Raw genomic sequence first — 72,089 nt, forward strand, 5'->3', positions numbered from 1 at the left:
GAACTCTCTCCACTTGGATCACCAGCTGGTTCCTCCAGATCTACATGTCCACAAAGAATTTATCATCCTTCCTACCACCAACACACCTGTCCATCCAGCTCCTCTTCCTGGAATACTTTCTCTGACAATGGCTCATTATTACTGAGGCCTTGAGGCTCACAACCTCAGAGTCACCTTTGTTCCTCCTGGCCTGGCATTTCATGTGTATTCAAGAGTGCAGACCAGATAGCCAGTAGTCGGTGCTCTCAAGATGGCCCTCACCAAAGTATTCAACGGGATCAGCCACATAAGTGGGCAACATTCTCTGGCTATTGTAATCAAGTCTCCATTACAATCTAAAGGAAAAGATTTCTTCTTTTCCTCCTCTTTGACTCATCTGCAACATGGCTGGTTTTTACCTGAAAACGTCTATTGAGCTAAAATCTGGAGAAACCAGCCACTTTCAGATGAACTACCATGATTAATGCAATGTGAACAAATCATTTTAAATGCAATGAAAACATTTGAGTGCAAATGCTTATGTGTCACTACACTTTTATTGAAACCAGTTGGGTTCCCCTGAGCTGTTCCTATTATGCCTCGGGTTTCTAAACTATTTTGTCTTTCTTTGATTCCAGGTACTAAAGTGATGTGAAGTCTGCCGTATTTTGTCAGTGCTATTCAAGGACTCCCCAGCAACCCATGTCATTCCTTATTTCATTATCTCCATCATATTTCGAAGACAAAGCTCACCAGTACTGCTTTTGAAAGCATTCCCTTTTCAATTTCATGTACCCTCGTGGACCTCAGTATTCAAGCTTAAATATTTGCCAATTCTGATTAATTGGAAAATAAGTACTTCATACAATGGTAAGAAATAATTTATTAAATATAATTGAATAAATTCAGTTTTAGCGTTAAGACTTCATTTTAACTCTAGCTAGGATACAGATTACCTAATTAACAGTTAAGAAAAACTAACATATAGCATTAACAAAATATCCATGAAATAAATTATTAGTCTTTGCTCTCAAACCATTTTCCATATGTAATACTTGAACAAGCAGCAATATAAAGAATTAAACAAGTTATCCCTTGTCCAAGGATTGCTGACTCTTGACATTTATTTAATGTCAGCTACAGATTAAGAAATATATTCAATGTATTTGCCTCTAAATGTTTTCTTTGTTCTGGGCCAGCATGCTTGTCAAAATTTTATACACCCTGGCAGGGGTGAGAACAATCATCTCTGTGTAGCAACTGGTTTAAATGGATGACACTGTCCGAAACTGTAAGAGACCTGGCATGCTGGGCTCCAGGTGTTGCCCAGCAACACCAAGGGCTGAAGGATCTGATATCTGGGTAAATTTGTGGCATATTCATGACTGAAAAGCTTCAGTCTAAAAAGTGGGAAAGCAATAATAGTGATCCCAAACTCAGCGGTGGAATTAAACTATGTTCCAAAGCACTTCTTAGCCATGAGAGCTCACTTCCCCTTGTTTTCTTCATTTGCAAAAAAAGGCTAATAAATCCCACCTCATAGGGTTAGGTAATCCCTGTAAAGCGCTTGGAATTGTGCCTGATCCACAGTGGGAGCTCTGAAGAGGTTAGCTGTTACCTTATATTCAAGCCCCAGAACTATCCCCAAAATGCAGACTTTTTTGAGTAAGCCATATCAGTTGCTGTGAGTAGAGAGGTACTGGGCTTCCCAGGAGATAAGGAGCCAATCACTAGAGAAAAGGCTACATTGTTACTATGGCAATCTCCCTGCTCTGCTCTTAAGAGCAGAGTCATGGGTAAACTAGACTGGCGGAAGTTTTTCCAAGGAAAAACTCTAGACATGTAATGGAAGGCAATGAGCAAACAGAATCCAGCTTACAGGACTTATAGCACTGATCCCTATTTCACAAAGGACTCTATTTCTACAAAAAAGAAATAGAGCTATTTCATTTAAGCTATTTATTATTTTGATCATACCAGTATTTCCTCATTAAGAGCCTATGCTAACATGGGCTTTACAACACAATAACTATTATGAAAATTTTATAAATTTGAATGCAAATTTAATGAAGTCAAGAAATAATTTTACTTACCTTTAAAGGAGTGATAATTTATAAATATAATGCTTGTTAATATAAAGTATTAATACTAAAACATTAAAACTGATTATCAAAGTTTACATTTACATGTAATTAGCATCATTTAGTCAATTAATATGTTCTATAGCAGAGAAAAGAATTAAATTAGAACTTTAATTCCTACCAAATAAAACACATGATTGATATCTGCAATCTGTTGAGAACTATTTTGAGTTTATATTCTAATCTATGGAGAATTTGTTACAATTTTTTTTTTTTTTGCAAAATTCCAAAATAATTCTACTCTGGGATAATATAAATATCAAGAATCATAAAAAAGGAAAATTCATGATGGATATTTACAACATTAAGTTATAAAAGCACATGGACAGAAATACTAGAAAAATACATTTGTTGTCGTCATTTCTAGTGACAGAGTCTATGTATCTGAAGCAAGCACTGTGTGCTTAATAGGATTTATTCAAATCTGCCTTGAATGAATCACAAATATTTTAGTAATTTCTTTTGTTAGTATTGGTTGTATTTTTACTCTCTCTTTACATATATGTGTATATGTATATGTGTGTATATATGTATATGTACATATTATATATATATATATATATATATAAATATGTATATTTCTACACATATAAATATAATATGTATTTTTAATTGAAAAAAATAAGAGCATTTTAGAATGAAAAACTTAAAATACAATGACCAAAGCCCACTGGAAATATACATCATCTGCCTTTTACTGAATTACACTTATTGTCATAGAGAAAAAAATAAGCAAATGAAATTTATATCTAAAACAAAGGGACAATATTTAAATTATTAACATGATCTATATAAATTATTGCTACATTTTATTATACATACTCAGAAATCATTTAGAGAAATATAATACTTTTGATTGTTTGAAATCTGTTTAATTAATATGAATTTCTAGTACTATAAAGAATGTTTACAGTTTAAAATAATGTTTATAATAATGTATATAATAATTTATATAATAATTTATAATAATGTTTAAAATACTATTAATAATATTTTCAGGGTATTTGATATATTTTCTCCTCATTTCTAAAAATCTGGGCCTATGCATCTAATACAGCCTCCCCTTTCAAGAAATGTGAAAATTTCTATCAAAAAGTAATTTTTTAAAATAAACATTTGAGGTCTTGGGGGTGTAGCTCAGTAGTAGAGTGCTTATCTTAGCATGCACAAGGTCCTGGTTTTGATCCCCAGTATCACAAGATAAAGAAAAATACTGAAACTTAAAAAATAAAATTTGAACTATTGAAAATAAAAGCAAGAAAATTAACTTCTAAATCCTAATGACCATATTCATTATACTAACTCTATAAAATCCCTGAATTAATTTCTTAAAAAAAATACAGGAGGTTTCTATCAAATTCACAAGAAATTGATGTTTGTTTTCAGTAATCTAAAAAAAGCAGGATCCTCATGTAACATATTTGTGAGCGATAAATTATATCTCCTGGTATTTCTTTTTTTTAATATTTATTTTTTAGTTATAGGTGGACATAATATCTTTATTTTATTTTTATGTGGTGCTGAGGATCGAACCCAGTGCCTTACGAATGGTAGATGAGCGCTCCACCTCTGAGCCTCAACCCCAGCCCCATCTCCTGGTATTTCTATCATATGTGAAAATTGAAAAATAATTTAGTGTTAACACTTTTAAGTAATTTTTTAAATTCAGTAAAGTAAGCAAATAGTATTCCACTATTCACAATATTAATTTTACTATTTGGTAAGTGAATAAATACTTAGAGGGTATATACTAGGTGCCAGGCATTTTACTACATTCTGACTATAAAGTAATGAACAGGACAGAGAAAAAAACAAATGATTCTGAGAAGACAGTGTGTTAAAAATAAAAGAATTAAGTGTAGTTTAGCATGTATCTCTAAGACTCTGTGAAATGTTTTATTTCTATATACTTGCTTCATCTGAGCCCTAACTAGAGTTTTTTGCTAGTCTACTCCAAGAAAGGTAAGAAAGGCAACCATGCATGGGCTACTGACTAGGAAGATAGACTTTCTCTAGTTGGTTTTTTCTTTTGTTCTGTGTAATGGTGTTATGGTTTGGATATGAGGTACCCCAACCAAAGCTCCTATATGAATGCAGAAATGTTCAGAGGTGAAATGATTAGATTATGAGAGTTGTGACCTAATCAGTGAATTAATCCATTTGATGGAATATTAATTTGAAAGGACTCCTGGACTAGGTGGTGACTGTTGGCCCATGGGCCATGGGGGGAAGGAGGTGAGTCCCTGGTGATGTGCCTCTGGGGATTACATGCTGACCCTGGCTCACTCTCGTTCTCTCTCTCTCTCTCTCTCTTTCTCTCTCCCAGTTGCAAGGAGCAGAGCAGCTTTCTTCTGCCATATCCTCCTGCCATGACATTCTTCCTTACTTGGGCCAGAGTAATGAAGTCAGCCGACCATGGACTGAACCTCTGAAACCATGAGCCAAAATAAACTTTTCTTCCTCTAAGTTGTTTTTGTGAGGTATTTTGGTCACAGCAATGAAAAGCTAATACAAATGATAATTATCATCCAAGTAAACCAATAACCTACCACTACTGATTTCATTATTACATGCTGGAAGATTAGGAGACAAGAACTCTGATTGCATTTACAAAGTAAGAAGAATCAAAATGAAAACTTAGGGAAAAGTGAGGGTCAAAGACTGTTTATTGAAGGCTTTCCTGTTAATGACAGCTTGGACAGAACTCTTTCTATTAAACCAATAGATCAAGTAAGATTCCCCACATCTTTCCACATTGACTCTCAGGAGCTCTCTCAAGACGATCATGGGTAGGATTTATACCAAGTATGTATCTGACAGGACACTGAAACAGAGTCCTTGGAGTCACTATGAATACTTGTACCATTTTCCTAAAACCCTCTCCTTAAATGTCATCAAGAACTCCCTGACTTCATTCCTATTGCTCCTAGGAAGGACTGTTTTCATGCCTACTTAGTTCTGTCTTTTCTTTTCTATGCATCTGTTATTGAGGTGTCCAAAAAGGTATATTACCAATCCTACTCTACAAAATGTCAGCTATTTTTATTTAATTTCCAAACAGAAAACAAAATATTTAAAACCAACCCACCTATTTTTTTTTATCTTTCAAAGACACGAGAATATTTTATGAAAGAGGACTTGGGTGACCACAAACTTATTGTATTTCTTAAGAAAATTCTCAATTATAACTCCCTCTTGATGATTATAGTGTCCCTTAATTAAAATGAGTATAGTCTTCTCCCTTTAATAAGGCAAAAGTTACCTGTTTGTTAACCCAAGAAGCTTCTAATGAGCTCCAGCAGCACTGGAGTAATTCTCAAAGCTCTTTTAAGGAGTGACACTCTTACATGTGTAAACTTAAATCCAGGCCTAGATTTCATCTTCACTGTTTTCAGCCGCTATTATAATGGAGGATGGATGAAAGAGAGGAATGGGCTAGGAAACCTGAGGGGAATTATAATAGAACTATACAATATAATAGAGGGAAATTATATAACAGAATAGAATGGGGCAGAGGAATCCAGCCTTCCCCTTGGCTAAACATGCCATAACCACCTTTATTGCATGTCAGGATATGGAATTGATTAATAATGATTTAAACTTGTCTCATCATAACTGGACTCTTAGCTGCTCTTCCTCTTCTAACTCATCCGATTGTTGGAGGTCCTCAGGGTTTAATTAAGGCCTCTCTTTCTTAACATAGTGATCTCATTCATCTCAATGGCTCAATATGCTAACAATTCCTAAGTTTACATTTCTACTTGAGACGTCTATGCTAAGTTTTAGACCTATATTACCAACTGCCTGCTAATATCTCATCTCAATGTGTAATAGTTTTCTCAATAAAAATACATACAAAACAGAACTTTGGAATTTCCTCCTAAACTTATTCCTCTATTCTCCCTTACTACACTAAATGGTTAGCATCCACCTGGTTGCTCAAGCAGAAACAAAATAATTATGGTAATAACTCTTTTTCTTATCCCCCATAACCAATATGTTAAAGAGTTCTGCTAATTATGTCACTCGAATCTACTTTTGAATCAATCGTCACTTGACAAAACTGTTGGTACATTCTAACCAAGACACCTAAAATAGCTTCCTAGACCTTCCAATCCATTCTCCATATTTACCCAGTTTTATTTTTTAGAAAAATAAGATTTAAATATTTACAAGGAAGTTGCAGAAATATTGCAAAGACCTCAGTTTTTCTGAACTTGGTTTCAGGCATCATGATCCCATTTATTATCCCTGAATTCTTGAGTGTTTTCTCTTCTCCCATTAAACCAAGAATTAAATACTAGTATGGTAGTGTCCAATACAGAGGACCAGCTCAAGTTTTTCAATTATCTTAACAATGTCTTTTGTAACTGAAAGATTCAGTCCAGGATCATGTGCTGTACTTGGCTAGACACCTTCGTTCCTGACTTTTAGTATCAATCCTGACATTTTGAAATTATATGCCAGTTATTTTCTATAATGACCTTCAGTCCGTGTCTGGTGTTTCCTCATGAAAAGATTGAGATGATGTCTTTCTGGCAGAAATTTCATAGATGTGATGTTTCTCTCTCTCTCTTTCTCTGTGTGTGTGTGTGCGCGCGCGTGCATCATATCTGTCTGTGTCATTTTAAGTCTTCCAAGAAGTAGATGCCAAGATGGATTCAATACAAAAGAGGTTTACTGAAAGCAAAAGCTGCCTGTTGGAAGAATCCCACTTGAGTCAGGAATGAACAGGCATGAGCACCCCTGGCACACGCAGTGACTAGCTGGGAGCACCCGGGAAAACATGATCTCAGCATTCATGAGGACGTTGGTGTCCTCCATGGCAAGTCCTCAGGGAGGACCTCTCAGCAGCACACGTCCTGGCCATAGCACAGGCATACACAGTTGCAATTATATCATTTCTGGTAATAGTCACTGGTGGTATTTGCCAGGTTTCTCCACTATACGCATGGTCGTTGCTGAATGGTGAATCATTCTCATTTTTTTCTTTGGTGCTCAGATTGTCAAATTGCTCCAGCAGCCTGACTGAAGTTTTCTCAGAACTCTACCTCCATTAGAGGTTCTCCTTCCTTCTGTCTTTTCAGTTAGACCAGTAGCTAGGTCTAAAGACTCTCCCTGCCTACTGCTGCTTCTTGTCCTTTTTCTGTCACAGATGTTCTCTCAGTGGGGAACCTGTTATGTGCCAGATACTACAATGGACTCTCTCCATATGTCATCTCATTTAATCCTGACAAGATCTTGGAGATAAAGAGGTTATCATCCTCATTCTATAGGTGAGAAAGTAAAAGCATAAGATTGATTTGCCAAAATTCTCACAGTTAAAAGTGTCTATCTCCTGTATATCTGTGGCCAACTGATTTTTGATAAGTTCCAAAACCGCTCATTGAAGAAAGAATAGTGTCTTCAACAAATGAGAGTGGAACGACTGGATATTCCACACATAAAAGAAGGAGTTTGATCCCTATCTCATACCATATACAGAGAGTAATCCAGAATGGAGTGACAACCTAAATACAAGAATAAAAACTATAAATCACTTAGAAGAAAACATAGGGGTAAATCTTCTTGACTGTAGATTTGGCAATGGATTCTGTGATATGACACCAAAAACACAAGCAACAAAAGAAATAAATTCATCGAATATTAAAACTTTTCTGCATCAAAGGATATTATCAAAATAGTGAAGTTCCCTAAGGTGGGCTCCTGTATCTTTCTGAGGTATCCTATCATTCCTCTAGTACGTCTTACTTTGGGCCCAAAAAAATAGTTCCAGACTCTACTTGTACTTTTCTTCATCAGGTCCTAGGCTTAGTCATTTCTCCAAAGAGCACTTTGAAACCATTATCCAGGTAATAGGTATTCTCATGTTATTGGCATAGCATTGCTCCTAGGCCCTCTTAGGGAACAGATTTTTTTAAATCTATCTATCTATCTATCTATCATCTACCTAATCTCTACTTAGAAATCCATGAGATTAAAATTCAAGACAACACCAAAAGGTACATTCTAAGTTTCCTGCTTTCTATATCTGTAATTCCTTCCTCTCACAGTGAGAAACACACCTTCCATTTTACTCAGTGTATTTCTTTTTCAGTTCTCATGCACCAAACATCTCATGGCCTGTTAGGTCACCATCCCACCTTCCTTGAACAGCTCCTGACCCTCCCATGGGACACTGTTGCATTTCATCTCAATAAGCTTTAGAAACACCAACATGAACTATAACTCATGTCGTCGTTGGAACAAACAGTTCAATCAATACTGTTCTAATGGAATTTTGTAAAATAGCATAGAAACTTAAGGAAGAAACACAAAATACAGGTGAAATAATAGAAAAAGTGCCAGATAATCTGAAAGACATGAGAAATATCAATTAATTTAATCATTTATTAATAATCACATAGTACCCACTATGTGTCAGGTGCTGTTGTAAGACCATGAGACAATAAAGAGATAATGGACATAAGCCTGAGAACAAAAGAAGTGCTAAATAATTCATAAAATCATTTGCTCATTAGTGATGCCTTTCAATATAATGAAGAATAAAATTGGAATAAAAATTCATCTTGTCAGAGAACAATTGAAAAAGAAAATAATGAAGCAGAGAGCAAAATGAAAACATCTCTTAGGAAATTATTAAATGTTAAGCATGAATCACCCAGCTAAATATAAAACATAAAACTGTAAAACTTTTAGAAAGCAAACACATGAGAAACTATTGATATTTATAATATCTTGGATGAATACCCAGGGAACTGGGTGTAAAAAGCTGAGTGTAAAAAGCTAATCCTCAAAGATAGTACACTGTATGATTTAATCTATACAACATCATTGAAATGATAAAATTATAAAGCACAGATTCACAGTTGCCAGGGATACAGCAGGGACTGGGAGGGACATGAAAGTGGCTATAACAGGGCAACCTACGGGACCATTTCTTGTGGTGATGGAAATGTCCTATATCTACACAGTATCAAGGTTAATGTTCTGGTTGTGATATTGGACTTTAGTGATCTAAGATGTGTACCCTTGAAGACACTGGTAGAGTACATAGTCTTTCCTGTATTTCTTGCAACTGAATGTAAATGTACGATGATCTTAAAGTTAAAAGTTTTTAAAAATAAAGGTGCCATCCAAAACTAATCTATTTACTCTGGCTATCATATGTATGTGAAAGTACACAAAAAATTTAGACATGTAATATTTAGTAACCAAGTATATGCTTTCTGTAAATATCTTTAGAATATTCAGGACTCTGTGGACAGGAATTAAAGAGTTTCTAAGTATAGGCAGCTGAGTATTTATGGTAAGTTCTGTGAAGATGGAAAATGAATTCAATCTCTACAATAAGTATAAATTTATGGAATTACTGACAGAACAACATAATTATGATTACACCAGAAAGACAAGGAGTATTTCTAATTATTAGGATTACTGAATAATTACTTGGAATAAAACAATCCAATGATGACAAGTAAGACCTTCCTATTTAAGTAATGATGCCAAATGAAGGAACAGAAAACATAACCAAAGAGCATAAGAATTATTTTTCTTTCCTTAAAAGAGAAAAAAAGTATATAGTTACAAATTAATAATTACAATATCATGAAAACTTGTGAATTTTTCAGCTCATTTAAAAATAGGACATTTACCTCCAAAATTTATCAAATAAATTATGTTTATTAGTTGAACAAAAAGTACATCATACAAATAATATCACAATGGAAAAAAGTGAGAGAAGTATAAATTTTTAAATTATAAAGATAATAAGAATACATACAAAAGTCATAAACTCATTATAAAATGATTAGTATATCAGATAAAAATACAAATAATGCAACAATGTGTTCTTGAAAATGGATAACTAAAAGTAAAAAGGTTTTTAAATGCCAACTAGAAATTAATTTAGGAAAAAAATCCTTTACTTTTTACAGTTTGATTTTCAAATAGATTCATAGCAGGTCTTTGTGTTTTGAAATTGCAATTAGATGATGTGATTTTTAAAGGTTATCTTTTTCTATAACATATTATATAGAAAAAAATTAAAAATAATAGCTTTTATGGCATATTTCCATTATTATCAGTGAAGCAAATGCACAAATATTCTTATATAGTTGTATAGAAAGAGAAAAAACTCCAAAGGCTTTTATACTAAAGTGTTGGAAATGAATTATGTATTTCTGAAAAAAAAAGGATTGTTAAAATAACCATTTAATGTAACTGAAAATGCTACTCAGATATATAAAGGCAATTACACTAAAATGAGATAAAATGGAATATAAAGTGTAATGAACATGCATTTTTGCATTAAGCAATATGTATAATAAAAAAGAAAAAAATAATTTTAGAAAGGTGAAAGTAAGACTCAAAGTTTCAAGTTGAAAAATTTGAATTAATCCTTGCTTTATTTTTTCATTTTAAATCTTTAATACACCTTTAATTTTTCCAAAAGATGGCTCACTTTCCCATTAAAATTTATCAATATCACCTTTTTATGTAATACATTCTTAGGTACACGTAGGTCTAATTCTAGACATTCTCTTCTGTTCCATTAATCTATTTCTTCCGATATCAATGACTTTTCATATTAAATTTTGATACAGGAAGTCCCTCTATCAGTTTTTCTTTTTTCTTTTTCCTAAAACTTTCCTGAAATTTTCCAACCATTCAGTGTAGATGACCTTTGCATCATTATGTGAACTTACAAACAAGAACAATGCTTTGGAATATTTACTGTAGAGACCAGTGTGATAGGCTAATTTGAAAGTGCTCAGTGTGCAATTTGACTAAGGCATCAACTGGCCTCTCTTACCTTATAGTATGGGCACAGTCCTGCTCACCCATTTCCCGCTGAAAGTTAGAACTGACGTTTACATATGGAACAATCCTCATAAGGACAGCAATGGAGCATATTTTTTTCTTTTTCTTCTGAGGAATATGAAAGAATAAGTGATAAGGAGAAAGGTGATTCTAATTTGATTACAATTTCTAAAATGCTTTATCAATTCTGAAGTTAAATTGACTTCAAGTTAAATCAACAGTTTTCAGCGTACTTGTCATTAGGTCCAAGAAATTCAGTGTACTCAAATGGTACTAAATGACAACAGCTGCATCTAAACAGGCTCATTCCTACTTTTGAGCAGAGAGTAACTCTGGCACCCAACAGAGACATAATTTTAAATCATTCAGTCTCTTATACCTGAGTGAAAATAGCTGGGCCTCTCTTTTACACTGGATCCTCTCTCTACTGCCTACTCTGAGGAAATGGTAATTAACTGTCACTACAGAAAGGGGAGCAGTGAGGAAGGAATTCCCATTTCTTAAGTGTCTGTTACTGTTTCTGCACAGTTATTATCACTTAATAACTTTTGGGGGAGGGCAGGTAGCACAAAAATTAAATCAGAAGTCATACTGTCACTTTCCTACCTTTCGAGTAACACTTTAATTCAGAACTTTAGGCTAAAGGATTTGTAAAAGCAGTTTCTATAAGTGGTTCAATTTTTCTGTCCAATTATAAGTAAAATGTAATTGTAAAACAGATCCTTTTGATCTGTTTAAATAAATATTATTTTGGTTTTAATTTTGTCTCTAAGTACAAAAGGTTCACAAGCTAAGTGAACATTGATAATTAATCTGCTCCTGAGTGTTAAGTGCGCATTTTAACCCGGGAAGCCTATTATAACCACATGAAACTCCAGAAGTTTCATCATCAATTTGGGGCTTAGACTAACAGTGGAGAAGAGACTAGCTTCTCTCTGACCTTATGTTCTCCTATAAAGCCAAGAGATAAGAAAATGCTTGTATCTGTTACTTAGGAATAACTTTCCTCTTGATTATTTCTAATAAATGTCCCTGTATTTCTAAAGATTGTGTTTCTCTTTTGGGGTGAAAATCATATCTACTTTGACATAGGACAAACTTTTCTGAGTGGCACTATCTTATCTAAGTGGGATCAAAATCACATGTCTTTTTCTCAATGGCAAAAAATTTAAAACTAAAAGATTGAAATATACATATACCTAATAGGTCTACAACTATGTGTTACGATTATATGTGCAACTTTGTAGGACTTGGTATTTTTAAAGGATTGCTCCTTAATCAAGTACTACCAAGATAAGTGGTTGTGGATGGGTCTTGTGCTCTGGAGTTAGTTCCTTATCTCACAAAAGCAACTCAGGCTTGATGCTCTGTCCCTTCTTCGACAGGCCTCCTTCTGCCAAAGTGCAGATGGGGCAAGAAGATGCTGTCACTAACTTTCTTTGCTCCTAAGAAATGTCCTCTCTTCATCTTGAGAAAAACTGAGCTGATGATCTTCATTCCTTTCAGCTTTAAAACAGCTTTTTTGAAATTTTCATTTTTAATGAGATAGAATAATGAACACTTCTGTCCCTTCAAATGTTAACTATTTTTATGTATCGAGAATTTCGTTCTTTTCTAGTTATTTTGAAATACATCATAGACTGGTGTACCAAACCTTACTATTAAAACCAAGCCATAGATTGCTGCAACCTAACACTACTGTGCTCTAAAAAACCAGAATTAATTCCTCCTCTGTGTTTTGTTCCTCCTCATTAAACTTCTTTCCACCTGCCCTCCTCATCCCTGGTGACCATTATTCCACTTAGTTCTTCTATAAGATTGACTTTCCAGGTCCCACAAATGAGTGAAAACATGTGGTATTTGTCTTTGTGTCTGGCTTATTCCACTTAACCTAATAAATTTCACTTGACTAGGAACCTTGAAAGGTATATTAGAACATAGAGTAAGTGTTCTATATGCCTTGCAGTCCTCTAAGTATGATCTTGAATCTGGTTCATCCTATGAGCCTTTTGATATTATTTCAGAGATTGAATAAGCAGTAAAGACCAGTCCAAGACTAATTAGAGTTAGAATTACACGTAGCCACAGATACGAACTGGTTGCTTAAAGAGTCATCATTCTGCCTGAGAGTTTTAAGTGCTTCTTTGCTACATTTTAAAATAACTTTCCTGGACAGTTTCCATTAATTGCAGATGATTTTTGCATCATTTTGTTAGATTAAAAAGCAAAAGCAAAGCATTTCATTAAGAATGAAATGGACCTTAGGAAAATGAGCATAGCCTCCATACTGTATACATATGGAAATTTTTTGGCTAGCACAAAACTATGTAGCTAATTGAGCAACAGACAAAAATAAATTGCATTGTATCATAAATCCCAGCCCAGTTCTCCATTTACTTCTAAATATTGGCATCTTGTGATATAAGCCAAGGGCATTTCAAATCAATGAGCTATAACATAGTAATATAAATTACACGATGGCTCATTTCCCTGAGTATTTAAATGAGCTTCAGTCACTCCATCTTAGCAAAATCCTTTCTCAGTGGCTTTCAGCCATCACTAGGCATTAGAATTAATTGGAGCTCTTCAGAAATAAAGTATCCATGCCCAGGTTCTACCTGGTGACATTATGATTAATAAGTGGTCAGGGCAATTTGGGAAAATTCCCTAAGTCTTTTTAACGTGGAGAACTATATAGTCTTTTATCTTTTCCCCACTCTCCAATTACTGCTTTCTCCTGTTTAGTTCAGTGTGTCTTTTTAAAATTTTAAATGACATAATACGTGAATAAAAGCTTTAAAAGACTTGTAAAACTTAGAGGAAAGGGTAAAAAAATACAAATCCCTTGGAAAAGCATGTCCCTCTCAACTAGCCTCAAGGCTGACTGTATTCTTCCTGCTCCTCCTGCTAAGGTTATTCGGAGTGTCTCCACTGGCAACCTCCACTTCCACAGGTTCCTTCACATCTCAACACACTTCAGCATGGCTTCTAACCTCCTACTTGTCTGTAATGACCAACGTTTGCCTGAATTATCAAGTTCAACGGACTTGCTTAAGTCCTTAATGTCTTCCACCTCTCTATTGTGTTCTATTCTATTCTATTTCTAGAAACTTTCTTTTTTCCTGCTTGTGGTTCTCCCTCTCAGGCAGCTGTCAGTCTCCTTTGAAGGACTCTTCTCATTCCTGGTTCTATTCTTAGTCACCTTTATTCTCATGTGGTACCAAATCCATACTGAAACCTTCACATACTAAGTGTGTTGAAGAGTTCCAAACCTCTACCGCCAGTCCCTACTTCTTCTTGAGTTTCGGATCCATAAATCCATTTACCCGAGTGTCTCTTGATCTTCATGTCACAGAGATATTTCAAACTCAATATTGTCTCCCTACCACCAAACTGCTCCTACTTACGTCACCTTCCATACTGGAAACCAAGGAGCCATCAGAGCCTCTTCCCTCATTTGCTAGTCTACGTCTTATACTCGCCAAATTTATTTTCTATACCTCTCAAGTATATATATTTCTATACCTTTCTGTATTTATTATTGTGTCTTACTTCTGACCTTCATTTCTTTCCTAATTCATCTGTAGGTGGTAGACTTGACTCTCTTCAATTCCTTCAAACTGCCGAGTGTGATTTTAAATGAAGCACCTATTGTTACTTCAAATTTTCTTTTCCATAAATATAAAACATACTTCAGTCAGATGAGGTGGTGTATGCCTGTAATTCCAGCTACTAGCGAGGGTGAGGCAAGAGGATCACAAGTTTGAAGCTAGCCTTGGCAATTTGGTGAGACCCTTTTTCAAAATAGAGATGTAGCTCAGTGGTGGAACACCCATGTTTCAATTCCCAGTAATGCAACAAGCAAAATACTCAACTTATCCTTCTTGATATTGCATATGGAACCATTCATACCCCACTACATAATCTAAATGTAGTTCTCCAGCTTCAGTTGAATAATACTCCCCCCCACACACACACTTCCTTGTATGTTCTAGCTGTTCTGAACCTTTTACCATGCTTTCTTGGGCTTTTGTCTTTGAATGCCCTTCCTCCTCTTCTTTTGGTCTGCATTTATCCTCCCAATTTCAATTCAGCAATCACTAACTGTGGCATACTTTCCAACGCTGGTCCATCCCCCTCCCATCCCAGTGATTTCTGTCCTTGCCACCACTCCTGTTTCTACTTTATCCTTCCTTCTGGGGCCAGAGCGTAAACCTTTATCATGGACCTGCTCACACTGTACTGCTATTGTATCTTTGCTTTCTACCTTCCTCACCAAGTGGGAATTCCTCTTGTCTCATTCCTATTTCTGTCAACCCAAGTCTAGCAAGTGCTTGGTATCTAGCAGATTTTCTCTATTTACTGACAAAAATGACTGAGTGAATGGAAATTCAGAAAATTTAAATCTTACTTTTCTCACTAACATAAGGGAAAAACTATGCTGACAAGAGAAAAACTGGGCATCAAACAAGAATGCAATGTTTAGCATCAACTGTTTATGAGGGAAAGAACTTGTATAACTCAAATGATACAAATTCAAATGAATCTAAGTTACATGTTTAAGAAATTTAAAAAGCTTCTGATGGAGGTAGAAGTTAAGGGTGGGGGGGCAGGTAACAGTACTGACTGGAAAACTCCTATATTAAACAACAAAATAAGTTTGTTTGTACAAAATTTTTGCCTTTTACCTCATTTCTTTTTTTGGTCAGAGATCCCTTTGAGCACCATGGTTTCTACCTACAAAATGCAAAACCAAGATAATAATGATTTCTCTAAACATTCTTTTCACTAATTATTGTTCATGCTGGAGGATTTCTATATTGGCCTTTTACCCTGTAAGTCCTGAGTGCTTGTCCTTTTATTTATGTGTCTAATTTCACTGCATGTTCTGTAAAGACAGGAGCCAGGTAAAAGTTCTGTCCTTCTCTGCCCTGTCAAATATTCAAAGTGCTTCTTAGCTCCTGAGATGGATTGGGGTAATAATAGCTAACACTCATGTGTACTTACTACCTACCATGCATTACTCTCAGCATCCAACCTTTTTCTCACAATTACCCATGGTAGCTATTACTGCCCAGATGAGGAAACTGAAGCACAGAGGGATTAAGTAACTGAACTTCTCAGGATTATGTTATCTAAGACACTGGAACACTGGCAATTGGTTGGCCTTCTTTAGTACTGCACTGCTTTACCTCAAGTATTTAGCAGATTGCCTATCAATTGTTTCTTTATTTCTTATTGTTTTCTTCTGGTGCTGGGGAGACAATCCAGGGCCTTGAACATGGTAGGTGGGCAAAGCACTATACCATTGAGCTACACCTCCAAACCAACTGGGCTGTTTTAACAGAGGCTGACTTCTACCATGCCAATAAAAGGAAAATAGCTCCATTTTATTTAAAAACTATGATTTTTCTTCCTTTCCTTTTTTTGGCTTCATTGGTTTTAGTCTGCTGTTCATTCCATCTACATCAGCCTCCATTCCAGCTTTTCATTACCACTAAAGTAATATATCTTACACTAGTCAGTTTCCTTCCATATTTTTATCTATACTCAGTTAATCCTACATGGGGGTGATGCAGACACACACACACACCAAGGAGATGGGAATTTTCTCAGAAATGCAATACTTTCAAAATTTTTGCATCTTGTTTCTTTCACAGAACAATGACTTCTAGAAATCCCTCTAACTCACTGGTATACATTTAGTGCATCCTTCCTAATGGTTGCTCACTCATTCATCCACAGTAGAGATATATCATAATTGTCAAACCACTCTCCTCATGAACTGTGTTCACTTTCTTCCCAGTTGTTTAACTCTCAACATAATGCTGTCTTTAATACATGGTAACCCACTAGAAATACCAGTGGGGAAGCCAGGGGTGGTGGTACATGCCTGTAATCCCAGCAACTTGGGAGGCTGAGGCAAGAGGATCACAAGTTTGAGGCCAACCTCGGCAACTTAGAGAGACCCCAAGCAACTCAGTGAAAAAATATAAAAGGGCTGGGGATGTGGCTCAATGGTTAAGCACCCCTGGGTTCAATCCTTGGTACATACATACAGACAGATAGATAAATTCCAGTGGGGAATGAGGAGCAGTAGGCTGAGTTTCTGGAAAGAAGCATCTTTGCATCTGGTCTTCCTGAATTCTTGGGCAGCAGAAGTTTTTCATCTTTTCCTCTGCCAGTTTGGGTCAGGGAAAATGACACATGTTGGTGGGGCCAATAACAAATTTCCCTTCAGGAGCCCATGGATTTGAAAGTCAAAGCCTTCTTGGCATCTGTGAGTCTTGTCTCTTTGCCCATCAACAATAGCCAACCCACTAGGAGCAATCCCTGTCTTGATTTTCTCTGTCAAGATCCCACTTGAAAGTAAGGCCTCCGGCTGGGGTTGTGGCCCAGTGGTAGAGCGCTTGCCTAGCACGTGCAGGGTGTGGGATTAGATCCTCAGCACCACATAAAAATAAAATAAAGGTATTGTGTTGAACTATAACTAAAAACAAAATATTTTTTTTTTTAAAAGAAAGTAAGTAAGGCCTCATCCACACCCAGTAGCCAAATGGAGGGAAAAAAGAAAGATACTCTCAGGTTCAATGTTCCCAGAATCTACTCCATGTTCACCTAATAATTTAATGCACTGCTACAAAACCTACCTAAAACACTGATGCCAAACAAAGCTGTTCTACTACATATTTAAAGTGGGAAGATGATGACACAAAACCAGGTACTTCATTTAAAATCAGAGTAACAAACTGAGAACATTTAATATTCCCTATCTACCTGTCAAGGTGAACTTAGGATGGGACTCTAAGAGATAAAAAGTATTGAACAGGTCATGCTTCAAAACAGTGATACAGAAAATGATTTCATTAGTAACCAACACAGAATCAAGGAGTTCTCTGTGGCCTTTACTACGTTATCTTAATGATGAATTTTACGTATTCTAGGATAAATATCCTTAAAGTGTATCATTATACTTCTATACCCACTCTAAGAATTTTATAATTTACAAATTATTCTTTTGGTTTAGTACATATTCAATGTACTTTTCTATTCAACATTACTGCATATTTTATGATGTTCAAATTTCCTACCCAGCATACTACCTTACAGAATACCCAGTCACTTTTTAAGACAGTGGAATTAGTAATTATTCATTCTAGATAATCAACTTTGTTAAAACTTGGCAGAATGATTAAACATAGTTACCACATACAAATACCTTGTTTAACATTACCATGAACATAATGCTATGCTTAAAAATATTCAGTATTAAAGTCATAATTATTACACACGTTCTCCATACTTAAGAGTGCTGACATGCACTCTAGATCAACCAAGGAGGTTGTACTAGACAAGTACAAGACAGTACAAGACAGTACTGCAGCCTTGGATGACGGGCACACTGCAATGCCCACATGCTTCTCTAAAGAGGACACCATTGCACCACCCCAGCTGGAGGCAGTCTGCAGCATGAGGTTACTCCTCTGTTTTGGCAGGCAGTTCTGACCTCAAATGGATAACAAAAGGCGGGCAACGATATTGGATCTAATACAAATAAGCCAAATAGTATTATTCTGGTTGCTAAGATGAAAGTTTTATGGAAGCTGGAATGTGTCTTCAAGGAAATAGTAATAAAAATGAGACAGAAATCAACAAGAAAATTAGAATGGTGAAAAGTCCTCTGCCTTTATGAAAGCATGAATATCACCATGGCCTAGGAAAAATGACTAACAATTATTGGAATGGCAAGTGACATGTAAAGAATACGAGTACTGGTAGAAAAACCCTGAAGAGTAAGTATTGACTTAAGACACCTTAATCATTTCTCTACAGGGCCTCTGCCATAATCATAACCACCCCACAGAGGGTCCATTATCAGCATTCTCATTTTTAAGAGCACATCCCTCCTTTCCCTTGAATTGTTCCCTCCCATGGGACATGTCTCTATATCCATGGGAAAGAAAGAGAGGAGAGAAGGAAAATAAAATATTACTTTTTATTTTCTCAGGCACACAAGTGATTTGGGATACCAATTATTCAAGACATTTGCTGATTTCACATTTAGAACTTTCTACTTTCAATCTTCAGCCACCTTTGAAAATAATTTGCAGCAATCACTTTGTAGTTCAGAAGTACCAAGTTATAATTGAGTTGTGGAATAAGTTAAAAGTTTATGTTAAATGTGTGAGCTTATTGACTCCTGAGTTTTAAATATCCTGTGAAACAGTGATTCTTTTCCCTTTTTAAATGGCTTTTCAGTTTAAAGCAATGACCTTAAAGCAAATTATATATTAAAAACTTTATTACAACAGAAATCAGCAACATCCGATCTAAAATCTGGACAATATAATACTGACCATCACTCTGAGACAGTCAATAGCCTCTGGCTGAAACAAAATTCTACCACTAAGGCTATCAACCTGGGTCAGACCTTTGTTCCTGAGGGCAGTACAATCATCTTTTTCTCTGCAAAATGAATGGCATGATTTACCATAACATAACCAACCTGGAACATACCTAGTGACTTTCTCAAGCATTCTAAAGACAGCTTCACAGCTTACAAATATTGACAAATTTAAGTCACAGCACTCTCTCCCCAAGAGTAGTCCAATTCAGCACTGCACATCGACAAACAGCAATGCTGGGGATATATGCTACTTTAACCAGTTAGCTGAGTTATATAAAGGGCAAATAGGAGTAATGACTGAACTTAATCACCTCACAGGGAGGAAGGAATCTATTAGTTGTATACCTAATTCTATTCAAAGCCACCTTAGAAAGGTTTGTAGCTGGTTACATAATGCATCAGGGGCAAGTATGGCTGGCATTGAATAAATCCAGTCTCTTCTGAACATAAACTCAAAATGCAGATTCTAATGATGGAGATTTGGTTATATTATTTTTGCAAAACAAGGAGTACAAATTTCAAGTTGTTGCACATCAGATAATCCAATAGAAATGGACATGAAAACAGTAAATTATATATACGTTTTTAAAAGGAGGTGCTATTAAAGTAATGTACATGACAAAATTTGGCAAAATGTAAACAAAATTATCAATAAACCAGAATATGGAAAACTTATGGAAAAGCCCAAACAATTAAAGATAAAAACATACCATTCATCAGATTTGGAAATTAGATGGATCATATGCTCTTTAAAATGAGTATAAAGCATTTTTCATTATAAAGCATTTTCATTTCTACAAATACATGTGACTGGAAACATTTAATACATATATAATGACTGGAGACAATATTTGTGCAACATTAAAGTATTCTCTAGAAACGTGTTGCTGCCATGTCTGGGACGCAGCATTAAAGACACAGTGAATAAGGCATGGTGATGCTTTGCACAACTGATAATGAGTATAACCCAAACACCCAGCAACCAAATCTACCTGTCAAATAGCTTGACCGTGAGGGGGTTGCTGTTTTCTTAGAGGCTGCAAATACTAAAGGGGAACTGCAGCTATAGATCAGTATTTTAGAAACAGTCAATTCATACTGTTTTAAGAAAAAATGAATGATTTATTATATAAAATGATTGGCAGAATACAGAAAAATTATTTCTTTTACCTTTACATATTTAATACAAGTACCAAGCAAAGTATAACATTTTAAAGAACCCACTACAAACTACCAAAAGGTACTCAATTTTGGTGAAGTTTTCAAGTCACAAATACTAAAAGTAAATAAATGTACTTCAAAATACATGAAGTATAAAACAAGTATGGAAACAGTGATCTTCAGTAATGGTTCCTTTAACCAAAATTAACCAACAAGCAAAGATGCACAAGAAAAACACTGCCATGTCAGACAGAAAAGAATAAATAAAATATATTGTTCACTGGAATTGTTGAGCTAAACTCAATTTTTTTTAAAAACGTAAATAAGCATTAGGACTCAAAAGAAGAATAAGGATATTTCAATATTTATATAATTTTTTTTCTACCAATAATAGAAGGAAGGATTTGGAGGCCAATCAAGTGCTGAGATCTAAGTGCCTCTCAGAATATTGTGCAACTGAAGTCTTCTACCATTACTTAAAGATAATTTACTCATTATGAAGGAAAGAAAAACAATTATAATGAATAGGGCAAAAAAAAACCTTATGATTAAATTCTTCTCTAGCATAGGAATATAATAATTTGTTTTCAAATAATTACTTTGTATTTTAATTAATCAGGGCAAAGGTGTCACCCTAATTAATAGGCAAATGAGAGATCTCTGATAAGTCAAATATTCATAGCCAAAAAAGAGCTACCTACTGGAAAATTTGCACTAATATCTAAAATCTCATTTGTAAATAAACTAATCATTAAGTTTACAATTAAATTACTTTAAAATAGAGGTGACTGATGAATGTTGCACGTCATATGAATCATATGCTGAATTATTGTGTCAATAATCATAAGTGCTACTAATAAATATATTAATTCATGCTACAAGAGAAAGAATTGAGACACTTAATTTCACATTTCAGAATTCCTGAGTCTTATCAGAGAAAAACATGTACTAAAACAAAACAAAATAAACTTACCTATAATAGGGCAAATAACACAAATCTGGGAATTAAGTTACTATTATATTTAGAGTTCTAAAGCTGAAAACTATGAGACAGATATATAAGTACTTCCATGGAACTATAAAGATGATTTTAAAGCTTGATTTTTAAAAAATGCTAAACAAGGCCACCTGAGTGACATCTTCAATGATGGCAAGCCCACCATTTTAAAGGAATAATATTTTTATTTCAAAGCCTAATTATTATTATAAAAAGGAAAAACGTCTATTTTAATAAATGTTTTAGTAAGATTGCAATGGGACAGCCCTTTGATGGAAGATCTAAGGAGGGTACAGCCAATGTAATCAAACTAGAACATGAGTTCTAATTTTCAGCCACCACCCACTAAATAATTTCCCTTTTGCTTTGCATATTACACAGTGAAAATAAAAAGATTATTTTAAGAGCACTTCAGTCCCACAATGTAGGATTTAAGCTTGTGTGAAAAGGTGTAAATGACCCTGCAATAATGTGATGCTTGCAAAAATACATTCAACTGAAAATTAATGTCTTTTTTCTAACACAGAAAAGGAAAACAAAATGGTCCCACTTAACACAACAAAAAAAACACTGTTTATTCTTTCTGGAAAGACTAAGCAAAGAACATCCAATAATATTACACATTTAAGACTGCATACTTTAACTCAGCTTTATAAGTAAAGAAGATGTATACTTTATAAATAAAGACACTAAGCAGAAAAAATATTTGGGTTATTTCTCTGTTCATAAGTACCCAGAAATAAAATAATTAAAAAACACTAAAGTGCAGACCTATAGGCCATTACAGGCATGAGAAAGAGGTGCAGCCAAAATTGCATCTACATTTACACTTACATATCCAGAAAATGATTCTTGCTTTTTAAAAAAACTGTGCAATTAAAAACTAGTCAGTTTTGTTTGTGCCGTAATACAAATAGAACTTGTCTCTGCCCACTAGGGAAGTGACTGTTAGACCTTGGACAGCACAATAGGCTCTTGACAATCATACATTTCTTTAGAATCATACAATATTGATTCCACCTCCAGAAAATGTTAGGGTCCTCTTGCTGTAGAATGAAGAGCCACTCGAATTTGGTTGATTGCCTTTAACCAGAGAGGTTTTCAGTTCCATTTCGCAAGCTACAATAGCTGCATTCAATTCCACTTGAGCTCGGTGAACTACATAAAACATGAGGCCTATACTTATAATAATCTGTGAATGAAAATAAAATATTAGTTATCAATATTATATACAGAAAAAAAGAAATAATATATATTTGGCTTAGAAATGCTTCATACAGAATGCTTCTTAAATGTGGTAGGTAAGAGGTTACATATTTCAAACGGCTAACAATCAGTTATTAATTCTCCCTTCTCCCAGGAATGGAAGGCCAAAATCTATAAATAATCATTATATGGTATCACGTAAACATACAGCAAATACACATCCCTTTGGTACACATAATGATGTGTGTTTGATATAAGTCAAACTTGTCTCTTGTACCAAAAAGCTTCCTTGGAAGGAACAATGATGACAACAACAACAACAACAAAATATGTCTACAATAGACAACAGCTGGCTAAACTTTACTGGTGTAACTAACGTGGTATTATGTATATCAGCACAACTTTAAATGTCTACCAGCGTTTCCAACCTTACTTAGAAGCACTGCCATTTTAAAAAGAACTAATTTGTGGAAACAAAATTAAAAGTATTAAGCACCACATAAAAAACTGAAAGGCCAATAAACTTCAAAAGAAAGTAACAAGATATTGGGAGCATGAAAATGTATTAAGGAAAAAGGAAAACATAATGATAAGAAAAAAAGGCAACCAAAGGGATACAGGCAAAGCATCAATCTGATAAAACTGAGTCAGTTTCTAGTCTTGGTTTAACTAACTAGTGATGTGATTTCAGGAAAGTCCCTTAAAATATTTGTGCTTAAATTTCCCATTGTTCGAGAGGAATTCGGTTCACCAGAAGATCTAAGCATTCCATATATTCTCAATGATTTTTATTCCAAAGTTCGTTTGTAAACCAGTTGGAACTGGTGTTATTTACAAAGTCTGTTCTAACCAAAAATGACCCCATAATATAACAGTTTCAATCAAATCTATCATAATTATTAACTCTATGGAAAAAACCCCTCTAAATCCAAGTGTTGAAGATGGTGGGGAAGGGAGGGATAGAAGCAGATGGGATAGAAATGGGGATGAGATAGGGGAAGAGAAACCTGAAACTTATGCAAGGGAGTACCAATCCGTTACTCAATAAAATCCTAAGTAACTTAGGTATTATTAAATGGGTTTTTATATCTTGCAATTGTTCTGTTAGTCCTCTTAATAAAAATAAGATACTTACTGAAAACTCGTAAGATTGACACTTATGAGTGGATGATAATACCATGTGAAGAGATGAAGCAAATGTTAAGAAAATGAATTGTGTGTGAATGAATGCTAAGTTCTATTTCAGATATGTTGAATTTAAGGTAACTCTGAGACATCTAGAAAAATTCAGGGAACAAGTCTGAACCTATAGAAAGAAGGCTGAATAAAGATGTGTCCAGAGGCAGAGAAGAGGGGTTTTCTTTATACAAATAAATACATTAACAGCCACCATAGTAATTAGATTTGTCAAGGAAAAAAAAAAGTTTTTGGTGTGAGACAAGAAAGCTTAGTCTAGAAACTTGAGAAACATGGATTTAGGAGGTAAAGACAAACGTAAGCCAGGTAAGGGTAGGGTGGGACAGGTGGGACAAGATAATGTACCAAAGTAAAGGAAAGGAAGTTTTACTAATGAAGGCATGGTCAACAGAGTTTTAGGTTGCTAAAAGGTCAAGCTAGATTACAAATGGAAAGTGGATCTGAATTAGATGAGCTTAGTGATGACTTCAGAAATAGTGGTTTGAAGGGAGGACATGGCAGGGCCAGAGTTTAAATTCAAAACAAGTGAACAACTTTCTCAGGCTTCCAGCAAGCATGAACTGGGTACATCCATACACAGATATTTCACCATCTGCCCTTCTGGATCCTTGGTCCTAACAATCTGTACCGACTATTCAACATGCCTTCATTTCCTCCTTAGCCTAGTGAGGTGTTAACAAAAAGAAAATAAAAACATCAGTAAAAATGTAGTCTAGAAATATTTCTAAATGTTTCTTTACGCAAATGAAAGAACCAAACATAGGCAGAAGGACAAGCCTCTTTCAGAAAGCCAGGCACCTCTTCTACTATTAACTGGAAAGTAGGCCAAAAGTATGGGCAGGAGCACAAGGAGAATAGATTTCTCAAATGGAAACTGAGATGTTTGCCACTGGAAAGTGTCTGATTTTTCTATTAAAGAAGTAAAGAAGTAATCTGTTGGGAATGAAAAGGGAAGTAATAAAAATTATGAGGAGAATGAAGATAGCTAGAAATAGTCAACCTATTTCAGGGCAACAGCAGAAGAGTGAGAAGACAAAGGAAATGGGGATATAGGATAGTGTTGAGAAACCAAGTGAAAATTTACAACCATGAATTAAATATTATCCATCTGTTTGGCTGTATGATTTTGTTCTCAAAAGAATAGGTGCAAAGTAGACCAAACTTGGACTTATTTAGGATTGAGGTTTTGACTGGTGGCAACACAGAAAAATAAAGGGCATGGAAAAGAGTGATTAAAGAGTTAAACTGCGATCTAAGTTGGATATCAGTATAAGAATAGCTGTGGATTCCCCTGAATGTCTATTTTGTTTGCCTCCAAAATTCTACTGACACTGTAGATTCTTTTTAGATTGGTGGCTATAAAGCTCAGATGCAAATCTGTGGCTCATTTCTAATAAATAAGAACCTCATGAATACACTTACCCTACTAACTTTTAGCTAAGCTTTGTCTCCTTTTCCTATGCTCATTTTCCACTTCAAGATGAAGTCTCCCCCCACACTTTTATTCTTGTGTACATATTTAAAAAGGTACATTAAATCCTTCCTGAAACAAATTAAGTCATAACATCAACAAATCAAACTGAAGCATAAATTAATCTTCAGGGTTTTTTCCTATAAATGCCAGGGTGAAAAATATGTGTCTTTCCCCTCCTATCTTGTGTCTTAAGTATAAATCTGCCAGCTTAAATAGAGAGGTAAGAAATCACTGGACAAAAAACTATAGTTTAAAAAATACCAGTAATTCCAATGACTGTAGTTGAGTTATTTACTAAGAAGCATATAAATGTAAAGTTTCAAATGGTGAAAATCCTCTGTAATCTATAATGAGGAGGAATTCTACTTAGTAAAATATAAGGTCAAAAGAAAATAATGTTTAAAATAGACAATTCATTTTCAGGAAACTCAAAACACAAAATATGCTTAAATTTATATTAAAAATATGAGTCTGCAGTGTAAGTCAGGATTTTATAGCACCTTGGGATGACTATAAACATTATATTACAACATATAGTATACTGCAGATTTAATGCATATCAAATTTAACATTATGGATTAACATGTCATATTAACTAAGTAAATCCTAAGATTTAAAATCTAAAACCTAATAAATACTCAAGTATTTTAAAGTCACTCTAAGTGGCATATTTGTTGCTCAATTTAAGTTTTTGTAGGTTCCTCATCTGGGACAATGGGACAAAATGAAATAATAAGAAATAAAACAAATGTAAACAAATCTTTAAATCTAGATACTAGTTATCTAAAGAAAATATAGATCTGGGGGAAAAATTAGTAAAGAAAGATAAAAATTGACAATTCCTTGATGGGCCTTTATTTATTTATATGTGGTGCTGACACTCAAACCCAGTGCCTCACACATGCTAGGCAAGCACTCTACCACTGAGTCACAATCCCAGCCTCCAATTTTTCTTAATGTAAGCCTTCCACATTGGGATGACTCTGAAAATAATCACTGCAAAAAAAAAAAAAATCCTATTTTTATCATTCCTGTATTTTCTTCTTCAAGAAGACTGTCAATAATTATCAGTTCACTTCTACACTCTTCCACATAGCCAAACAATTAAAAAATGTTATCAAAATATAAAGCAGTATTCGAGGAACAGGAAAGACTGAAAAAAGGAAAAAATCCTCTTAAATTACATTCAATTAAATCTGTTAAGTTTAAATTAGCAAGGCAATTCTAGAGAGAGAAAGAGAAAGAGAGAAAGAGACAACCCTTGGCCTTAAACTCACCTGTAAACAAAAAACAAAATATCCACTAACACTCTGTTCTGCAATGACATCTTCCATTGTCCGCAGGGTGGTACCCAAGTAAGAATTCAGAAGCTGGGTAGGAAGCAGTCCAACTGAAGATGCCATCAGATAGTTGGGTAATGAGAGATCAGTAATCTAGAAGTAAAGGGAATGATTTGTTACCAAGTAAAATAACATAAAAAAGTGTGTCGAAGTATTTACTAGTGGATTTCTTGGCATGGAGAGAACTGAAATACTTATAAAGCATCTTGATTTTTAAAAATGATTATCAAGGGAATGTATACAGAATGCAGTTTAAAATGAAATAAAAGTTCAAACAAAATTTTAACATTCTATTATTCTATCACTAAAGGAGAACATCTGTGACTATTTTATCCTCATATGTAAATAAAATCCACACACAGATCAATTTGTCAGAAGTCTTGTTAAGATTTCCTCATGTCATTAAATATTCATAAGCATTCTTACATGGCAGTGTGGCTGCTGGCCCTGAAGCCAGATAACCCTAGAATGGCATTTCAATGTTGAGAACTCAATGAGCTACTCTGTCTTTATGACTTTTCATCTGTAAAATAAAAATAATTATCCTTAGATGCAGAAAAATTTCATTGCTTTCTTATTTCTTTGTGTCTATGTATGGAATTGTTCTCTTGCTACTATTTATAAAACCCAACAAAACTGAAGCAAAAACCTTTGTTTATTGACCTGTGTGGAAGGCAGCATCTAAAATATTCCAACGATTCAATTTCCTGGTTTTCATGCCCTGTGAGATTCCTTACCCTGGAGTGTGGGTTGGACTGACTGCTTACTTCTTAGCAGACTATAGCAGAAGTGACAACATGTTACTTCCAAGATTAAATTGCAAGAACAGGATTTCCATCTCTTTCTTGAGCAGGTCAGCTGCCACACTGTAAGTAGCTCTATGGAGGTCCACATGGAAAGGAACTCATTCCTTCAGCCAGCAGCTAGCAATGACCTGAGGTGTCTGCCAACAGCCACACAAGTGAGGATGGAATTAAACTAAGTTAATCAAGTCTTAAGATGCCTGCAGCCCTGGCCAACACCTTCACTGCAGAATTGTGAGGAAGTCACAGGTCCCTACTAAACTACATAGGAATTCCTGATCACACAAATTGTGACACAATAAATGTTTTAAATCTTGAAGTAATCTGTTACATGGCAAAATAAATGACTAATACATTAGACATCTCAAGTTATTTTAGGATAGCTCACTAGGAGTAGAATTACTAATTCAAACAGTAAAAACTTTCTGCTGTGTATCCAAATGTTCATAGTAATTCACATATATTTCAGTAATAACATGAGTATGCCCATCACACTCTTATTAACTTATTAAAATTCAACATATTTCTGTTTAATACAGTAAAAATGTTTCATCATTATTTAATCTGTACTATATTCATTTAAAGTGATGTGAGTTTTCTATATTAATTTTTCTTTTTTTTTCTTTTCTTTTTTTTTTAATTTTTTATTGTTGGTTGTTCAAAACATTACAAATTTCTTGACATATCATATTCCACACTTTGATTCAAGTGAGTTATGAATTATAGCTTTATTTGTTCACATTTGCCCTTTTTTTCTTGAAATGTTAAGTGTTTTTGTTATTCATAAGAGCTCTTTGTAGTAAGGATAATCTTTGGTCTACTATATGAGCATATATTTTACCCTAAAGCCTGTCAGTCTGTGTGCCCTCCTTTTTTTTTTAACTGTCCCCCTTTCTTTCTTCCATTCATTCATTCATTCATTCATTCATTTAGGGTCTTGCTAAATTGCCCAGGCCAGCCTCAAGCTACTGGGCTGAAGAGATCCTACTGTCTGGTTCCTCTTTATGTTTTGATACAAAGTTTCCAAATGCCCATATAATCAAATACCATCATCTTTTCCTCCAATTTTTCCACTGCTTTTAGTTTACTTTTTTTTTTAGATCCTATTAGTTTTTATCTTCTTTTTTCTGATTGTTTTATTTTCTAATACTTAATACTAAATTCTTCTGGAGATTATTCATTAGGATACAGCCTATTATTCATCCCTTCCATATGTATAGTCAATTTTCTTAGCATTACATATTAGATAATCAGTAGCTTCTCCTTTATGATATATGTTATAAACAGCTATTGTATATATAAAAGGGCCCATTAGGGGCTCTATTACCGACAATCCATATTTTAAATCTCATATTGCAACCAAAATTGTAGCAAGGACTATCAGTTCATATTTGGCAAGAAATGTCCAACTCCATTCAAGCCACTTCATTGCTCTTATTTTAAAAATTGCCATTACTGTTCTTACTACTTATTCTCAACAGATCATTCTGTCATTCAAAAAGAAAAATAAATAGTAAATTATCAGGATTAGGTAAACTTAAAAATAATCTGGATAGAACTGGAATATCCACAATTTTCAGTCTTCTTATCCAGAAATGTTTCTAAATTTCTTAAACTGTTCTTTGCTAAACTGTTGTTTACTAAATTTTGTGGTTTTTTTACTTAAATATATCATGCATTTCCTTAAGCATTTCATGTTATTATTGTTACCACTCTTACTGACCTTAAGAATAGTTTCTCTATACCTGCATCTGTAGATTACTGGTATGTAAAAAAGGTATTGACTACATTATTTACTTTTTTTAACTGCTTTTAAGATCCAGTATTTTAATCAGCAATACATTACTCTATAACTACAATCTAATAAAATAATCATGTAATCATAATTTCACTAAAGTTACATTCATTTCTATAGATGGCACACTAGAGATGTACCACTGCCAGTCTAGAAAAAATATTTCAGCAACAGGTTGTTAACAATTCACATTATCAATCACTGACTCAGTATCTATCCATAAAATTTTCTAATAGGTGCTGGAAAGAGACAGAAAGCAGGACATAATACCCACCCTTGAAGGATTTACATACTGACAAGCGCACACCAAACACCTTAGAAAAAAACAGAAAGGGAGCCTTTGGAAGACTGTACACAGCATTCAACAGTAGAAAGCTGGGTGCAGGGGCACATGCCTAGAGTCCCAATTACTTGGGAGGCTGAGGCAGGAGGATTGCTTAAAACTTCAAAAAGTTTTAAGAAAGTCTGGGGATATCACTAAGTGGTAGAGCATTTGCCTAAGCATGTGCAAGACCTAGGGTTCAACACCTATCTCTCTTTCTCTCTCTCTCTCTCTCTCACACACACACACACACACACACACAAAAGAGTGAGGAGTACAGAGGAATTAAAATCAGATGCAGGAGTAGAGATCAAAGGGCAATTTTGCGGCAAAAGAAGCCTTCAGAACAGGCACCAGAAAGCTACACATGGGTTTGGCAAGCAAAGACAAGAGGAAGAAGGGAGGTGTTTTAGGAAGAAAATGAGCAAAGACAATTTGGCAGGGTAGGCACAGGATGTACTAATGAAGTTCGCAGTACATTTTGGATTATTTAAGGCACAAACAAAAGAATACTGAAAAATAAAGATGGGAAAAGTAACTGGGTGATACTTGTTAGGAGCTTGAAAAAAGAGGAGTAAGCCTCTGTGCAGAGGTGAGTTTACTTACAGGAGGAGAAAATTTTCTTTAGAACAAAATGTCATAAATGTATGAAATGAGTAATTAAGACAAAAGTGAATCATAAAAATTACTATGTTGTAGTTAATAATAAAGCATCACACATTATGAAAATTATCTTCAAAATTAAAGCTACATTACAAAATATCAGAATGCAAAGTTTCAGTCCTTAGCTTTAAATGTAATGACGTTTCTCTAAATAGAATATGTAACTGACATTCAGGGATGACATCAATAATATTCAAATGGGAATATTAAAATTGGATTTCATAAATCTGAAACAACTCTCAATTCTTTAACAATAATGTTGTCCAATGCATAAAAGTGGTCAAATTAATCCTAAAGAGAAAGTATTATTATTTATAACATACTTCCCTTCTGTCAAGTTGAAATACCTAAAAGAAAGCAAAAACCCAGTTTTAATCTTTGTAAGCAGTTCTACTAGAGTGTTCAATGATTTAACTAGTATAACAATGCAATAATATACAGTTTTTAAACTATTAACAACTTGATTAACATAAAGATTATAAATGATTTCAATTTAGCACTTCCTTTAAGTCAAAATCCTACTCAGAACCTTCACTCAGCTCCATAATTTAGAATGCTTGTTCCCACGCAGAGATTTAATCCAACCCTCTCTCCCCAGTAAGCCCTCACCAACCAAACTTTAAATTTCTATCTCCTAGTTTTACTGTCCATAAAGACATTAAAATGAACCTCAGGCCATCCTACTGAAATTCCTAAGTATCCTAGGATCTCAGCTCAGAACTTGTCTTCCAAATCCAAACACCCTGTAGAAATCTCAGCCTAGGATATGAATGTCATTCTGTTGGTTAGTTACTGTAATAGATAATGAGTTTCAGGGATGGCAAACATCATCTGATTATATTTACCCTTATTCCCAGAGGTTCTCAACTTCACTTGAGTCAGTAGGGGTTAATGTAAAATAGTCCTCCATTTCTTGAAACAAAATAGTACCAATCTGGAGTACATGGAGAGGAATAAAAAGCCTTAAATCTGAAGAGCAAGAATTGATTGACCACCACCGAACAGGTCATTTTTCAAGCTGACTATAAAAGAACCTCTAGATTTATCATTCAGACACAGCACAAAGTACAGATCCCAGGTCCTCTCAGACACAGCACAAAGTAGAGTTCCCAAGCAGCCCTGCAGTTCCTCATTTTCTAAGTTTACTTCTATTTACTTCTATTTACTGGCTTTAATTTAATCCATGAAGAAACTATCGTTTTTTACATAAACTACATCAAAGGATGCAATGATGAATTTAAAGGCAATCCACGTTCAAAAAACCCTCAAATTTTATCCATAACTGTGAATTAAATATTATTCTTGTCAAATTATACCTTCCTACATAGGTTATGTTTCTAGGTTTATATATTTGGGTTTTTTGGGGGGGACTGGCATTTGAACTCAGAAGTGCTTTACCACAGAGCTACATCCTCAGTCCTTTTTATATTTGAGACAGGGTCTTGCTAATTTGCTGAGTCTGGACATCAACTTGTAATTCTCTTGCCTCAGCCTCCCAAATTGCTGGGATTACAGTTAAGGTATATTATTTAAATTACAGTTAAATATTACATTGTAATATTATGTAATATATTACATAGAAAAGTCACAAATCCCTAAGATGATTTTAAAGGAACAGTCAAAAGAAATTAAAATGACTATAGTTCAATCTTTTCATCTTATCTATTGATAAATTATGTATTTTATTACATATATCTGCAAAACACCATCAATTTCTCAGAAAAGTTGTAGAAGAGAAAGAGTTCAAAAATGGTAACTAGCTTTCACTCTTAGGAATTATGTAATTCTTTAAAAAGGTGAATTAAGAAAAAACACTGTGTTCACTTCCTTCCCTATACACCTCTTCTCTTTTTATGTTCCCAATCTCAGTTCTCCTGAGACTGTTACCCAGCTTCTCCTTCATTTGCCATATCTGATTACCTACCGTCTTTGTCAAAGGTACCTTCTAAATTTCTAAGGAATCTGTCTACCACCTGGTTCTATTTCTAGTGTTTCCTGTCCAGTTTTGACACCTAGATTACCCTCACTCACCAATTACGCTAAATCTTAGAATTTTTTTTTTAAATGTAAATCCAGTCCTACTTAAAACTCTGGTCTACTGTCATGTGAATGAGATTCAGGTTCTTTAGCATGCAAAATGCTTCATAATTTGACCATCTCGTACTTCACATACACCATATCCCAGCTGCATCAAAATTCTCTGGATTCCTAGAACATTCCTTGCTCTTCCCTCTAGACCTCTGTACATTGTTCCCTCTGGCAAGGACATGTACATCCTTCCTCCCATTCTTTCTGCTCTACTCTACAACTATCTTTCACTACTCAGTCATCATCTTCTGTAGCAGAGCTTCCCTGATGCCTAAGTCTGCACAAAATGTTTTCAAGGACTGTGAGGAAACAGTGAACCTCCTTGTCTCCTCACACAGAACAGCAACCAAACCTTTCATCATCTGTTTGCCCCTCGCTCAGACTGCAACTTCTATGAGAGAAAGAACCTATGTTTCCTTCATTTATGTCCCTAGACCTAAACAATGTCTACTAAATATTAGGTACTAAATATATGTTGACTGGAGGCTGAATAGATCAACATCAAAACTGCTTTTTAAAAAATAAACATGGAGGGGCAGGAGTTGTGGCTCAGTGGTGGAGGGCTTACCTGGCATGTGTGAGACCCTGGGTTCAATCCTTAGCACCACATATAAATAAATAAAATTAAAAAGATCCATTGACAATTAAAAAAAAAAACTATAAATAAATGTGGAGACTAATGATAGTTGCTAGTTCATAAAAAAGGTTAAGATGATAATTCCATTTGTACCTGGTTATTCAGAAACTAAGAATACTCCTGCCCTAATACAGAAAAATGTCATAACTAAAAATGAACTCATTATCAGCAAAATTTACACCATGATATAACTAGAGTGTTTTTTTCTTCACTGGACTGCTAGCACCTTGAGGGATGAACTTTGCTGTACTGCTATGCAACTCCAACAACAGGACCAGCAGCAGGCACAGGGCCTCTACCAGTTATCTGCTGAGTGAAAACTGAGAGTACCCCCAGTAAGCTTTGTGGTGAACCTATTGTCAAGGATAAGATGCTCTAGTTAGATGGTAACCTTGAGAGTACCAGAAAAAAAATTGCCACTGAAAACAATAAAAAAAACAAGGCAGGGCTCTGAGGGACTCCACTCTAATATCTGGAGATGGCCTGAAATAAAAGCAGCTTTTACTTCCATGAACAGAAATGGTTTGGTCAGTATGCCTGTCGGATGCAGAAAACATCTTCGTATATACAACATTTTTTATTAGTTCAATGTTTCTAAATCAGGAACTGCTTTTAATGGTCCACAGATTATTGGCGGGGGGCAACAATCTATTTGAGAATATGGTTAACACACACACTTCTTCCCAGCAGAAAAAACAAACAAACAAAAAAACACATTTTATTAAATATATATGACAAAATACCCATTACATCAAGTAAAAGGTCACAAAAATGATTTATAACATTAACTCACAATGTCATAATGAGAAAAGTATAATAAATTCAAAGAAAGGAAAATTATTTAAATGTTCATGATTTTTTCTTTTTATTTGCTATATTTTTCAAAGTCTTTACAATGAACACTTACTTTGTAAGAGGATAAAACAGATACTGTTAAAGTAAGTTCTAATAAGATGTCTCTGCTTTTAAGATTTTTTTTTTATTAATCTAGGAGGGGGTATTAAGACATGCTACAAATACATTGTTAGGATAATAGGCTCTGATAAAAATCTGCACTTTAAGCCTATATATGACACAGAGAAACTTCAAGCTGATAAGAACATGGAAGTGGCACAAAAAGCAGGAAACAGTTTTGAGGAAATAACTAATAGTTAACTGTATTCAGTGGTACTGAAAGGTCTGAGAAAATAGACTAAGATGACACTATATTTTGTCAACCCGTTTTATTGCTCAGAGTCAGACTCCAAGATTCTCCAAAGCAGACTGTCTTTTCAAATTCTATTCTGCCTGAACTATACCACTGGCTGCAAATCAGTATACTTCAACAATAATAAGAAATAATCACTTGACACACTGATGCAGGGACAGGTATCATGACTTATCATCCTTACCAGAATCTATTTTAGCTTCACCTATAATATAGAACAGGAACATAATAACAACTTTTTTTCTTTTTTACAAAATATACTATTACTAAACACTTTAAGGGGGAAAAATGTTAAATTGAGATTTTTTAAAAGCAAACTGAGATTTTTACCTAACTCTTCTCATTTTTACAAATAAGAAAACTGGAGACAAGACCATTAAAATGAGTTCATCAAGGTCACATAGGATCTGAGACAATCTGAGCTTGTGTTCCTAAAGTCAACAACTAAGATTTTACCATATTTGTGGCCTTACAGTCACCTGCCAAAAACTTATTAAATTGTAGTAAATATCAGTTCAGTTATGAACTAAATTACTAAAAGTAACTTATCTTCTTGATAAGTCAAGGCTTTAAGGGCAGAATCTAAGAAAACTGATTCACAAATAGTTATCATGACATTATTTGCCATCAGTATTTTAGTCAGGGCCCCTTTGCTCAAAAACAAAAATCTTTTTATTGCCGTTTCTAATCTATTGTAATCTCAAACAAATAACCCAAGAAATAGTTTGGTAACAGAATTATGTTAAGTGGTTCTTCTGAGAAATGAGCCAGGGTGATAGGCAAGGCCTTGCACTTTTAAAGTACTCATTATTCTGTTTGCATTTTACATACTGTACTAATATACTGTCTGTTTTAAAAAAATCAGGTAACTTAAGGGACTCTTTCTACAATTGTAAGGGCTCATGCTTGATGGCTATTTTGCTGCAGAGACAGATAAACTTTTTCCATTGTCAGGTGGTAAGTATTTTAGGCTTTGGAGGCTCAGGGTCTGTTCCAACTATGTAACTTTGCTGTTTCAGCTTAAAAGAAATCAGAGACTGCACACATGAATGAGCATAACTGTATTCCAATAACATAATTTACAGATGCTGAAATTTGACATTCATATAGTTCTCATGTGCATAAAATAAGTTTTATTTTGATATTTTTCCCAACCATTTAAACTTGGAAGAAGCTTGTATGCCACACAAAATTGGGCTACAGTTTGCTGACCCTCTGTTCTAACATCCTGGGATGAGAGCTAATTCCCCTCTAGAGAATCGTGCACAGTACCTGACATGTGGGCCGTCAATGTTTTGATACATAAGGCACTCTAGGACTAATGATCCACAACTGGAATCCTGAGGGGTCTGAGAAAGTCAGCTCTTCTGGACTAACACTACCATGTGCAAAAGTTAGTGATTTTATTTGTCAGCCTGTGGTTTTGGGGAAAGTAATTTTACCGGTTTATGTCTCAACTGCCTCAGCAATAAGATGAGGACTAGTGTTAAAACTGCATTAAATAAGTAATGTGTGAATGACAAAACAGTGCCTGGCAATTAGCATGGGAAATAAAGATATTTGCTAAGGTAAAAAAATTTGAAGTCTCAAGATACTCATTTTGGATTGCAGAGGATGGAAATAAAAAAATAAGCAAACTGTATTTTGTCACAAATTCACAGTAGATGTTATTAAACAATGGGAAATCTAGATCAAAGAATAACTATAATTACCTCAAGATGCCAAGGTAAATGTGAAAACCAAGTTTGATTTCAAATTTGTGCTGTCTGTCCTCTATATAACTCTGCCTCTTAGGATTAATACTTACTCAAAAGACTGTTGTGGTGATTACAGAATATTATGTATGTAAATTTGCTCTGCAAGTTGGAAAGTAGTATACATTGTATGAGTAAGATGATTTTTCACACACTGTTTTAGGTTTCAAAACAAAATTTCCCAAGTGGATTTGTTTAAAGAGAAAGAACTCACCAGAGTCTCTGACTTCTGAAGTTTTTCTTCAACCAAAGTGGAAAAAAAGAACGTTTTTAGGATCTCCTGGAGAGCAAGCTAATAAAAACATCAGACCCCTTTGGAAGTTGCAAGCACCAGTATGTATTCTGTTGCCCATAACAACCAATTATCATGTAATATTTTGGGATCATAGATGGCATTTTACAGAGTAACTTAAAAAAATCTCCAAAGGGGCATCACAGAGTTTGCAATTTGCAATTTGTCAACTAGTTTTTTCTAGATGGCTTTAATCTTTTAGAATTTCATCTCCTACATCTACCTCAATGGTCCCTTCTTACGAATCCAAAGTTTCTTTTTTCAGCCACTGATAAAAAAGAGAACCTGAAGTTTCAGGGCTACAGACAGGATTTCATTTGCTATATTTAAATCAGAAATATGTCCACCTCTTAGAGCGCTGAGGATTAAAGATGCACATTAAAGAGCATATAGTAATTAATCATGGATTGGAAAGAAAAAGGCTATAAAGGTAAATCAAGAATATATGATATGAAAGTCATTCTGAAGGGAAAAGAAAACCCATTTGAGGATTTCATGCAGGGAAGTACCAAGATAAAGATCTTTGCTGGATAATGATGGGAGAACTTAGGCATAGTAGAGGGAAAGATGAATGAGGGAAGTGGCGGTAGCTGGACTAAAGTGTTTAGGAGACAGAATCCAAAGGATTAGGCAATGACTGGACATGAGGAGTGAAGGAGAGAGTAGTCAAGTGCCAGAATCACTAAGACTGTACCACATGCTCCAGTTCTTGTTTCTTCCTGGCATACCCATCAACCCTTTGGATTTAGCTGTGGCCATGTAATATTTTCAGGCCAGTTAAGAGTGAGATTACTTTCAGGCAGAAACTTTAAAAGTCAGGGTGCAATCCCCCATAAAACAGTAATAAAGTACAGGATGGTAGTTTTGTCAACATGGATCTCAGAGTAAAACTGACATAAAACCTTCTCCCAAATCAAGTCTGACCTCCACTTGGGTCAAGTAGAATAAATATACCTTTGCTTGTTAGTCCCATGAGATGTGAAAGTTGTTACTGTAGCACAATTCAGCCTATCCTGACTAATCCAGTAAGAAAATAATCATGGTCATTTGAGATTCGTATCCAGAAAAGAGAACTTAGAAACCCAAACTATAAAGTTAGAAATCTGTCTGAATGGGCAGCAAATCTGTAGATACACGATTAAAACATTAAGAAAAAAATAACTTTACCAATGTCACTGCAGAAATGATACGGTGCATTTTTCAAAGAAAGAAAATTTAAACATATACTTGAGAAATCAAATTTTTATGGTTTTAGAATATTATATTATAAACTATTTGGTACATATCTGTATTTTGAGAATTTAAAAAAATTGAGTGTCTTTATTTCTCCTTTTCTTGCACACATGGGAGAAGGAAAGACTTATGGTTAAGAACAGAAAAAACAAGGGAAGCCTCTTTCTTTTTCCAATCAGGTCTGCCTTTAAAATGTAAATGTAACTACTTCCACCATTAATAAAGAACTAGCAATTATTAAGCAGTTTCTATACGCCAGGCAAAATACTTAATATTTGGCTGGGCACAGTGGTGCACACCTGTAAGTCCAGTAGCTCAAGAGGCTGAGGCAGGAGGATTGTGAGTTCAGAGCCAGTCTCAGGAGCTTAGTGAGGCCCTAAGCAACTTAGTGAGACCTTATCTCTAAATAAAATATAAAAAGGGCTGGGGGGCTGGGGATGTGTTCAGTGGTTGAGTAGCCTTGGGTTCAATTCCCACTACCACACACACACACACACAAAAAAAAAAAAAAAAAACAAACACATTAATAGCCTCACTACATTAGTTTATTTAACATTATACTCTATACATTTTACAGATGAGGAAACATAGAGAAGGCTACACAACAGAGACTAAGTTAGGACCATTTCCAAAGCCTATGCCTCATATAACCACTATACATAACTTTCTCAATGATAAGTCCTGATAAATTGAGTTTAAATGGAATTTTCTTTAAAAAATGGTGATTTCAATAATAGGGAGATAAGTAGAAAACAAAGAGAAATATGCCCTAAAAAAGGCAGATGTAGGCAGTTATGAGGTGGATAGAGTAGATGCAGGATGAACAATATGTAAGAGACATACCCAGTGGCTTCATAATCTACCCTGCTTACGGCTATGAGTAAGAATTTTTCATTAAGATGCACTCACTGTATCAGCAGATTCTGGGTTCAAACCTCAGCTTTGTCATTTGTTAGGTGACTCTTTACAACTTCCTGGATGGTTGAGTCTCCATCTTTCTCAGAAAATTGGTGACTATATTACCTACTTCAATAGACCTTTTTTTTTTCTTCTCTTTCTTTTCTGACCCCACAATATCAAATTAAACAATGCCTCTTATCAAAGTTGGTTTCAACAACATGAATACCTTATTTCTAAGTACAAAAACCTTATTTCTAAGTATTTCTAAGTACAAAGTACAGACTCTTACATATTTAATATGTAAGAGACATTATCAAAAGAAAAACCTATTATCAAGCAATAAATGTACGAGTTATGAAGATATAATATACAACAAAAAAAATAGGACCATGGGTTAAGACCCTACCATCAGACCACAGTTCCAATTTCGATACCATCTATTTACTGGCTAGGTAACTATGGTTAATAGCAGAAACAAGAACCATAGAAAACAAAAGCCAACATGTGAGTGCTTGCTAAGCCAGGCTCTGTTGCATATATTCATTTTATGTAATCTTCTCAATAACCCTATCAAATAGGTACCACTACTTTCCCCATATTACTAAGAAACTGAAGCCCAGATAGAATAAGAAACTTGACCAAGGTCATCAGATTCTAACACACATAAACTCAAGAGCAGCAGCCCCGTGCTCCTAATTAGTAGACAATTAACAGTGTATAATAAGTGCATAATCACCTTCTGCAGGGCTGACTTAAGGATTAGAAATAATATATGGAAAGAGCCCAGAAAGACAGTCAGCACAGAGTAGGTGAATGAGAAAAGGCACAAGGATACAACTTATACTGCAGGACAAAGCGGAACCATCAGAAATCAATCTATACAGCTTCCTTAGTGCCAACCTTCTTTCAAAGTCTTAGGACAATTAATGTATTACCCAGGTTGGGTCAAAGTTCATGTGTATATTTCATAATATAAGAAGCTATGAAAAGGTAAAAAATTAAGGCTGAAACTATAACAGACTACTGCTATATCACTTTACTTCAATAGTTTTGTTTTAACTGAAGGGTTGAGATCCTGGGACTCTATGAACTCGGTAGTTTAAAAATCACTGAATTTGGGAAACTCAGTCATCTAATTTGAAGTCAGATAAGTTTAATAATTTGTTCCAAACTCAAAAGGTTTGTAAAGACCAGATTCCTTTTTTCCAACTGGATGGTCTCCTCACTAGTAGTATTTCTATCTTAAGTCAGTTGCATAGAGAAAATGCATATTAGTTATGGAAACCTAAGTAGAGTAAGCAGAATATATGTATACAAGGGCAGAAAAGCTATAGGGTGCATATAAATAAGGAAAATAGATGATCACTGAAAAAAAGGTTTTCTGTCCTATTCTGTTTTATTTACACTCAGTAATTTCAAGATAAAGTTCCTCCAAAGAAAGATAAACAGGAGAATTTTCTCCTTTACATGATATTACAGCAAATCATTTGAAGGGGAAAAAGTCCTATTATAAATATAGAAAACTCCAAATTCAGGAGAATTCAGTGTTCACTTAATTATGTCTTTCACGTCCGTATCACCAAAAACGAGTCAAAATCCTGGATGCATTTATGCAGTTAAGAGAGAAAACTAGGAATGTGAGGCTGTACTCCCAAACTCCTGCAAAAGTTGCTACAGAAACAAGGTAACAAATGTTAAAAGGGGGCATTTTCATTCATGTCCCCCTTCAGTTAAAAGGATTCTGCATTTTTTATGCCCCCCAAAAACACTTCTTTCTCGACCAGATCGCCTTCTGAGAACGCATCTTTGTTTTGTTTTATTTGTAGGATCAATTTCTTAGGATACTATGCAAAGTAACTGTTAACTCCTATTGCCAATGTCACTTCTCCGCTGGTATCTACCTGCTGAAGCACCCTCCGTAAAAGCGAAAAAGACGGCTCAAAAACAGACCTGGAGAGAGACCAGCAGGACACCACTTACCGAAAACACTGCATTCTGAAGCCCAAAAGGTATGGGGGTCAATCTGGCCAGCGCCACCACCTTCAGGCCGCTTCCTCCCTCCACGACGCGAATAACAGCGCTCAGCTTCTCGCTACTCTGGATCTTGGCGGCCACCCAGGCGGTGAGCAGCCGCTTGCAGACCACATGGGCGATGAAGGTGCCGATGAGGACGCCCACCACCATCAGACCCATGCCCAGTACGAAGCCATACAGGTAGCCGGCGGCTACGTTGAGCACGATGTAGCCCCAGCCGCAGGGAAATGAGACCACGATGAAGCCCACAACGAAGAGCAGGACCCCCAGCAGCGAGTCAAGGCTCTCCACCCAGAGCAGGAGGTGCTGCAGGTAGCGGCGGACCAGGGCCAGGGAAGCGAAGCACAGGGCGGCCAGCACACAGACCAGCACGAGGCTCCGGCACCAACAGGTGCTGCCGAGGCAGCAGCAGCGCCAGTTTCTCACCTCGGCCACCCCGACCACCACGCCGCCGCCGCCGCTGCTCCCGGGGCCGCCCGCCAAGGCCCCGCCCGGCGCCGGCACCTCAGAGGCCGCGGGCTGACCGTGGCGCTCCAGATAGGCGCCGAGCAGGGCGCCCGAGGCCGCCGCCGCCGCTGCTGCCGCGCTCGCCCCGCCCCCGCGGGGGAGGCGGTCCGCCGAGTCGTCCCCGCCCGCCGCCCGCACCAGGGCCCAGCCGGATGGCAGCTCTGCGCGGCCCGGGCGGACGACGTGCTGCAGGAGCCGGGGGAGCGCCTGAAGCAGACTCCCGCCTGGGCTCCGCATGCCTCCGCCCGGCGCGGGTCCACCTCAGCCAGCCAGCCTCTCCGCCGCGGCGCCCGTCAGGCGGCAGCCCTCCATGGCGCCCCGCAAGCCGGGCCTCGACTCCCTGCGTCCGCTTGGGTGACGGGAGACGGCCCGCAGAAGGGCGAGGAGTTGGCTGCGGAGCGACAGTCGGGCAGAGAGAGGGGGAACTCCAGACCCCTCCGACCGAGTCCGCCCCTTTTCGGCCAGAAGGGGCGGGGCTGCGGGCGCGCGGGGGCGGGTACGAGCCGCGTTCCGGCCCCGCCCCCGTGACGCACAGCCCCTGAGGCTGAGGGCCCTGCAGCGTCTGCGTTGGCAAGCCAGCGCCTGGAGCCCTGGGTGTCCGCGGGGAGGGGAGAAGAGCCGCGGGAACACACGCGCCGGGGCAGGAGCGGCTGCAGTGAGGCGGAAAGTGGACGCTGGGGCTGAATTGGGGGGCAAGGGACTGCGCGCTCCCGGCCTTCCCAGACGGGCGCGCCCGTGCCTGCGTGTCAGTGCACGCGCTCCTCTCAGACCAGGAGACCCCTGTCTGCTAGCTGGTTGGATTCTCGTCCAAATCTCGGGTGATTTCCGCAGTAAACCCTGATCCAGGTTGGCAAGTCTGTGGCACTCCCATCCCAGCAGTCTTGGCAGACGTTGGGGGGGGGGGGGAATTCTTGGTGTCTTCAGCGGAGGATTTGCTAATTGCCCTCCCCCCATTCCTTCCCTCTTTAAGAACTGAAGAAATTGGGTATGAAAGGCCACCCTTGACACAATGTACCTTCTCAGTCCAGTGGTTCTTTATTGAGTGCCAGTACCACTGTATTAGGGTCCCTGGAAGAATGAACAGGAGGACATTTCTTAAGGGGTTGTGTCTTCTCAAACTCACTGGCTTCTTCTTCTTTTGCCCCTTTAATGTTAGTGTTCCCCAGGTTCTCTTAGCTGTGTACACATCCTGATGGAATTTTTCAAACTCAGCATAACTTGATTGATAACAACTTGGGCTCTGGTGGAAAACAGGATTTGTACCTGTGTAACTGCTCAAGTCGTTAATCTCTCAATCTCAGTATTTTTTTTTAACTGCAAATTAAAAATAGGAAGAAGATTAACTTGGTATCTCAAATTGGTGTTAAGTAAATGTTATGTGATGGTATCCACACATAAAAGTATCATCGTATGCAGACCTGCTCTTTCTTTTAAATTTCTCACCTCAATTGATGACTCCACATCCAGTTCCCTGCAAAATAACTAACCAAGACACTTTGGGTTCTTGCAGATGAGGTGCGTACTTGCTCCTTCACATCATTACCCTCAATCCTCCCTGTTTTGACCTGGTCCGCTGGAGTTCCTCCAATGTGCTGGGCACATGCTGCTTCCTTCACCTGCTTTTCCTACTCCTGTGGCTCACTTGCAGGCCCTGGTCCTACTGTTTTCTCCTCATTGAGCTGAATTTTCACTTCTTGTCTGGAAACATTCCATACTACCTTCCCATTACCATCACACCCAATTGGAATTTCCTGTCCTCTCCCAGGTTACCTTTCTACATAGTTATTACCACATCTGTCCCATTGTGTTGTAATTTTTCATTTACATCACTGTCTCCTTCTTCAGACTTTGAATTTCTTCTAGGTGATCCATTACTTATTTAATCAAAGAAACAGTATTTGTTCAAAGTACAAATTATTGCAGAAATGAAAGAAATGAAGAACGAGGAAGCAAAAGACTAACAGAAGACGTGCCCGAATTGCCTGGGCAAGAATCCATAAGAATCTGAAATAGGGTAATAGTCTGGACTTAGTAAAATGGGGATAAACTACAGAGAAATAGTGATGAGTTTGATGGCTGATTAGGTGTTGGAAGAGAGAGATGAATCAAGAATAACATCTGGGTTCCTTATTTAAAGTAGTAGATAGATAATGGAGGCACTGACCAAGAGAGAGTACAAAAACTTTGTGGGAAAGAATGAAGGCTCCAGTCCTGAGATTTGAGGTGTCTATGATACCATCCAATGTGGTATTCTAGTTGATGATTAAAAATACGAACATGGAGTTAAAATTCTGACTTGGTTTATAAGCAGCAGGGTTATGGAAAAGCAAATAGTGGTAGATGTGCCAAACAATTCCTATTCTCTTTCAGGTATATGAAAAAGTTGTGTGTTCTAGCCTTTTTATGTTTGGTTATGCTACGTAACACATTCTGTCAGTGAATTTTGAGTGTAACATTTATTTGCTGATGCAAGATCTTCCAGAACCCATTTTCTCTTTGTCTTGGCAATCAGTGATGTTCCAGGAACTGTATGCTCTATCATTGTTGGTCTTGGAGGGAAGACAATTCAGAATACAGTCCCAACTACCTCATGATGGATATGTAAAGTAAGTGAGAAGAAAAGTTTGTTTTAAGCCACTGAAATTTGAGAGTTACCATAGCTGATCTTTGTCACTCCTAACTGATTGGAATGAGAAAATAAGGTTTAAAGAATGAAACCTTTACTGGGCATGGTGTCACATGCCTATAATCCCAGGGACTCTGAAGGCTGAGGCAGGAGGATTGCAAATTTGAGGAGGCTCAGCAACTAAGCAAGACCCTAAGCAATTTACTGAGAACCTGTCTCAAAATTTTAAACAATAAAAAGGGACTAGTCATTTTTGCTCAGTGTTTAAACACCCTTGGTTTCAATCTCTTAAAAAAAAAAAAAAAAAGTGAAACCTGAGAGTATTAATGTGTTGATAGTCTGTGGACTTGTGAGGAAAGACTCAGACTGCCTTAATTAGAAGAGGAGGGACAAGAGTATTTTTATGGATATGTGAGTATCTATTAGGAATTTAGGCATCTCAAAGGATAATCTTCTCTTCTTCTTGTCTCTGTTCTCTATCCCTAATCTATTCTCATAGCACCAACTTGCTAATTAATCCTATTCTTATCCTCTAATCCACATTCCATAAGAATATAATCCAAATGCAGAGCCCTTAGCACTAAGCCACTTCTCCAGCTGGCAGCCAGCCTGTGGATGGGCCACTCTTGGATGAAGTGCTCATCTTGGTCTAAACAGCACCACCCCTACCCCAAACACCATTCAACTCTCCTGGGCATAAGAGGTTTGACCAGAACAGTGCACACTGCAGTGGGTCATTTCAACTCATGTCTCACCACAATTTATTTTTCACAGAATTGTGAAAGTTACAGTGTATTTTATGAGTAGAATCTGCCTGATGTATTTTAATTCACACACATCAACCTACTATGATCAGCCTAAAATCTTTATGTTGCATTAAGGAAAAAAAAAAAAAAAAAAACCTAACTTCTTGCCTGGCCAGAAAAGCCTTTTATGATCTCACTTCTGCCTGCCATTCCTCCCTCACCTTCTGTCCTGGTCTCACACTTGAGCACCTCAGCTTCTTCTCTTTCCCTTGGATTTTCCAAGGTGTCTAACTCAGGATGTTGGACTCTGCCCTTGCTGATCTCTCGTTTGAGCACTCTTTTTTAGCTCTTAGAAAGCCTGGCTTTCCTCTTTCGTTTTAACTCTTCTGTCACCTCATAGATTACCCATGTCTAAAAGACTGCCCTTTCTACATCACAGGTGTGGTACTGCTTGTTATTTCCTTTACACTTATCTGTAAAGGAGCACCCGTGGAGGAATACCTGCGAGGAAGCACACAAAGAACAGTCACAGACACAAGGTATAAGCAGCAGACATAGGTGGAGCAGAGAGAGTGAAGTGAAGAAGTGAAAAAGAAGAAGTACAGAAGTGTCCACTCCTCCCTCCTGCTGAGTTTATTAACTCAAAAAAGGTTACATTTTACCCATCACACATGACTACACTCTAACCAGTATTCCTTTAATCCTGGGTGCTAGCTAACTGAGATAAGGTCCAGGTTAATACAAACACAGAGCCTCTCACACCCAAGGACTTTACTATGGAAACCAGGTAGTGCACCCGAATAGTTATCTTAATAGCCTCAGAGGGAAACTGCTGGGCAATCCAATCGTGGGAATCTGGGCACCTGTTTGCTCACCAGAGGAATTGCTTCCCTGTCTATTTCCACAGTCAGAATACCTAATGCTTATCACCACATACTAATACCTTATGTCTATTCTTTTACTGTCTGCCTCCCCTGGGTAGAATGAAAACACCATGAAAATGGACATCACTTCTGTCTTGTGAACTCGTGTACTCTGATTCCCTAGAATACTTAGTACACTAGATATTTTTAAGTGCATGATGGAGACAGTGAACTCTGTGCTTGTATGCTGGCTGTTCTCTGCTGGCCCTCCATCCAGGTTCATTCTCCACCTTTCCTTGCTTTGCTGTGCTTCTAGGAGGTGGACCTCAAGAGCATCAGCTGAGTCTGTCATACTCTTGGTTTCCAATTAGGTTTGAGTCATGAGAGGCACCAGCAGAAAACTGGAGGATAGTAGGAGTGAGAGGTAAGGCCTCTTCAGAACCCGGTTTCTCTAGTTTTGGCAGTAAGTGTATTCTTCCATGGCCATGGCGTTCCTGTTTATTAAGTTTTCAACTCTTTCCCAACTCTGGTACTGATTTCCTGAAACTTCACCATCCCTTGATTAGACTGCGTTTTAGAGGAACAGAACCAATTCATATGGGTTTATTAGACTGGTGTAAATCAGAGATTGAAGAGTCAGGGAAACCAATAGATGCTCAGTTCAAGAAGCCAGATCCTCAAAACAAGAGGGACAAATGATGCAGTCCCAATCTGAGGCTGAGGGCCTGAAAGCCCTCTGGTCAGCCACTAGTACAAGTCTGCTTTCCGGGGTGGCAGGATTTTGAGTCTGATGTCCATGGGTGATGGCAGCAGCAAAAACTGCACCCACTCAAGGGTTGAATATGCATAAGTATAAGCTTCCCCCTTCCATTTTTTATTCTATCCAAACCCCCAACCGATTGGGGGTGCTGCGCATGTTCAGGATGGGTCTTTCCCACTCATTTCATTTGATTGACATGCTAAACATCTCTGGAGACATCTTCACAGACACACCCAAAATTATACTTTATGCATTTTCTAGGTGTCCTCAACCCAGTCATTTTGACAACCAAAGTTAATGATCATAATTGTCTTTACTGTTTTTTTTCCTGCTAGGACCTTGATTAACAGTGTGGCCAGTCAGTACAATCAACACTTGGTTTCACGTGATTTACCCCTCACCACACAGAGAAAGCAGAGGAACCACATTTCAAATTAAAACTAAGTTCATGGATTATGAAGTGGACCAAGAGAAACTATTATAATGGAAGTCCAAGGAAAAATAATTCTAACAGGAAAGGAAGGAGCAATGGTGTCCCAAGGTAGCAAAGTGCTTGTGGTGAGAGAAAGACCAATGAATGTGTCTTAGACATTTCTTTTAAAAGTAACCTCTAGTGCCTAGGGAAAATACTTTTACTAAAGGGAGAATTACAGAGATTTTGAGAGTGAATAAAAGAAGAAGAAAGAAAAGAGTGACAACTACAAGGAACAGGGTGAGGAAGATGGGACTATTAGATATTCCAAGTGCTAATTATAAATTGAGGTTAAGAAGCCAGGGGAGTGAGAAGGGTTAAGGGAGGAAATAGTGATGAAACCAGGTTCAAAAGGAGCTAAGAAGAATGGGATTAAGATACTAGGAAAGGATTAGACAGGGGACAAGATGCTTTCTCCAAGATAGAAGGAAAAGATATAGAGTTGAATGCAAATTTACCTGTGCTGTGTCTAATCCTAATGGATTCTGTCACTGAAGAATTTATTTGAATGTGGTTGGGATATACAGATCATTTTTCTTTCTGCTTTGAGAGTCTGGGACATCATTTCCATGAATTTTCTTGATCACAAACAAAGGTTGATCTATCCTTTCAGCTCTTCATGTGTCACTCATACAATGGGCAAATGTGTCCAGTCTTCTTATTATAGACTTTCCAATGCACCTCTGATTTGGATGTGTCTTTTTCAACATTGGGAATTAGAAGGGGAAATCCAATCATTGTTAACTAATAACATTTAAATGCAAAATGGGAAAATGCTATTAAAAGCTGTTAGTTTTGGGCAAATTAATCTCCAAACTCTACATTATCTATATTATAACTGAATTTCCATATAATCTGCAATATTACCTTCCATCAAATTTAAGTACATCTATAATAATAAATGCATGTTTGATATGCAGACATTGAAGCTGTTAAACTCAGTTCTTCATGATTTATTATCAAATTAAGCTTCAAGAAGAATTAGGAGTCCTTTTTGTTCTGGGTTTGGTGGCCTGCTTCCTTTCTTTGCCAACCTTTTAAACCTTTGGGAGAGATTTTAGGATTCTGGGCTCAAAATTAGAATGTGACTTATTTTATAATAGGATTTGAGAAATCCTGAATTCCTCAGGAAACCCTGTACCAAATAAATACAAATGCCAGCCCCTCAAAAACTACTCTGGCAGCCAAAGGAAAGTAGAAGTGCATCAAATGCTGGCCTTAGAGCACAGTGTTGATCTTCAGTGGGTGCTCCAGCTAGCAAGGAAGTAGCTGGAACACCTGTTTGGTGCATTTTTACAGAAGACAGGTGCCTTTTCTTCTCACACTTGCTTAAGCTGTATAATTTAAATGAGTACATCTGGACCCTTGGAGCCTACATAAAATTGCTTTCTCAGTGTTAGCAAGTAATTCTTTCTGAATGATGGATTTTCAGTTTATTTGTTTAAGAAGAATATACTGAGGGCATATACTTCAGCAGACTCCCTTGAGAGTATAAAGATGAATGAAAGGCATTTCCTACCTTAGGGAGTACAATCTGATTGTTAAGAAGAGACTAACTTCATTACAGAGCCTATATGATGAGTGCATCAGAGTTCTGCTTGAGGGTTTAGGAGAGGTGTGAGAGATGATTTTTCACAGTGTGCCCATTTCCAAATGGAACTCTTAGTTCTGTTCCTTTGCAGCATTTATCTCAGTACTTCAATGAAGGCTTACTTGAGAACCTGAACTAATTGTGAAAATTAACCAATCTTGTTTGATAAGTCCCCCATCCCGTATTACTACGATAGTGAAAAATGTTGCAATTTCTGTCAGCTTTATCTGCCATTATTATGTTTACAGGTCTGCCTATACATTACCAAGTGCTTGTCTTCCTGAGAGGTATCTCCAGTCTCCTTCTCCTCTTACACTTCTTTTAATCAGTTTTTTTTTTCTGCTGTGATCAGAACAAGTGCAGAGGAGGAAAAGTTTATTGGAGGCTCACAGTTTCAGAGGTCTCAGTCTATAGAAGGCTGGCTCCATTCCTTGGGGCTCAAAGTGAAGCAGAATATCATGGTGGGGGGCTGGGGATGTGGCTCAAGCGGTAGTGCACTCGCCTGGCATGCGCGGGGCACAGGGTTCGATCCTCAGCACCACATAAAAAAAAATAAAATAAAGATGTTGTGTCTACCGAAAACTAAAAAAATAAATAAATATTAGAAGATACTCTCTCTCTCTTTCTCTTAAAAAAAATAGAAAGAATATCATGGTGGATGAGTGTGATGGAAGGAAGCAGCTCACAAAATGAACAGGAAGCAGAGAGGGAGACTCCACTGGTCAGATACAAAATATATATCCCAAAGCCATGTCCCCAAGGCCCACCTCCTCCAGCCATACCCTACTCATCTATAGTTCCCAGCCAATTAATCCATCCCATCATGAGATTAATTCACTGATTGAATTAAGGCTCTCGTAAACTGATCCATTCACCTCTAAACCTTCTTGTATTATCTCACACATGAGCTTTTGGAGGACATCTCACATCCAAACTAGAACAGCACTGCTCTGCACTACATATTTGACTGGGAATAAGGAGGTCTTGTTGGAGCTGACAGATGAGGATTAGGGGAGAATGAGGAATCACCAACTCATAGCAGCTAAGTAATCATTGTTTACCTAATTACTATTCACAGTAAGACAATGAATCATGACAGGTTTGATTCTGTGGTGGTTAACTTCCATTGCAGAAAAATCCAAAGACTTGATGCTTCTAGTTCCCAGTAGCCTTAATTATATGGGAAACAGTATTTTGGAGTCTAAAGGGAAAACTGTGTCATTTATGATGGTGAATGAAAATGCCAAGTCTCGCAGTTGTTATAATTCTGTTATTGTACAAGTTCATGTACATATAAAGTGCTGTTAACCTTTTAACCCTATAGAAGATACTGAGAAAAATAAGTATGAAACATTCCCTTTAAATTTTTTCTTTAAAACTGTAAAAAAGAGGAAAGTTTAGAATATTCTACTGCCAATGTAACTGTTTTCTAATGAAGAAAATGTGATTGAGATTAATATTATTTCTACAGAACAAATCCATACTTTTTAACCACATATACAAAGATAAATTACATGTTTTCTAGCTTTTTTAAAATACTTAATTCTTTTTTTAACACTTCTTATAAATTTAAAAGAAGTCTAAGATTAGAGAAAAAAAATGGGGGCGGGTATACCAGGGATTGAATTTAGAGGCACTCAAACATTCAGCCACATCCCCAGCCCTATTTTTTTTTTTTTTTTTTAGAGACAGGGTCTCACTGAGTTGCTTAGAATGCCTCACTTTTGCTGAGGTGGCTTTGAACTGGTGATCCTCAGCCTCCTGATCTGCTGGGATTACAAGCATGTGCCACGGCTCCCAGCTAGATTAGAGAAAATTTTGAGAATCTTAACTTGAACCTGAATTTACATCAAGATTATTTGTTTCACTTGTTAGATGTGAGTTAGGGATTTAAGATATGCTCTGTTGACCTCTATCTAGGCATAGTCTAACTGATCTGGGTGATAGTCTTCACTTATCTCTTCATTACATTCTCTTTCAACTCTCCTATCAATTGAAAAGGAAGAAGAGAAACTTTCTCAGGTAGTAGATTTAACTTTAGTTTAAAGAACGGATTTCAAGTTGGGGGAAGCTCAGGAATAATACATGGTCTTGCCTGTTAAATCACCAAATAAGCTTTTACTCAACAATTTCTTATTAGTAATATCACTGTGACCCCAGCATTTTAAAGGATGTCTTGGGGGCAGGAACTTAAGAATCCATCTTCCACCATGAGAAGGCAAAGAACTGTAGCACCCAGTGTCAATTACAATGGGAGAACCAAAGGAAGGAATGACTAAGCCTGTTTGGGAGTCAGAGGAAATTTGCAGCAAAGGTGCTATTTGAGCTGGGTGTTGAAGGATGAGTGTATACTTATTTATATCCTACTCACTTCAGAAGGATTTTATGGTGCCTTGTAGGATTTGGCCAGATAGTGGGGGAGTAAAACAGCATTTCAGGAACAGAAAATGCCAAAGTACTGAAGTGTGAAAGGGCAGGAATTACTTGGGAAGTGGTGAGATGTTCTGAGGACAGATGCATAGAATACACATGTGAGGCTGGAGAAGCAAGGCAGGAAACATCAACCCTATGTGCCACCCTCTAACAGTGGTTTTCAAACTTAAGTTTGCATTAGAATTCTCTGCAGTGCTTTTAAAAGTTTAGTCCACTGGGCCTCATCCTTACAGGATTTTAGTTATACTGATGTGTGGCTATGAGTAGAAGTGGGGCAAGACTTGGCAGTTTTCACAAATCTCCTAGTGATTCTACAATACCTAGTCTTGGAACCAAACTTTAAGAACCACTACTGGATTTATGGATCTTATAGTCAATTAGGAGTACCTGGGATTTTTATAGCTTGAGAAACAAATAAATTGATTTAGGCTAAGGAAATTTAATCAAGTTGTGATATAATCAAGATAAATTGGAATTATTAAATATGGGGACTTAATGAAAATAAAAGCATTCTGGATGTTAAAATGATATCCATAATTTAAATGAAAATACTACATGTAATCAAAGAATCTTAACTTTACCAAACTTTTAAAAATGTGTTTCAACAAGTCTATAAAAATTTTGATTCATTTTTTGCCAATGTCATTGTTAGGCCTTAATAGCTAAAGAAAGAGATGGCTTTGTCATGGTGATTCAGCAGTCAGACCTCAAAAATGTGTGACACAAAGCCACTCACATTGGAGAAAGTCTGTCTAAGGAAATACCACCTGGGGCTGTCACTTACTGATTGTGCCCACTATCAGTATCAGAGCCTTGCGCAGGTATCAGGTGTGATCTTTCCAGGCTCTATATACTAGTAAGTATAGGGGCTTCACCCTTATAAATAGGACATTATAGAGACAGCAAGGTTAAATTGAGAACAGCTAAAGCCACAAACATGGGAAGAGAAGTACATATGAGTAACTTGATCCTCCTCATGTGGAATGTATAATTAAATCTTGATATTAATTAAAATGTTTTATTTTAGTTTCATTTCTCCTTATAGCAACTATTTGGGCCTTTGTTAAGTGTGCCCAAGGAACACTCTATGTTCTGTTCTCTTCCTCTGAATGCCATTCTTCTTAGTGCCCAGGTTCTGTTGACCCTCTTGAGTTTTGTGCTGCTTCTTTTATGAGAGTTTTAAAGACATTTAAAAGGAAATAACAATGACTCACAATAACCATGTCTAACAATGACTTCTGAACTAGAGAAAAATGATTCTTTCCTTTAAAGATAATTTCAAACCATATGGAATTTTAAAAATCAAGAGCATCAATATTTATTTTTCAGGCTATAAATGAAAATGATTAACTGCTGTAACTTATGTAGGCTCTACCCATGATGTATTTAACTTTAAAAAGATACAATCAGGAGAGTTAAGGTTCTTTAAAACTATCATATACTATTAGTTCTCCAATCCATTTCTTCATCTGGGCACAGTAGTGGAGTTAAATTTGGAGGTTGGCCACCCAGCTGGAGATGCTATTTCCCAGCCTCAGTGAAGGCTGAAGGAAGTGACATAAATACTTAAGTTCTTGCCAACAGAATGGTATCACGAAGTGATGTGTGCAACTCCAACCTTACTTGTTTAAAGGAATTGTCTTCTCTCCACTTTCTTTCTCCTTCTTGAGCTGAATGCCCTGACATGCCAGAGACTCAACATGGGGACCCCTAATAGCTGAATGGAGCAGAACTACTCTATCAGCCTTGCCTGGCTAAACTGTAAGATGACAAGAAATCAACTTCTACTCTGATTTTTGGATTTCTTGGATATCAGTGTAGTACTTATTCTCTGGTACAAATATGTAGTCAAGAGAAATCTGTATAATTAATTACTGAAATGGTTGAATGGTAGTCTCCAAAAGATACCTACTGAGAGCCTGTGAATGTGAGATTATTGGGGGAGGGGGAGTGCCTTTGCAGGTATAATCAAAATGAGAATCTGCAGCTGAGATAATATGGGATTTACCAGGTGGGTTCTAAGTCCAAGAACACACTTTGTTTTAAAAAACAGAAGAGAGAAAGAGAGAAATCCAGTGAAACTGAAGCAGAGACACAAGTGGCACAACTGCAAGCCAAGGAATGCCTACAATCACTAGAAGATCGAAGAGGCAGGGAAGGAGTCTCCTAGAGCTTTTAGAAGAAGTATGATCCAGCTGGCACTTAAATTTTTATACTTCTAAGATTTCAAAATTGTGAAAATAAATTTATGTTGTTTTTAAGTCACACAGTTAAATTTGGCAATTTGTTATGACAGTCCTAGGAAACTACTTTATAAAAGTTGAAAGTTGCTAATGAAGATGAAGAAGCTAAACATGGAGAAATAAGAACAATTTCTTGTTTTCCTAAGAAATACTGACAAAAGCACACAACACTAATGTGTTAATCACTGAAAGGTGTAGGGCATGTAAGAATAGGGGAACACAGTCCAAGCCCTAAAATGTTTGTTGTTTTCTTAGAGAATATAGCTCTATTTACACAGCATTGATTCATTTAAAAACAACAACAACAAAAAAAAAAACTAAAACTAAAAAGTTTCATGTAAGAACTGGAGGCTTCAGCTAGGTGCCATGGCATACTTCTGTAATCCCAGCTGTTTGGGAGGCTGAGGCAGGAGGATTGCAAGTTCAAGGGCTGCTTGGGTAAGCTGGTGAGATTCTGTGTCGAAAACATTTTTTAAAGCGGGTGGAGTTTTTGTGGGGGGATGTAGTTCAGTGGTAAAGTACCCCTGGGTTCAATACCCAGTACTACCAAGAAAAAAAAAAACTGTTCGGCAATGCGAAAAGTCACCAAGTTGTTGGATAAATAAGTTTGACTAAGTAAATCAACTATATAATTTGCCCCTTGGTGATAATTCTGGCTGGTGAATATGGCAAAAACTATAATTTTAAAACAGATTATTTAGAAGAGGAGCAGCGGCCTGCTGAGAGGCAGAGCCGCCCCCTCCCCCTGCGCCGGCAAGGTAGAGGGAACTGTGACCACCCACAGAGCAGGCCCAGCGGCCTGCTGAGGGGCAGAGCCGCCCCCCCACCCCCCGCGCCTGCCAGGTAGGCAGAACCGTGAGCACCGACAGAAAAGGCCCAGTGGCCTGCGGCTGGACAGAGCTTCCAATCACTCCTGCAAGGTAGGTGGGCCTGCGACCCACCGGCAGAAGAGGAGCAGCGGCCTGCTGAGAGGCAGAGCCACCCCCTCTCCCTGCGCCTGCCAGGTAGGCGGAACTGTGACCACCGACAGAAAAGGCCCAGTGGCCCGCGGCGGGACAGAGCTTCCAATCACTCCTGCAAGGTAGGTGGGCCTGCGACCCACGGGCAGAAGAGGAGCAGCGGCCTGCTGAGAGGCAGAGCCGCCCCCTCCCCCTGCGCCGGCAAGGTAGAGGGAACTGTGACCACCCACAGAGCAGGCCCAGCGGCCTGCTGAGGGGCAGAGCCGCCCCCCACCCCCTGCGCCTGCCAGGTAGGCGGAACTGTGACCACTGACAGAAAAGGCCCAGTGGCCCGCGGCGGGACAGAGCTTCCAATCACTCCTGCAAGGTAGGCGGGCCTGCGACCCACGGGCAGAAGGGGAGCAGCGGCCTGCTGAGAGGCAGAGCCGCCCCCTCCCCCTGCGCCGGCAAGGTAGAGGGAACCGTGACCACCCACAGAGCAGGCCCAGCGGCCTGCTGAGGGGCAGAGCCGCCCCCCACCCCCTGCGCCTGCCAGGTAGACGGAACTGTGACCACTGACAGAAAAGGCCCAGTGGCCCGCGGCGGGACAGAGCTTCCAATCACTCCTGCAAGGTAGGCGGGCCTGCGACCCACGGGCAGAAGAGGAGCAGCGGCCTGCTGAGAGGCAGAGCCGCCCCCTCCCCCCGCGCCTGCAAGGTAGACGGAACTGTGACCACCATCAGAACAGGCCAGACCTGCAACCGACAGACAGAACAGGCCCAGCGGCCTGAGGAAGGGTAGAGCCGCCCCGCCCCCTGCGCCTGCAAGGTAGGCGGACCTGCGACCCACTGGCGGAACAGCCCCAGAGGCCTGCAGAGGGGCAGTGCCGCTGCCTGCGCCTGCAAAGTAGGCAGAACTGCGACCACTGACAGAACAAGCCTAGCGGCCCGCAGAGGGACAGAGCCGCCGCCCGCGCCTGCAAGGTAGGCGGACCTGCTACCGACCAGCAGAGCAGGCCCAGTGGCCTGCCGGCGTGGTAGGCACATTGCCCCAATTGGAGGAGGGGCAGAGCCGCCGCCCGCGCCTGCGAGGGAGACTTTGCAACTATACAAGACCAATATAAATATATAGGGGGAAAATTCAATAGCACAACAGTTTCACCAAGTAGAAAGTAACGCAAACAGTATGAAGAGACAAGGAAAGAAAGGACCACAAGCAATGCAGGTCAACTCAACGTTAGAAGAGGTAATAGCTGCAGCAGATGGAATGTCAGATAAAGAATTCAGGATATACATGCTTCAGATGATCTGGAGTCTCAAGGAAGACATCAGACAGCAAAATCAGACAATGAAAGATCACTTCAACAATGAATTACATAAGCAAATCCAAGAAGCAAAAGATCAACTATACAGGGAGATAGAGGTTATAAAAAACAAACAAACAGAAATCCTAGAAATGCAGGAAGCAATAAACCACCTTAAAAACTCAATGGAGAATACTACCAGCAGAGTAGAACACTTAGAAGATAGAACATCAGACAATGAAGACAAAGCATTTCAACTTGAAAAGAACATAGACAGCTCAGCAAGACTGTTAAGAAACCACGAGCAGAACATCCAAGAAATATGGGATAACATCAAGAGACCAAATTTAAGAGTCATTGGGATACAGGAAGGGACAGAGTTTCAAACCAAAGGAATGAGCAATCTATTCAATGAAATAATACGAGAAAACTTCCCAGACTTGAAGAATGAGACAGAACCCCAAATCCTAGAAGCCTACAGGACGCCGAATGTGCAAAATCATAAGAGACCCACACCTAGACACATTATAATGAAGATGCCCAACATACAGAATAAGGAAAGAATTTTAAAAGCTACAAGAGAAAGGAAGCAGATTACATTTAGGGGTAAGCCAATCAGGATAACAGCTGATCTTTCAACACAGACTCTGAAAGCTAGAAGATCCTGGAATAACATATTTCAAACACTGAAAGAAAATGGGTTCCAACCAAGAATTGTGTTTCCAGCGAAATTAAGCTTCAGGATGGAAGATGAAATTAAAACCTTCCACGATAAAAGTTAAAAGAATTTGCAGCTAGAAAACCATCTCTTCAAAACATCCTCGACAAAACATTACAGGAAGAGGAAATGGAAAATAACAATGAAAACCAACAGTGGGAGGTAGGACACTAAAGGGGGGAAAATAATCAAAGAGGAAAACAAACCATGTTTAGTAACAGAAATAAACAAATATGGCTGGAAGAACAACCCATATGTCAATAATAACCCTAAATGTTAATGGCTTAAACTCACCAATTAAGAGACAAAGGCTAGTAGAATGGATCACAAAACAAGACCCAACAATATGCTGCCTACAGGAGACGCATTTGATAGGAAAAGACATATATAGGCTGAAGGTGAAAGGTTGGGAAAAATCATATCACTCATACGGATTTCGGAAACAAGCAGGAGTGTCCATACTCATATCAAATAAAATAGATTTCAAGCCAAAGTGAATCAAAAGGGATAAAGAGGGAGACTACATACTGCTCAAGGGAACCATACACCAACAAGACATAACAATCATAAATATATATGCCCCAAACAATGGTGCAGCTATGTTCATCAAACAAACTCTTCTCAAGTTCAAGAGTCTAATAGACCACCATACAATAATCATGGGAGACTTCAACACACCTCTCTCGCCACTGGACAGATCTTCCAAACAAAAGTTGAATAAGGAAACTATAGAACTCAATAACAGAATTAATAACCTAGACTTAATTGACATATATAGAATATATCACCCAACATCAAGCAGTTACACTTTTTTCTCAGCAGCACATGGACCCTTCTCAAAAATAGATCATATATTATGCCACAGGGAAACTCTTAGACAATACAAAGGAGTAGAGATAATACCATGCATCCTAACTGATCATAATGGAATGGAACTGAAAATCAACGATAAAAGAAGGAAGGAAAAAGAATACATCACTTGGAGAATGAACAATAGGTTACTGAATGATCAGTGGGTTATAGAAGACATCAAGGAGGAAATTAAAAAATTCTTACAGATTAATGAAAACACTGACACAACATATCGGAATCTATGGGACACACTGAAAGCAGTTCTAAGAGGAAAATTCATTGCTTGGAGTTCATTCCTTAAAAAAAGAAAAAACCAACAAATAAATGATCTCATACTTCATCTCAAAATCCTAGAAAAAGAAGAGCAAAACAACAGCAAAAGAAGTAGAAGGCAAGAAATAATTAAAATCAGAGCTGAAATTAATGAAATCGAAACAAAAGAAACAATTGAAAAAATTGACAAAACTAAAAGTTGGTTCTTTGAAAAAATAAACAAAATCGACAGACCCTTAGCCATGCTAGCGAAGAGAAGAAGAGAGAGAACTCAAATTACTAGCATACGGGATGAAAAAGGCAATATCACAAGAGACACCTCAGATATACAGAAGATAATCAAAAATTATTTTGAATCCTTATACTCCAATAAATTAGAAGATAGTGAAGGCATCGATAAATTTCTTAAGACATATGATCTGCCCAGATTGAGTCAGGAGGATATAGACAACCTAAACAGACCAATATCAATTGAGGAAATAGAAGAAACCATCAAAAGACAACCAACTAAGAAAAGCCCAGGACCGGATGGGTACACAGCAGAGTTTTACAAAACCTTTAAAGAGGAACTAATACCAATACTTTTCAAGCTACTTCAGGAAATAGAAAAAGAGGGAGAACTTCCAAATTCATTCTACGAGGCCAACATCACCCTGATACTTAAACCAGACAAAGATACTTCAAAGAAAGAAAACTACAGACCAATATCTCTAATGAACCTAGATGCAAAAATCCTCAATAAAGTTCTGGCGAATCGAATACAAAAACATATCAAAAAAATTGTGCACCATGATCAAGTAGGATTCATCCCTGGGATGCAAGGCTGGTTCAATATACGGAAATCAATAAATGTTATTCACCACATCAATAGACTTAAAAATAAGAACCATATGATCATCTCGATAGATGCGGAAAAAGCATTCGACAAAGTACAGCATCCCTTTATGTTCAAAACTCTAGAAAAACTAGGGATAACAGGAACATACCTCAATATTGTAAAAGCAATCTATGCTAAGCCTCAGGCTAGCATCATTCTGAATGGAGAAAAACTGAAGGCATTCCCTCTAAAATCTGGAACAAGACAGGGATGCCCTCTCTCTCCACTTCTCTTCAACATAGTTCTCGAAACACTGGCCAGAGCAATTAGACAGACGAAAGAAATTAAAGGCATCAAAATAGGAAAAGAAGAACTTAAATTATCACTATTTGCAGATGACATGATTCTATACCTAGCAGACCCAAAAGGCTCTACAAAGAAACTATTAGAGCTAATAAATGAATTCAGCAAAGTGGCAGGATATAAAATCAACACGCATAAATCAAAGGCATTCCTGTATATCAGTGACAAATCCTCTGAAATGGAAATGAGGACAACCACTCCATTCACAATATCTTCAAAAAAAATAAAATACTTTGGAATCAACCTAACAAAAGAGGTGAAAGACTTATACAATGAAAACTACAGAACCCTAAAGAGAGAAATAGAAGAAGATCTTAGAAGATGGAAAAATATACCCTGTTCATGGATAGGCAGAACTAACATCATCAAAATGGCGATATTACCAAAAGTTCTCTATAGGTTTAATGCAATGCCAATCAAAATCCCAATGGCATTTCTTGTAGAAATAGAGAAAGCAATCATGAAATTCATATGGAAAAATAAAAGACCCAGAATAGCAAAAACAATGTTAAGCAGGAAGTGTGAATCAGGCGGTATAGCGATACCAGACTTCAAACTATACTACAGAGCAATAGTAACAAAAACAGCATGGTACTGGTACCAAAACAGGCGGGTGGACCAATGGTACAGAATAGAGGACACAGAAACCAATCCACAAAACTACAACTATCTTATATTTGATAAAGGGGCTAAAAGCATGCAATGGAGGAAGGATAGCATCTTCAACAAATGGTGCTTGGAAAACTGGAAATCCATATGCAACGAAATGAAACTGAATCCCTTTCTTTCGCCATGCACAAAAGTTAATTCAAAATGGATCAAGGAGCTTGATATCAAATCAGAGACACGCCATCTGATAGAAGAAAAAGTTGGCTACGATCTACATACTGTGGGGTCGGGCTCCAAATTCCTCAATAGGACACCCATAGCACAAAATTTAATAACTAGAATCAACAAATGGGACTTACTCAAACTAAAAAGTTTTTTCTCAGCAAAAGAAACAATAAGAGAGGTAAATAGCCTACATCCTGGGAACAAATCTTTACTCCTCACACTTCAGATAGAGCCCTAATATCCAGAGTATACAAAGAACTCAAAAAATTAGACAATAAGAGAACAAACAACCCAATCAACAAATGGGCCAAGGACCTGAACAGACACTTCTCAGAGGAGGACATACAATCAATCAACAAGTACATGAAAAAATGCTCACCATCTCTAGCAGTCAGAGAAATGCAAATCAAAACCACCCTAAGATACCATCTCACTCCAGTTAGATTGGCAGCCATCATGAAGTCAAACAACAACAAGTGCTGGCGAGGATGTGGGGAAAAGGGTACACTTGTACATTGCTGGTGGGACTGCAAATTGGTGCAGCCAATTTGGAAAGCAGTATGGCGATTTCTTGGAAAGCTGGGAATGGAGCCACCATTTGACCCAGCTATTCCCCTTCTCGGTCTATTCCCTAAAGACCTAAAAAGAGCATGCTACAGGGACACTGCTACATCGATGTTCATAGCAGCACAATTCACAATAGCAAGACTGTGGAACCAACCTAGATGCCCTTCAATAGATGAATGGATAAAAAAAATGTGGCATTTATACACAATGGAGTATTACTCTGCATTAAAAAATGACAAAATCATAGAATTTACAGGGAAATGGATGGCATTAGAGCAGATTATGCTAAGTGAAGCTAGCCAATCCCTAAAAAACAAATGCCAAATGTCTTCTTTGATATAAGGAGAGTAACTAAGAACAGAGTAGGGTCGAAGAGCATGAGAAGAAGATTAACATTAAACAGGGATGAGAGGTGGGAGGGAAAGGGAGAGAGAAGGGAAATTGCATGGAAATGGAAGGAGACCCTCAGGGTTATACAAAAGTACAAACAAGAGGAAGTGAGGGGAAAGGGAAAAATAACACAAGGGGGACAAATGAATGCCAGTAGAGGGGGCAGAGAGAGAAAAGGGGAGGGGAGGGGAGGGGGGATAGTAGAGGATAGGAAAGGCAGCAGAACACAACAGACACTAGTATGGCAATATGTAAATCAATGGATGTGTAACTGATGTAATTCTGCAATCTGTATATGGGGTAAAAATGGGAGCTCATAACCCACTTGAATCAAATTGTGAAATATGATATATCAAGAACTATGTAATGTTTTGAACAGCCAACAATAAAAAATTAAAAAAATAAAAATAAGAAAATAAAAAAACAGATTATTTGTATAAATCAATTTACTTTACAAAAGAGTTTATTTATACAAAATATCTATTGATTTAGATAAATGCTTGTTAAGTATTATTTGGTGACTTGAGAAATATACTAGAAAAAATAATTTGAAAGCTTAGTTTATAAGAAATGTTAATATTTAATGATCTATAAAAATAGAATAGTATTTTAATATGAAAATAAAATAAATTATCTTAAAGGGACAAATACTGTATGTGCATTATAATAATATCTATTATATTAAGAGTTGAGTGACAATAAATCATATGAACACAATTTTAATGTCATATTTGTTCATTTCTCTATTTTTTTTGAAAAAATCTCATAAATTGATAAAATAAAGGAGAATATGGCTGCATTAAGTTAGCAGTTATCAATAAAAGTAGAAAATACAACGTTGCAAAACAACTACTATTTTTAAAATACATGGTTAAATAATTTTCTTCGAGTGGCACACACAAAAATTGGACAAACTTCCTTTTCAGATTTAATATACATGAAGAAAAGTTAAGATTATTAAAGAGATTTCTGTTTTTATATCTTTAATGCTTTATAAGTAAGTTTATGAAATAGCATTCCTTTCTAGCCAGTGAAAAATCTCTAATTTAGGATAAACTGGAAAATCTAATAAAAATATTTATAGGTGGGCATTTGTGCATAATTGCTTTCATATACCCAGTTTATAAAACACTCTTAAAAATATTCTTGCAACTCATAAATAAGGGACCAACCTCAAAATTATATTTGCACTAGAGCCATTCCTCAGGTTAAAAGCCAGAAAGCCAAAAAACATTTTGGTCCCATGATCACTTAGAAATAATGTATTGACTATTATTCCTTGGGGTGCAATTAGACTTCAATATGAATAATTCATGGTTTTCCCCTATATTAATTTTATTTTGGCACTATAGGCTACAGAGTGCCTTAAAGACTATCCTTTCTGATATTGCTGGTAAACTATATAACACCAAACTATAGAACTGGTTTGGTGGAATCTGTTGTCCAAGTTACCTCTTTATTTTGTTTTGAAACCTAAGATCCCACCTAGGTTTTTCTCTTGGGAGATAGGGGGTGCTTTTTAATTACCTGGGGCAAAGGTAGTATGATAGAGTTCTTTATGCTTCTTGCTAATTTCCAAGGCACACAGGCAAATAGCAGCCACCTTTCTAAACATGTTTCTCAATCCAATGTCATTGGAAGAAAAAAAAATATTTACAATGATGTTGAGAAATTATAGTTCCAATGCAAAAGAAATGTTGAATGGAGTCCAGTGATATTCAATTTTAACCAAAATTTTTTCAAAAAATTATAGCTGCATTTTTGTTTAAGTGCCTAGGTATATGTGTGATTTTAAAAGGCCATGAGATGGTTTGGTGGTTACTTATTTATTAGAGACTTGGAATATGCCCATACACATTTGTGATGCTTAGCATTTTAACAAATTATCAAATTATCTTTTATCCCATTAAGTTCTAGATATAGCTTATCTCAGTAGTATTGGATTTTGGAAATTTAATGTTTGATGTGAAAAGTTAACTTGAAATCCATTGCTGTTCTTCTAAATTAAAGTAGCCAGAAATCACTTTTCCAAAAATTACTCAGGTTTTTGCTTGTTTGTTTGTTTGTTAGTTTTTGTTGTTGTTGTTAGTCTTGTTTTCCTCACTCTTTCCCAATAAGGTTTTGTTGAACTAAAGTCATTTTAATTCTTGGGGTGATCTTTTTCACATTTTTAGGCAAGCTTTTATATGAGTATTTTAAAACAAAATATATAAATAAAGAGGTGGAGACATAACAAGCCAGTAATGTGTGTTCAATTTCAACTTCAACATACACACAAAGGAAAAAGTCAAATAGGATTTTCAATAAAGTCACACTGTTTTACAGATATAACATCTGTTCACAAAAATACACATATTTTTAAACAAATGGAGAAGAGTTCCTCCTGGTGAAATAGTGTTTACTATTATATGATATGTAGTTAAATCAAATGAGAAATAAGGGCAAGACTAGACAAGTACTAAAAAAAATCACTTTGTAAATATTGCCAGAAATAACCTTGGAAACATATTTTATTTCTGAGTGTAAATATTAGTGCTGAGTTTACACAAAGGTATTGTCTATTAAAGTCAGTGGGAATAATGCATTCATATATTTCTAACTAGAATAAGGTTTTTTAATAATTGCTAAAACTCATGTTTATATGTCTTCTTCTCATAATTATTTTAAGCAGGAATTCCTGTTTCTATGCTCAATTTTTCTGCTGATTTAATTTTTGAAATACCAATTCCTTAAGAAAATGAGAGGATAATCATTATCTCAGACGTAAACTATTAGGTACTATATCTGCTTTTGCAAACCTGATTTACAATTATTGCTTGAACATTTCCATATTAACATAACACCAGACAACTTCAGGTCATGTTTTGGTAATGTCTGTGTAGACATTTCTTTCATCTATGAGAGGGCTCATATCTGCCATAGATCAACCCACTAGTAAATTGTGTTTATCTGAAGTCTTCTGGGTTTAACTTAATAGTTTGTTTATGTAACTTATTCGGGGGATGGTAAAAAAACAAAAATAATTTGGAATTTTAAAAAAAACATGTTACTTTCACACATAGATAAAATGTGTAATAAAGAATAAATTAAAGCAGTTTTAACAGATCATATTTGATGGAGGCCATCTGCTCTTGCTGCCTGTGATAACTTGCCATCCTTACCTATTTATCTGCAGATGCTGATGTAGAACCTTGGCCTGCAGGACCAGACCCATTCATGATTTGAAAATATGAATCAAGTGGGATTTTTTCCCTCCTCAAGGACTTGTTAAGTAAGCAAACAAACCAGTCAGGAGATGGGAGAAAAGTCCATCCTGGAGACACAAATTCAGAAGGTAGCAGTATTTTAATGGTTGGAAAAACCATGGCTCCACAGCTGATCCAAGAAGGAATAGAGCAATTTTTTTTATCAGTTAAGATCCATGAATAAACACTTTGAATAAACACCTTTTCTTTGCCTAATCCTCATGAAGAATCTTAACCTCAACATCTACATTGTTCCAGCTTTTGTTTCTGTGGTCAATATTATAAAACCAATATTTTTGCTTTTCAAATTACAGTCATGCATAGTTGTTGATGTTTGGTCAATGATAGACCACATATACAATAGCAGTGCCCTCAGACTATAATGGAGCTGACAAATTCTATTGCCCAGTGACATCGTGGCACAATGTATTACTCACGCATTTATGGTGATGCTAGTATAAACAGATGTTCTGTGCTGCTAATCACATAAAAGCATAGCACATGTAATTATGTACAGTATGTAATACTTGATAATGATAATAAATGATGATGTTCCTGATATATGTATTTACTACACTATACTGTTTATCATTATCTTAGCATGTGCTCGTTCTACTAATAAAAATTGTTTGCTATAAAACAGTATGCTGCATCATGTGCCAGCAGCAGCCTCACACATCTCATCTTTCCTGCATCTCTTGATTGCATCAAGAGGCCACACTGAGAAATCAACCCATACCATCTAGGTTTATTAAATATACCCTATGATGTTTGGACAAGGACAAAATTGGCTAATGACACAGTGAGCTAATGTATCCTCAACTTTAAGTGACATGTGGCTGTCCTATAAAATTTAATATGCATTTTCATCCATACATGCAAAACCCTCGACAAAAAGAGTAGCCAGCTGAACATGGGCACTCTACAAAGAGAATATCCATGGCTGGCCTGCCCACCTCACAAGGTTACTAAGAGTACCAAACAAAATCACATAGGTGGAGACCTTTGGGCTCTGTCTCCTCAAGTCAGATTTGACCTGACATGCTTACTAGAACCAGATCATATTTCTAAACATGAGTACAATGGGAAATTTTTATGTTAGCATTTGCTTTTGAAAATTCTGGCAGTGGGGGCTGTGGCTGTGGCTGTGGCTCAGTGGTAGAGTGCTTGCCTTACACATATAAGGCACTGGATTCGATCCTCAGCACCACGTAAAAAACAAATGAATAAAGATATTGTGTCCATCTTCAGCTTAAAAATATTAAAAAAAGGAAAATTCTGGCAGTGATTAGTTCTAATCATTGCACAATTTGAACCACATGGCTGCAATGTGACTTATTACCAGGATTCAAATCATTTGTCTCTCTCAATGTTTTGCAGTTCTGTAATTTCAAACCAAGCTGGTCAAGTGGAGTGGCTCAAGAACAGAGTGGGTAGTAAGTATGGGTCTCCTTTGTTCTGTGTAGTCAGTGTTAGTTGGTTTCACTCTCAAGACTGTTGAACTCCATGATTGGTTTGTATATATCTTACTTCTCTGTACTGTTTACAGGCAATCTCAGGGCCTTTACTGACTCCAATATCCTTAAAATGTATTCTGCAAAGAAAAGAACTATTTTTAATTCAGAATCAATTTTTCATGCTTATAATTTTTAAAAAATTTTAGATTGGTGTAGTATTTAATGATACTCTGCTAAAGAGTACTAAGAATATCTCTCAACTTCACCAGTCGTCTCCTTCCTGATACCTCTGAGATTTATATTCACACAAAGTAAAGGATGAAGTAAGAAAACAACAATTAAAAAAAAAAGACTTTATTAGTTGGGAGTTTGGCTTCTAGTCATAATATAAAGCTCTAGTAAACAAGATCCAACTCTTGAAAGCCTTCTTTTTCTTTTTAAGCTTCAGGCTAAACTGAGCTCCTGGGGTCAGTCTCTGTGTGCTCTTCTCCCTTCTGCCTCCAGTAGGCCCTAACAGAAATGCAGAGAAAGGCAAACAGGAGAGCCTGTTAGCTCTTCCTGTGTATTGCTGGAGCGGTCTAGAACGCGTTCCAAAGTTAGGAAGAGACACCAGTCCCTCCCTCCCTACACCCCATCTCTGCCCTGTCCTGCTGGCCAGCTGATTGGAAGCAGCTGTTTCACTGGACACAGGAAACTTTGATGCTAGAAAAAAGTGGTTTAATCAACATCCTGTGTTTTTTATAGTGCAACCCACTCTCCTCTCTAAACTGGCCGAAATATAAAATGGAGTTGAACACCTGAGGAGGTAACAAAAATATTTCAAGTATTGGAGTACATTTCTTAAAGAAGACAATGTATTGTAGCCTTCTTGCTTTCTGTTAGATCTATGACAAAAAACAGGCTTTGTTTGGACTTTTTAAGTCCGTAAATAAGAAATCAGTCCTCCTTTTGATTCCTTGGGGACCAGGGAAAAAGCCTGAGCGTGCACACATGTTTTTACAATATGTCTCTGGCGCTAACCCAGAGCCCTAGTGAGCAAGGCTGAGTCATGGAGTTCTAGAAGATTTCTTTTGTGCCATTGGCCCAAAGCCTAAATGAAAAGAAAGCAGAGGCCTCTTTGACTCCTCTGTCCTGGCCTCTTCTTTTATTTTTTGTCTTCAGAGTCTTGCTCCTTCAATAGTACCAAGGAGGGAAGTCAAGTTTTAGGAAAAAGCACCACTCTAAAAGACCAGTTATGCTTAGAAAGAACCAATCAAAGTTGCCTAGCTCTATAACAACATTCAAAATTAGTGTGTGTGTGTGTGTGTGTGTGTGTGTGTGTGTGTTGGGGAGAAACCACAAGGAAGGACACACTCTACATGGGACAAAGAACAGCAAAATCAAAATCCCCACAAAGCCCTAAAGGTGCCAACAGCAGAGCTGTTATCTGGGAATCTTTTGGAAACCTATAACCAAGGGCTGATTGACTTAGCATCTACAATGCCCTGTGGACGTCCCCTCTTGAGACAGTCTTCACATTTTGCTAACTTTGTTGTTTTCCCAGGAGCACATGCCACTGAGCCACAACCCTAGTCCCTTTTTTTATATTTTATTTTGAGGCAGGGTCTCTCTGAGTTGCTGAGGCTGGCTTTGAACTCTCAATCCTCCTGCCTCAGCCTCCTGAGCTGCTGGGATTACAGGTGTGCACCACTGCACCCCGGCCCATTTCTTGAATTACTAAATTTCCAGACGATTAAGCCTTATTTTTAATTTTAAAAGATAAATCAAACTTGAAAAGATAATTATAAATGTCAGTTGTTACTTGATTACTCAATAAATTTTTCTATTTCTCTAAGTGGAAAATAGAATAGAAAAGAGTGGCAAAAATCTTATTTACAATGTATGTGTTTTTTAAAAAAGCATTATTTACCACTTTCATGTTAGGCATCTTTTAATTAACATTATTGAATTAATAAGGCCCTCCAAATCGATGCAATCCAGAAAGAGTTCTGTTCTGAGAAAAAAAAATTTAATGTAAATACAGTATTAATATTCAATCCTGGAAAACTAAGCTTATTTTAATAAACAAACATAATTGCTTTCCATAATAGCAACAGCTGTGTGGAAGAGGAAAGACAAGCAGAATAGAGGAAAGGGGAAAATATAAAAAAAATAGTAAATTTCTCACAAAGGAGGAGGAACAGAAGTGAGAAACAGATATGAGTAAAGCACTCTGGCTTCTTCACCTTTTAGTCACTTGAGCTGTAAGATGCAGCATGTGACACAATCTCCCATGCCTTTTAAAGTACTAATTACATGATTAAGTACTCTTAACCTTGACCTGGTAGCTCTTTGAGCTTTCATTTATTAATTATTCATGGGGTGCAGACTTTCCACTCTGAAGATGCAGAGATGAATATTTGCCTTAAGGTGTGTACAGTCAGTTAAAGGAAACAGACTGGGAATCAGGGCATGCTAATACAGTTTAAAATCTACTAAATCCTGGGAGGCAGTTATGATGGATGTCCTTATCTTGCGAGTGGTTTAGCTAACTTCACAGTGGATTGTGATAAAAGCACATTGAGCCCCTCTTGTCCTCTCTGGTTTGTGCTGTCCTTGTCTTCTGCCTTCTGCCATGGAAAAATGCAAGAAAACCCTCAGAGACAGAGGACCTGCTGCTCAATTTATTCCATCAACTATATGAAGTCTAAGGCTGAGGGCATTTGAGGAGCCCCTCAACCTGAGACTCCAGCCTCCAGAACCATAAGAAATAAATCTCTGGTTTTTTTTTTTTATAAATTATCCGGTCTTGGGTATCCTATATAGCAGCATAAAATTGATCAAGAAGGTTGCATTTATAATAGAACACATATTCTATACTATAATACTTAATATTATTTTTCTATCTCCATATATATATATATATATATATTTTTTTTTTTTCAAATCAGTGTTCAATTTCTTCAAGAGTGAATACAGGGCCATCTTACATCAGCTGATATCTCAAAACAAATGCAAGAATGGAAAAAAATGAATTTAACATTTAATTGCTTGCTTTAGAATATGGTTATATAGTAATTTCTTTGAAATTGCCCCCAACTTTTTGAAGTGTGGGAACTGGGTGAGGTTGGTTCCATGGGGGATGGAGTACTATTGTTGGAACAAACCATGGCACTGAACACCATTTGGGCACCTTTGTTTATATGGGTAATCATGGTGATAGCTTTGGGTCCAAAAATCAGGTAAAGCTCTGGATACTTCAAAGGTGTTGCACCACTGAAAAACTGAATATTTCAACTGTGCCTATGCAAAGGCTACAGGAGGTTTTATGTGGAGGTTGTGGTTTGTTAGGTTCCAGGGACAGCTAGGGAGAAAACCAGGAGCAAATCATGAAGGACCTTTTATGAAATAAGAATTAAATTAGACTTTGTTGTAAACATAAAGTGTCCTCCATCCTGGTGATATTTCACAATCTAGTAGGGATTTAGACGGAGGTCCTACTGTCTAATTTATTTAACCAAGTGTATGTTAGGATTAATTACTCTAAAACAAAACCCATGGATTGAGCAGACATTGTTCCCCCCTCTGAAGCAGGTCATGCTATCTACCAAGGTGAGCTGAGAGGTGATGATATCAGAGCTTGAAGGAGAATGTTGAGCTAAAGATCCCCAGTGGGCACTGTGTAAAAGAAAGGATCAGAGAAGGATTGTTTAGTTCAGGCCATGAATTTGGAAGGAAGTCAATCCACATGTGACATTACACAGTTTTCCCACAGGAGTCCTCAGCAACATAGAAGCACAGAAGGTAAAGTCTCAAAAGGTTGACATTTTGCTATAAAGATAAATCTAGAAGTACCAGGAACAAAATACTGGTAGGAGTAGTTGTTCTACGACTTTTTATTAATATTTTGTATTTAAGTTATATTTTAGAACAACCACTCTGTTAGCAGTAAGAAAGATCATTATCCCCATCAAAGTAGAGAGTAAATGCCAAGGCACAGGGAGCATGCGTAAGAGAAGGTGGCAGGAATGCCACTGTCTTGGGGCATGGCAGCCTCAGTCTGGGGACAACAGCTAGGGCTTGGAGATATATTGTTAGAGTATCTGCAGGTCTGATTGCACCTGTGGTCTTTTTGCCGGGTGTGCTAGTGGTGACCACCTGGCTGCCTCTTTGCAGGGTGGCTCCTTTGTGTGAGTGCCTCCCTGGTGGTCTCTGCAAGTTGCAATGGCATTGAGATCTTTGGACTGCAGCAAGGCAGAGCCTGGGGAAGCTGAAGTCCAGGTCCCTCAGATTACGGCTCGGTTTGCGTGGACCAGTCTGGGTCTGGCAGGCCTGTGGAAAGCCAGAGACTAGGGGCAGTTCCCCACGGGGAACACAAGATGGAGAAACTGAAGAAAACGAGGCTTTCTCAGCTCAGTGAGTCCTAAGTGTGTGGGGATGGAAGGGGCTGGCTACAAGGGGTGGGAAGTCTGAAAGAGGATATGAGGGGATCTTGCTATTGGTTTGCCTTCCAATTGGTCTGGCATCCACCAGATTGGAGCCTCCATCAAACTTTAGACAACCCCACCATGGAAAATTGAAGCTGAGAAACTATTTGATGGAAGCTATTGTTCAATTTTTCATTGAGATTTCTCTCCCCCTCTCTTTCTCACATCTCTAACATCTTTGAATCCAAATATTTTTCATGCATCAATTTATTGAGGAATGGGATATCTGAATAGTATATTATAGTTTTGTTGTGTACTCATATTTTTACTTTTTAAAAAAACTGTTTATATTTTTTCTTAATAATTTGAAAATGATTAAGAATAACTTCTGGTGGTGACAGAAGACAGAAGAAAATGGTGGCAGGGATTCTCTTTCTCACTTCTCTCATATTAACAGCCAACTTCTATTAATTTCTCCCTCACTCTTATTATAAATTTTTACCTCTATCTTTCTTTCTTCTTCATAAACATAACATTTTATACTACTTCTGTTCCCTCATTGTCCATCATTTAAAATGGTAAACACTTTTAGCAAACTTAATGTTTATATTGTAGACAACAATTGAACGCATCATTTTTGTTTATTGTGACAAAACTGTAGAAGCCTTAATAGGAACGATTTGGTTTAAGGTTGTATGTTGTTTGCATTGGGTGCTGTTAATGTTGGTCTCCCCCTTAAAGGTGAGGTACTGGAATCCTTCAGGGACACTGTGAGACTACAGGGTAGAAACTATACTGCCTCAGATCCATACCACTAGATGAGAAGACACAAACAACATGAAAAAAAACAAGGGAACAAAATGCCTCAAACAAACCAAGATGCTCAACCAGTAGAATCTGCAGACAACCCAGTAGAAGAAATGTCAGAGAAGGCGTTTAGAAGGAAATGGTGGCAGGGATGAAGAGGGGATTAATTTGAGAGTAGTTTTTGTATAGAATTAAATGAGAGGCTTGAAGACATGAGGATTATGGGAACTGATTCCTGGCTTTTGATTGGTGTGACTGAGGGCATTAATATCCCAGTTTGACTTGGAAATGATGAATATAGCTTTGGTCATGCTGTATGAAGCACATTCATGGGAAGATATCAAATGGACTGTAGGGAACACAGTAAGGTGTGCAGATAAAGGTTCACAGTTATAATTTAGAAATCATTAACATATTAGTGATTTAAATGTTTATCTAAGGAGGGCTTATATAATGGGTGAGATGAGGAAGAAGGATGAATTGCAGGGAAAGACCAATATTTATGGAATAAAGGGGATAAAGACACAAATAAAAACAGGGTTGTCATAGAAACTTTAGGATTGTATATATATATATATATATATATATATATATATATATATATATATATATATATATTACATAATAAATAATGACTATATATATTACATAATAAATAATGACTATATTTATTACATATATATGACTATTTGTCACTGCTAAGGGGTTAGGTGAGAAAAGGACTACTGAATTACATTTACTGAATTTGAGAATTATTAAGAATAACTTCAGTTAGTGATGGTAACAGAAGACATTTTCAGTGAGTGGAGAAATGAATAAACAATGAAGAAATGAATTCACACTGTTCTTTCAAGAGGCCTTGAGACATTATATTAGTTAGAAGAGGTCAGAACCAATGAAACAATTTCTTTAAGGTGTCAAAGAAATAATCACATTTACTTGTAGAGAAGAAATCAGTGTAAAAAATGTAAAACATTTAAAAAAGGGGGAAATGAATGTAGTAGAAATTAGTATGAGCAGAGATAGAATGTACAGAGATAGGCAGGTGTGGTGTTGCACACCTGTGATCCTAACAACTTGGAAGTCTGAAGTAGGAAGATTGCAAGTTCAAGGTCAGCATCAGCAGTTTAGGAGACCCTATCTCAAAATAAAAATTAAAAGCTGACTGGAGATGTGATTCAGGGGTTAAGCACCCCCTGGGTTTAATCCCAGTTACTAAAAAAAAATGTGCAGAGATACAGTATGAAAGATTATTAAAAGGATGAGCTTTACACTGAAAGGAAGAATAAGGATTTTAGAAATCCACTGATACCCATTGACTTTATTTCAATCAGATATTTGATTTCTTTGTTCTTACTCTTAAGAGCAAATGCATGCCATATGTCTCTGTTCCTTCATTCACACTATCTCAGTTGAAGCATATGAAAAAATGATATGTTTAGTACATTTTATTAGAATAAATGAGCATCCTTGGCTAAGTTCAGCTATCCTATCTTATGGGAGCAATCTGCCTCAGAGAGCAAATGTTTCCCTGCTCCTTCAAGGGAGCACACAAGAAGACTTGCCTTGATCCAATACTGCCTTGAAGAAGTCTGACTTATTCTGAGGCTTGGCATTATCAAGCTCTTGTGGTTCACAAATGTAAAGCCACACTTCCAACCTGGACTCTATTATTAATAAAGATAATACTTAAGTTTCTGTTATTCTCTTGTTTTTCGGATTAGTGTTGGGTGGGAGAATGGAGAACTCATCTTGGTGACTCAATCATTTAATCAAGTATAGCATTGATTGTGTTAGTATGGGCAGATTTCTAGTGAGCTCCCCAAACCTTCCATTATTAATCAGACATTGATATTCAAGGACAGACTATCTTTCCCAGCACCCTTGCACCAAATGATCATAGAACTTAGTATCACCATAGAATATGATCAGAAGCAATGAGTAAAATTTCCACCTCATTTGCTTGAAAGGAAATTAACTCTTCTTCTTATGGACTGAATCTCAGATATGGCTACAAGTTAGCTTAATGGTAGAGGAGAACTGGGTCACAGGAATTAATAGATCAGAAATATACAGGGAATCTGAGTTGCCAAAAATCCTGATAGAGCCAACTTTGACTACTATGCTATCCTGTGCTATTATTTGGCAGAAAAATGAACACATTTCATTTAAGCCATTGTATATTTGGGGCTGTTTCTTGCAGAAGCTTACCCTTTATCTGAGAAGTCAAGATTAATTTGGTTTGACTTTAAACAATCAATATTAGAAGATGGAATTTGACCTATAAAGTATTTAGCTTACAAACTAGACTAATGGGATAGAGGTTATGTCTTAGAGAGATGCATGGAATAATTTCTAATATAAAGCAATGTGACAGCCATGATATTTCTAATACATTCCAAACATTGCAGGTAAGAGAGGAGGC

General features: G+C 37.1%; 1 protein-coding gene and 1 long non-coding RNA gene across 2 annotated transcripts; one reads left to right on the plus strand and one right to left on the minus strand.

Moving 5' to 3' along the window:
• Positions 1-18,925: 18,925 nt before the first annotated feature.
• Positions 18,926-41,377, minus strand: Tmem64 (transmembrane protein 64). Its single transcript, XM_046464673.2, has 3 exons — positions 40,400-41,377; positions 26,663-26,818; positions 18,926-22,700 (listed from the first exon to the last, which is right to left on the minus strand). Exons 1-3 carry the CDS (start codon positions 41,195-41,197, stop codon positions 22,509-22,511), a joined length of 1,146 nt encoding a protein of 381 aa, XP_046320629.1. The 5' UTR covers positions 41,198-41,377; the 3' UTR covers positions 18,926-22,508.
• Positions 41,378-41,416: 39 nt separating this feature from the next.
• LOC124106856 (uncharacterized) lies at positions 41,417-52,720 on the plus strand. Its single transcript, XR_009228657.1, has 2 exons — positions 41,417-52,212; positions 52,505-52,720. It is a non-coding gene; the product is annotated as an uncharacterized LOC124106856 (long non-coding RNA).
• The last annotated feature ends 19,369 nt before the right edge of the window (positions 52,721-72,089 follow it).

This window comes from Marmota monax, unplaced genomic scaffold (genome assembly GCF_021218885.2).
Source record: "Marmota monax isolate L192 unplaced genomic scaffold, Marmota_monax_Labrador192_F-V1.1 WCK01_AAM20220418_F8-fsc00003, whole genome shotgun sequence".
Lineage (NCBI taxonomy): Eukaryota > Metazoa > Chordata > Mammalia > Rodentia > Sciuridae > Marmota > Marmota monax.

Bases quoted from the DNA above. Each gene is read 5' to 3' on its own strand.
- Tmem64 (XM_046464673.2), bottom strand. From the start codon at position 41,197: ATGCGGAGCCCAGGCGGGAGTCTGCTTCAGGCGCTCCCCCGGCTCCTG. The intron at 26,819-40,399 runs GTAAGTGGTGTC...CTTTACTTCTAG, and splicing joins TTCAGAATGCAGTGTTTTCG to ATTACTGATCTCTCATTACC. The intron at 22,701-26,662 runs GTGAGTTTAAGG...TTTCATTCACAG, and splicing joins ATTTTGTTTTTTGTTTACAG to ATTATTATAAGTATAGGCCT.